General features: G+C 35.1%; 4 protein-coding genes across 5 annotated transcripts; 3 read left to right on the plus strand and 1 right to left on the minus strand.

Annotated features, from left to right (window-relative positions):
* The first annotated feature begins 6,781 nt into the window (after positions 1-6,781).
* On the plus strand, positions 6,782-26,208 carry LOC133292495 (sister chromatid cohesion protein PDS5 homolog C-like). 2 transcript variants are annotated; one of them, XM_061490910.1, is made up of 14 exons: positions 6,782-7,137; positions 8,886-9,089; positions 9,191-9,372; positions 10,047-10,173; positions 10,289-10,486; positions 10,579-10,626; positions 10,727-11,632; positions 11,755-11,859; positions 12,299-12,372; positions 13,966-14,017; positions 14,295-14,381; positions 14,452-14,495; positions 24,750-24,824; positions 24,896-26,208. In XM_061490910.1, exons 1-14 carry the CDS (start codon positions 7,036-7,038, stop codon positions 25,833-25,835), a joined length of 3,144 nt encoding a protein of 1,047 aa, XP_061346894.1. In that variant the 5' UTR covers positions 6,782-7,035; the 3' UTR covers positions 25,836-26,208. The 2 variants fall into 2 exon arrangements, with proteins under 2 accessions (XP_061346894.1, XP_061346896.1); XM_061490912.1 differs by having other exon boundaries at positions 10,289-10,462.
* A 12,144-nt stretch (positions 26,209-38,352) lies between these two features.
* LOC133292496 (ubiquitin C-terminal hydrolase 22) lies at positions 38,353-42,489 on the plus strand. Its single transcript, XM_061490913.1, has 3 exons — positions 38,353-39,760; positions 40,319-40,437; positions 40,780-42,489. The coding sequence occupies exons 1-3, from the start codon at positions 39,012-39,014 to the stop codon at positions 41,553-41,555; spliced, it is 1,644 nt and encodes a 547-aa protein (XP_061346897.1). The 5' UTR covers positions 38,353-39,011; the 3' UTR covers positions 41,556-42,489.
* Positions 42,490-54,076: 11,587 nt separating this feature from the next.
* On the plus strand, positions 54,077-61,433 carry LOC133292497 (probable folate-biopterin transporter 2). The gene is made up of 5 exons (XM_061490914.1): positions 54,077-54,422; positions 59,978-60,237; positions 60,339-60,434; positions 60,508-60,678; positions 60,846-61,433. The coding sequence occupies exons 1-5, from the start codon at positions 54,077-54,079 to the stop codon at positions 61,431-61,433; spliced, it is 1,461 nt and encodes a 486-aa protein (XP_061346898.1).
* A 7,883-nt stretch (positions 61,434-69,316) lies between these two features.
* LOC133292498 (L-type lectin-domain containing receptor kinase IX.1-like) lies at positions 69,317-71,302 on the minus strand. The gene has a single exon (XM_061490915.1). The coding sequence runs from the start codon at positions 71,300-71,302 to the stop codon at positions 69,317-69,319; it is 1,986 nt and encodes a 661-aa protein (XP_061346899.1).
* Between the last annotated feature and the right edge of the window lie 787 nt (positions 71,303-72,089).

The following is a 72,089-nucleotide window of genomic DNA, read 5'->3' on the forward strand; positions in this document are numbered from 1 at the left end:
GGCAACCAATATAAATTTTACATTTTATTTCACAAAATTAAAATAACGTGTGTTGTATAAAATGGTAGCTTATTGAAAAGATTACCTTGTGTGGGATGAGAATGAAGACATTCTCTAGCAATTGAGGAAGAAATATTGGATATCGAATGGTTTGTGTTTGTGTAAATACTGATTAGTTGGAAACAAATATTATACAACATATGAAGCAGTTAAAAAAACTTCTCAATATGAAATTTAAACAATCAAACATCAGATGTCAATTACCTGCTAACGCATGAGGGAGTCAATGGAGATAGATTTTCTACACAATACCAAAAATGTAAATGAGGTGCCAACATTATAATGCCAACTTTCCTAAGGATAGTGATCTAAATAAAGTTATCAGTTGAATAAGAGAAGGAAATCTAATCGCAAGCTAGTGCTGATATAATAATAAAACTCATATGTTGCTGTACAACCATTAGAATATGAGAATGTATTTACAAAAGAAAATAGTGTACAAAAAAAAATAAATAGACATTGAAGTTAATTTCTTTTCACCTACTGTTAGTTATATTATCAAGAGAGCACCTGTTGCAGCTAAACTCATTCCGTTTACTGGTCATTTGAGAAATGCTGTATGTTTAAAAAAGATTAATAAATCAAGGATTGTTAGTCATTGTTGAATGAGATAACCCAAGCAATAATCTTACATGGCACTGGTGGAGGCAGAAAATGGAGTAAGATTTTCTACAGAAAAATTGAAAAAGTCAATTAGATAAGAACACAAATAATCGAAGTTCATTGAGGAAAGCCTTCGCACGCACCATTCAAAGGAAACGATTCCACAATGTTTGGTTGGTAGGAATTAGATATTATTTTATTATAATCACAACCACGTGGCATACTATGCGCAGTACCAACTGGGAACAATACAAAACCGAAAAAATAATAAATCAAACTTCCAATGGTATAACGTTGCTAAAGCTGTCAAATTGGTATAAAAGAGTAACAAATCGTTTGTAATATTATGCAGTCGTTGTATGTTGGAGCTTATATCATTCTGAATATTGCTCACCTTTGAAAGTCTACATGTTTTAAATATGGGGCAATAACAAAATCCACTAAAGAAGTTCCGCAGTTAAATTTAAAAAATCAACAAACCATGAATGACATAAATGACGAAAAGATTTGAATTAAACTCAATAAAGGTTAAAAAAAATGATTAGATTACATGATAACCATCAATTATTTAAAAAACAAAGATGACGACAAAAGAGTGATTCAGTAGTTATAAATGAGATCTTCATGGAATAAAACAGAAGTTTTCTCTAATAACAAAACACTCATACCTGATTCCACTGAATCAAGAGGTTAATAAAAGATTCAAATTTAAAAATCTGAAAATAAGGAACAAAGGTCGGGATATGTATAAATTTTTTTTTTACTAATTAATTTTTTTTCGAATAAATAGAATTGTATTCTTTAAAAAATGTGAAGTTTTTGAATTAAACTGAATAAAGATTTAAAAAACAAAGATAATGACAAAGAGTGATTTAGTAGTTATAAATCAATGAATATCCCGTTTTTTTAACAGTCATTTCATGAAATAAAACAGTCATTTGTTTTAATAACAATGAATATCCTGTTTATTTTTCAAAAAACATAAAGATTTGAATTAAACTGAATAAGGTTAAAAAAAACGATTAGATTACATGATCAACATCAATTATTTAAAAAACAAAGATGACGACAAAAGAGTGATTCAGTAGTTATAAATGAGATTTTCATGGAATAAAACAGTCATTTGTTTTAATAACAATGATCAACATCAATTATTTAAAAAACAAAGATGACGACAAAGAGTGATTTAGTAGTTATAAATCAATGAATAAACAATCTTGACCATTGATTTAAAGTAACAAATCCTGTCAATTGAAAATATAATTTTTTTTTGTATTTATTATATTCACCGATTTACCATTAAAGGAAACTTTTTTAAATGTTGTAGTGTAAACACAATGGTGAAATTGAACCACAGTGCGACACATCAGCAAGGTTTCCACAGAATGGATAAGAGACTTAATGAACGCTGAGATTATGTCTTCGCTGATACAAATTTTGGAAACTTGATATTTGGGCTCACTATTTGTGTTCAAATCCTTTTGCTTAACATTTATCTTGAACAACTTTGACTTTTCATTCAGAACATTTAACTCGTTTGGAAATTGATCCAAATCGGCACCCTAAAAAAAATGAAAAGGGAAAAAAATTATTCTAAAAAAAAAAGAACAGAACATAGACAACGCAAACAGAGAGCACAAAACGACAAAAAATACATTTTAACCATAACACAGCAATTAAAAAACAAGCCCTCTTGAAATGCAGCTCGCGCAATTCAGCAGCACTCATTCCCAACAAAGACACACAGTCGCGATCAAACAGAATAAAGGATGCGGAATCTGTGTTATCCACAACTCTGACCTGAACACTAAATCTGGAATTTTGCGAAATTGTATATCCGCAATGTACATGAATGATACGGATTAAAGACAGGTTATAAACTAAGAAGAATATTTTACCTCAGATAATAATCTTCCCAATGTTTTTGGCAGTTCTTACAATATCACTTCTCAAAATCCTCATAAACGGAAAATGGACACTTTTTGCATGACTTGTACCACCAGTTGTATTTGCTCTCAATTGCCTTTATAGTCCCGTATGTGATGCAGGTAGTTACCTTAATTAAAGCAATCGCAGTTTAACATAAAATATCATCAATACAAAATTGACAGAATTAAAGGAAAGTAAAAATTAAAGAAAAGTAAAAATTAAATTTGAACATTTACCTCAACACAAAGTTTCACATCACTGATAGACTTTTTTTCAGTTTCCTTAAGAAAATCATTTTCGAAAGAATAGGATGACTGAGTGGACAATTGAGTCATCCTTGTACTACTTTCCACACCATCAATCGAGAGACTATAACGCAAAAATTAATAATTAAAAAATCAAAAAAATATGAAAATCCATTAATCAATAACCGAATAAATGAGCTGAAGAAAGAAGGTACACACTATTTTTTGAACTCAACAATCTCATTCAATTTTGAATCCATTACAATCCTTGTTGTATATTTTGTATTTGTTATCTCGACCTTACCTATTGAGTTAAAAGGTTCAGATAAACATTGAATATAGAAGCAAAATTAATTAAAATAACGTGCATAAAAACTGATTATAAAAGCAAAAATTAAAACAACGTTGTTTGGAAAAAACATACCTCTAAAACACTTAATCCTTCCCAGTTGGACTATCAGGACGTTATGAGGATCGTCGTTGTCTGCCAAAAAAGATTGGACCTCATCCACATAATGCTCCCACAAAGTGCACTCCAACTTATGACCCCTACACGTGAGTTGCAGCAAGCACAACGTTAATACACGTAAAATATAAGCTAACAGAGCTGGACAAAAATAATTCATTTAACTAAACATTTGTAAGTACCTCCGGTCGTCAAGCTCCAACACCACCATTTTTGTCTTCCTACCAGAAACCACACGATCACAAACTTTCCCAATTCCTGAGGTTAAACCAATGACGTCTACAAAAAAAAATGCAGCAAAGAGTTTGTGAAAAAAATTATGCAATAATAAAAAACGAATACAGAAACATAAAAAACACAGTTAATGAAAAAAATAATGATACAGAATAAGATTACTCGTGCCAAAACATTAAAAACACAAAACTATAACCGCAAAGAGTTTAAAAATAAGGAAATAGTCATGATACAGAATAAGCAAAGAGTATGGGAAAAAAATAAAACCCGCAATAATTAAAAAAGGATAACAGTGAGGAAGAATCTATTACCGACTAAATAAGGGGAGTCAGACGTTTCTTTCTCAATGATGTTATAATCAACAAAATCAAAATCACTCGCACAAATATCAGAAACAACAATCGATTTAACATCAGTCCTTAAGTTGAAAGACAAACGATACTGATGCTTGGTTGGCCTAAACACATCGCTATTGAATCCAACTCCAATTTTTTTATAAAATAGCACTCTCTTTCGTTGATTTTATTCCGCACCTGCAAGGTACCTTTGACAGTGGCGTGGATCCTACCACCCTACAAAAGAATGGAGCCAACTTATGTCAACAACGTTAACTAAAATGATCAAAACAAAGATGGAAGATTTTTAAAACACAGAACACAACCTGTTCATCCAATAAAACCATTTCAAGATTGTCCTCCAAATTTTTACGCTGAAAGTTAGGAACTTTCCAAGTCCGAACCACCTTCACCTTAATCCTCCAGTCCTCCTTGGCAGGATTAACATCCTTCAGAAAATCATATTTTGAACTCATATTTTGTGTAAGAAGAAAAAACAGAGAAGCAATCACCGACGTTGAAGAATAATGCGTATCAGGAATTGTATAAATGAGAGTGATTTATAGTTTTTGAATTGTCTTCTTTAAAAAATGTGAAGTTTTTGAATTAAACTGAATAAAGATTTAAAAAACAAAGATAACGACAAAAGAGTGATTCAGTAGTTATAAATGAGATTTTCATGGAATAAAACAGTCATTTGTTTTAATAACAATGAATATCCCATTTTTTTTCTTCAAAAAACGTAAAGATTTGAATTAAACTCAATAAAGGTTAAAAAAAACGATTAGATTACATGATAACCATCAATTATTTAAAAAACAAAGATGACGACAAAAGAGTGATTCAGTAGTTATAAATGAAATTTTCATGGAATAAAACATAAGTTTTTTCTAATAACAAAACACTCATACCTGATTCCACTGAATCAAGAGGTTAATAAAAGATTCAAATTTAAAAATCTGAAAATAAGGAACAAAGGTCGGGATATGTATACTTTTTTTTTTACTAATTAATTTTTTTTTCGAGTAAATAGAATTGTATTCTTTAAAAAATGTGAAGTTTTTGAATTAAACTGAATAAAGATTTAAAAAACAAAGATAACGACAAAGAGTGATTTAGTAGTTATAAATCAATGAATATCCCATTTTTTTAACAGTCATTTCATGGAATAAAACAGTCATATGTTTTAATAACAATGAATATCCTGTTTTTTTTTCAAAAAACGTAAAGATTTGAATTACACTGAATAAAGGTTAAAAAAAACGATTAGATTACATGATCAACATCAATTATTTAAAAAATAAAGATGACGACAAAAAAGTGATTCAGTAGTTATAAATGAGATTTTCATGGAATAAAACAGTCATTTGTTTTAATAACAATGATCAACATCAATTATTTAAAAAACAAAGATGACGACAAAGATTGATTTAGTAGTTATAAATCAATGAATAAGCAATCTTGACCATTGATTTAAAGTAACAAATCCTGTCAATTGAAAATATAATTCTTTTTTGTATTTATTATATTCACCGATTTACCATTAAAGGAAACTTTTTTAAATGTTGTAGTGTGAACACAATGGTGAAATTGAACCACAGTGCGACACGTCAGCAAGGTTTCCACAGAATGGAATTCCTTTATAATATAAGATTCCTTTATAATATAAGATTTTCTTAGCAGTTTGGGCTTGGGCCCATGAATAGCTGCTATTAGGGTTTTCTAATCCTATTTATATTTTTTCTTGTAAATCGAGTGACTTGTAACGAGTGGCGGTGAGGAGAATATAGTACAGACAAGCTGGACGTAGCCTTAATTGGGTTCGTGTCAATCTCTCTACTCTTATCTTCTTCTTCTTTTTCTGTTTTCTCGATTTTGTGTGATTGTTGATTTCCAACATATGATTCTTCACATGATTATGTCATGTTTTTTTTTCACACCAGGGATCCATATCCCTTTTTTTTATTCATAAATGTGTCTTCTAACATACATTATCCGTTACTTTTGCAAATAAAAAAAACTAGAAACTCCCGTGAGGAAATTTTGTTAAGACATAAATTAATTTTTTTTCTGAGTCTTTATATATTTTTTTCAATTATATTCTTATTATAAAATTATATTTACTCTCTATCGGCTTTAAATTATGATGCAGGATTAATAGGAGTATAAAATTTTTTATTCTTACCTTTATCTAATTTATGTTTTTTTTTGCTCGTTTTGTTAATGAAGCAATCTTGCAAAGTAAAAATAAATATATACATGGTGATGTCATTGAATTTTAACATGGAAAAGAATAAACGGTGAATGCAAAGTTTTAAGGATAGTAAAATTTAGAAATCCAAATAATAATAAAAAAAAAAAACAAAAAGTACACATCCATAAATGACCAAATCTACATGACATGGGTCCTTGGCTCCTTGCCCTTTTGGGTACAAGGCAAGAATATGAATCTGATTATTTAACCGAAATCCGATTTGGACCAAACTAGATGCATCGTAGCAGAGGATCAAACGCTAGATAATTTTCATCAAAACTGTTGCACCAAATAACCAGTTATTCCCATGCCAAAATGAAAATGATTGAGCTCTCAATTTTTTTGTTTTGAATCCTTCCATAATATAAAAGGTAAAATAACACAACAAAATAAAAAAGGGTAAGAATCAAGATTCACGGTAAGGGGAAAGCCACGTGGACCCCAAGCCCATAAAAATCCAAAAGCCGGATTTCAAAACCCGAGTTTAACTCGAATTCAAGAACTCGTGAGATCCGAGCCGAACCGTAGTGGATTCTCCTTTGAAGCGCCCAAATTAAAATTGAAACAATTAAAAAAATCTAATAAAATCTAATTTCTAATATATATAAATACAAACATACACGAAAAGATTTTTCATTTACGTGTTCAGAATTTTTCCAAAATCTCACTTTACTCTCTTTCTCTCTCGCTCCGTTTTTCTGTATCGGAACGGAAAGGAAAAGAAAGTAAGAGAAGAAAAAAAAAAAAAAGAAGGAAAAAAAAACCCTAACGTTTTGTTTGTTGCTTGAGAAAACCAGCATTTAGGTTTGAACCGTGTTGAATACGCTTCGATTGGAGGGTTTCTAGGGTTTCGATGGAGTGAGAGCGTGCAAGATCTGCAAGGAGAGAGAGACTCGAAACACGTCAACAATGGCTTCGACGGATAAGGAGCTGGAAGAGCAGCTTCTAGAAGCTGGAAACAAGCTCGTAGATCCTCCTTCCTCCGTCGACGAACTACTTCCTCTTCTAGATGTAAGCACGCCCTGTTCTCTTCTTTTCTTCTGTCAAGTGTTTGTTTTTTCTCTTCGTTATTGTTATTATATGATGCATCGTTTGTTTATTTGATGCATGGAGCTTGTTCTCCAGGGTTTCATGAATTGATTTTGAGTCGCGGTGGTGTGTTTCATTTTTCGTGTTTTGTACGGGCGCCGTTGCCTGGCGTTGTTTTTGCCCTAATTGCATCTCTTCTATTAGAGAGTGAAGAATATCTAAGAATTTGGAATGGTTTATAGAACTTTTTGCTCCTTATTCATAGTTTGTAAACGTCCTGAACTGTTTCGAACTCTTTCGTTATAAAATTGACAATAATTTGTTTGTAAATCCTCGATTGTGAGCTACAAAAGGATTTGTTAGTGAAATTAATTTGATTCCAAACTAGTTTTGTATAAGAATTCATTTTTGAATTAATTGAAGTCTTTTAGTTTTGAGATTTGCATAATAGTATTATACGCACTCAGACATATGTATGTATGTATACATAGATAGAGATATACGCTGTGTTCTCGGATGCCACATTTCTTGAATGTACTGAGGTTTAATTGGTAATAGTATTAAATCTACAATATGATTGAATGAGATGTCTTCAACATTAATCTTCATGACTGTCTGCTTAAGGAAATGTAAATGATTTAGGATGCCAGCATTTACTGACCGGGTTTTAAACAAGTGGTACAAGTGCAAAAAGTTGAATTGAATGCTGGTTTTGAATTCATTCAGTTTTTATTGATTGTCAGAATTGGTGGTATCTTAGATATGACTGCATTTGTTGTAAATGAATAAAGCTGTACAAGATCTGTTGCTAGGAGAAAATAGACGGATACAGAAGTGTATGATAACAAGTTAGCCTAAGCCAAATTGAAACAAGAATATAAAATTAATGAGCTCCAAAGAGCCTCCCAGTCCCAGAGTAAGTTGGTTATGTTTGTTATGAATTGTTAGCAATATAAATTTACTCATCCTGCCAGATATTTCAAGTCGCATGGAAAAAATGGTACAATTGAATTCATTAATCACTAGGTTAAATACATTTTCTTGCTGTGGACAATTTAATATCTTGCTCATATCTTTAAATTTGCAAGCTCAAATTTCGACTTTCGTTGGATTATATTTTATGAATTAATTCCTCGATTTAAAAGGAAAGGAAAAAATATATTGCAAAATATGGACCATCTGTGGCTACTGCCTGTGGTACATCCGGGTGTTCATATCTATCAAAGAGCCTCATTATACTAGTTTTTGATTAAATTATGCTTGAGCAATATATTGTTGGTACAAATTATTAAATTTTTAATTGTTAAGTAACTGCCCTTTTTCCTCTAACTGAATTTGTTTGTAAATTCTGTTTCTTCCAAATACCTAGTATTGTAGCCATTATATCTTAGATGTTGGGTTCTTTACATACTTTGATCTAAGACATGAAAAGGTCATGTCAAATTTTGACATGAGAAGATCCGATCCATATACTTTGATTTCCCTGAGTGGTTAATGCTGTAACTCGTGGGGGCTAATTTTAACAAATATTGCAAATGAGCAAAAGGCATTTTTTAATTCCTTGTTAACTAGTCACTTTTTAAGTACACATAGGTTTGAAGTGTTGTTAAGCTCAAGAATTCCTCTCTAGGAAAAGATATGAGAACCTCAAGACATGCTCTTAAGTTAATGGATGGCCAAAATATTAGTCACATTTTCTTGATCTTACATTTTATTTCTTGGAACTGCAGCAAGTTGAGAGTTGCCTTTCAAAGGTTGAACAGTCACCTACTGAATCCATGCAAAATGCACTCTCTCCGTCATTGAAAGCATTAATTGCTGATAAACTTTTGAGGCATTCGGATGTTGATGTCAAAATTGCAGTTGCCTCTTGCATCAGTGAGATAACAAGAATCACTGCACCTGATGCTCCTTATGACGATGACCAAATGAAGGTGTGCACAATTATTCTCTACTACAAATTAAACGGATCATATTTTCATGTTCTTTGCAGATTGATTATGTGACAAGTTTTACTGATGTAATTTTCTTTCAGGAGGTCTTTGGATTAATTGTATCTTCATTTGAAAATCTTTATGATAAGTCAAGCCGATCATATGCAAAGAGGACTATGATTCTTGAGACAGTTGCTAAAGTCAGGTCATGTGTGGTAATGCTTGATCTTGAATGTGATGCCCTGATTTTGGAGATGTTTCAGCATTTCTTGAAGACGATAAGGTAAGAGTCAGGTCTTGTGTGATAATGTTTCTGATTTATTGCATTTTTTTGGGGGGTACTTCGTACATTATATAATCTTCAACAATATAGTCTGGATGAGCTGTATTAAGTGGGCAGTTACTTTAGATGTAAAATATGTTAAAATGGATGCATTAACAAATTTACTTTTGATCAAATGTGAGGGTTGATTATCAACATGGTTCTGAATTCTGATGACTGATATCATTTTATTTCTAAATAATGATCTTGATGTTTCACGTGGTTTGGTTTTCCTTCTTTTGATTTACCTGGATATGGGTTTTTATTGAACTCGGCCATTATATTCTTTGCATGGTGAAACATACAAGATAAAAGTGGCAACTAACTTATTGCAACATTAATTGAACATTTGATTCTAAACATACTTTTATACTAGTAGGCCGGATTAGATGGAATGTTTTTGTTTATGGTTTGAAGTTAATATGAAAATATAAGTGGTAGTTGTAGTGACAGTAGTGTGTTCCCACTTGAGATTTGATTATATCTATTTTTTACCTGCTTAATGCCTTGTATACATTTGTTGATTTAAGTGATTAATTTCTTTCATATTTTTGTAACATATATAGAAAAGATTTAGCTAGTTGGAAGCTGAATGTGTGGACATGGTTTTAACCACCTGTGTTTAAATTTTTCAGGGAGCATCATCCAGAGAATGTTTTTTCATCCATGGAAACTGTAATGACCCTTGTTCTAGAGGAAAGTGAAGATATATCACTGGACTTGCTCTCTCCAATCTTAGCCAGTTTAAAGAAAGACAATGAGGTTGGGGTTTGACGATTTGATACCATTCTTTTTAGTAGATTGTGATTTTGAATTTGAACCATATTTTTATTGTCAATTTTGTGTAATTGTCATGGTCACCATCATAATGATTCAGGAAGTTCCACCAATTGCTCGAAATTTGGGGGAGAGAGTTCTTGAAAGTTGTGCAACCAGGCTTAAACCCTATATAGTGCAAGCAGTGAAAACCTTAGGCATTTCTTTGGATGATTATAGTGATGTGCTTGCTTCGATATGTCAAGATACATCTGGTAGCGTGGAGCAAAATGATGTATGTGCTACTAATGAGCACGTGGTAATTTTTCTTGTTTTCATGTTTATGTTTGATTAGCTTTGAAAATATTCATGATAACTTATGATATAGTTTGTTACTTTGTTTTGGTCCAGGAAGACGAGAGCAAATCAGAAAAAGAGCCACTGGAGGAGTCAGCTCAGGTTTGTTTTTTCTTCCCTTATGTTTTTATTTTGCAGTTATCTGTTATGTTTTTAATCTTCCGGCGTTGGATACTGGAACATGTCAATTCTGCTTGATCAGGTGGTTAGAGAGAATGCAAAAGAAACCACACAACCTCAAGAAGATAATCCTGTTGGTGACAGATCTCCTAAGTCAGTCATGAGCAATGGCGTTGCACAGGCTGGAGAAGATGATGCTTTGGTAGATTCGAATTCCCAAAAGAAGCAAGACGATACTGATCATTCCATTCTGTCCAAAGGTATTAATTTATCAGTTAATGAGGAGCCCAATGATTTGGACACTGAAAAAGTTGGCAATAGTGAACCAAAGCCTGAACAAGCCACCAAAAGGAAAGGAAGAAAACCTAGCTCTTTAAAATTGGCAAAATTTTCGGAGTCATATCTTGCTAAAGAGAAGGATGCTGAGAAAATGATTGACTCCAAAAGCCATAGCAAGGATGTTCCCAGTTCTCCTCACGAGGACAATTGTGCTGAGGCTGCAGGTCCTTCAGAGAATGACAATGAGGTTGATACTAAGATTTCATCACCAAAAGCAGGTGATGGTGAATCTGATGTTGTTGCTTCTCCTTCACCAAATGAGGGTATCCATAATGAAAAACGTTCAAAGAAACGTGGACGAACAAAAAAGAAAGATAGCTCTGCGAAAGAAGTGGCTGCTGAGGATGTTTTGAAAAAGTTGTCTGAAGGAACTAGTGATTCAGAAGCAAAACCTATTAGTTCGTCCATGAAAAAGGGACTTGGTCGTAGTTCTGATGTGAAAAAGACTGTGGTAGATGTAGTTAAAATGGGAAGCAGCTCTACAAGTGATCCAGATGCAGAGAAGCACACAGCTAAGAAAACAGAAGAAAGAAACAAGGGTGGTGGTGGATCCTTTTCGAGGCAGTCGGAGGACAAGAAAAGGAAAGGGAGGGGGAAAGCTAACTCTGAAAAGGGTGTAGCAAAATCTTCTGCTAAAGATGATGATAAGGTACTTTTGTGCTTGGAGTAGAACTTTTATCAATTTTTATTCATATTATTGCAACATGATATTTCTTCTGCCTTTTTATTTTGTTCGATAATAGATTATTGAAATTACTATAAATTGTTTAGGAAATGATGTCTTCGCCGAAGTCAGCTATGAAATCAACTAAAGATGAACCTTCTGAGGAGACTCCTAAGACAAATTTGAAGAGAAAACGCACAGGAAAAGAAAATGTAAGTACACTGTTCCATAATTGTTAAATAATGAAATTAAAACCTCATGATATATTCATTAGGGCTTTTGTCCTTTTGCAAAATCCTATCTACACCTTTATGGTTTTATGCTGGACTTTTGCAGTATGTCAAATCTATTGGAGTTCTTTATAAGTGCACCACAGATTTGGTGAAATATCACCAATCAATGTTCTGTTCTTCTATTTCCTTCTGCACCATAGTGTCTTTTGTCTAGGTTTTCCCCTCCTTTATTATATCGCATGAAATAATTATGTGCAATTTTTTATATTGCCTCACTTCTTTCTTATGTTATATGTTGATAATTTGTATTTTTATTACATAGTTCCAAAACGCATGCAATTCTGGCTATTTTTTTGCTTATTACAGAGTTTTTATTTTCTTCTCACTTTGATTGCTAATCTTCTGGCTGCTGTCTCAGGAGTCTAATACCAAAAAATATGGTCAAAATCTTGTTGGTTCACGGGTTGAAGTTTGGTGGCCAGATGATCAAATGTAAGTAAATGGCAGTTCTTCATTTCTGACATGCTGCTGTGACTGGAAAATTTGGTTAAGCAGGGATCAAGGACAGGAGAGTTAAATGCTGTTAGGAATTTACTTTAATTATTACTGTTTGCGTACCTGGTTGTGTAAGCTGTTTGTTTCCTTGGTGGTATATATGGTTGCATGATCTTTACACCTCTTATCTGGATTACTGTGGCCTTGTGTGCCAATTATATTATGATTTTATTTGATCATATTTGCAGTGTGTGAATTACAACTTTTTTATATATATATGTTACCGATAGTGGTGATATCTCTCTGGAGTGGCACAAAGCAGCTGCTATTCTTCACATAGATTGAAAAATATACTCCGCTCACACTTAATTGCATCTTTAAAGGAATTTTTCTCTTGGTTCCCATACCCACTGCATGCAGTGTTTCTTTCTAGGGTAGCAGCCTTTTCTTTCTTGTGCATACCCATCACTCACACTGAGACTTTGCACAAACCCATCTTACTCAGAGTCAAGAGTTTGCACTATCCCATGTCAGTCTTCTTTCCTTTTAAACAGAGAGTTGCATGGCCCACCCAGTTTGAGCATATTCTCAGTAGTCCACCTGTTTTAGCATAAGTCAGCAGCTAACACTTGTTTCACACTATCTGCTTTCTGTTTTGGGAAGCTCAAAGCAGCCCATATTTCTTTGGGGGCAGTTTCTTGCTCTGTTGCTACCTCTTCACTCCCTGTTTCTAGTCTCTATTCTAGCCTTTGCGGGCCAAACCCACCTCTTTTATGCCTTAGTTGTCTTTAAGTTAAGCTACGACTTTTTGGGTATTAATGATAAATATGTCTTAAGTTTTGAGCATCTTTTTTTCTCTGTATTAGTAGTTATTTGAATTGTAGCATTTGTCTTTGGTTTAGCATTTGCTTCATGATCTTCTAGACTGCTATAGCGTGTTTGAGTTCAGCCACTCTGGGCCACTCTATCTGCGATTAAATTATATTCATTTTGTAAAACCTTATTGGTCAAGTTATCATTATGTAATGGTTTGAGCTCAAGATTTCCCTTTCTGGCTTATTTTGTATGTTTCTTGTTTTAACTTCTTGTATAAGCTGTCAGGCTATGCCTTAATGTAGTTACACCAATATTCCATATAATAAACTTTGACTATGTTGCTTTCAGTAAAACTTGGTAGAGATATGTGTGTCAATTGAAGTTTTGAACCAGGGGATATATATATATGTATATATATATATATATATATATATATATATATATATATATATATATATAGAGGTAAGATCCTTTGACACCAGTGTCAAATTTCAAATTTGACACCTCATCTGAGAGCCGTTATATCAAAAAAGATCAACGACTCTTATTTGCAAACATGTGACACCATTGATCTTTTTTGATCTAATGGCTTTCAAATGAGGTGTCAAATTTGAAATTTGACACTGGTGTCAAAGGATCCTACCTCATATATATATATATATATATTTTGGTCAGCTTTTAAGTCTATCATGTGCATGTTCAACTTCTTCGTAGTCTGCCTTTTCACTTTAGTTAAATAAAAATATAATTTTTTTTTGACACAATCTTTTGCAGGTTTTATGAAGGCACTGTTGATTCTTTTGATCCTGCCATGAAGAAGCACAAGGTGATTTGGAAAGCTATACATTCATCTCTCTTCCCTACCATTCCCCTGCCCCTGCCTGTCCCCCTCCAATATGTCACAGTAGAACTTCTCTTTTGTTTTGTTTTATAGCTTTTCCAATTTGAATAGTAGATCTTGCATCTTTTGCTATTATTGCAAACTCAAGATGGCCAAATTGTTGTATAGCTTTTTTTCTTCCTAAAAATATTAGTTTTAAATGGCCAAATAATAACTACTAGTATGTTTATTTTCTTTTGACCGTTTTTTCTCTCTATTTTAGGTCTTGTACGATGACGGTGACGAGGAAATATTAAATCTTAAAAAGGAAAAATGGAAAATCATTGAAGCTGGTGCTGATTCAGATGGGGTGGGTCTCTGCCTTGAATTTTGTACATTATTTTCTGCATCTATATTAATGGCAATATTTCTGTTAACAGGAAGAAGGAAGTGATCGCAGAAGTCCTGATGCTTCCTCTGATAAGTATGTGCTGCTTATTGTTAATGTGATTTATTACAGAAGACGTCTTTATTATTTTTTTTTTTGTTGATAGAAAGATTTTCTTAAAATTATTTCGCATCAATTTTTGTATGCTAAATGTGTGGTGTTGACCTGTTATAGACAGTGTGTCAACACTTGTCCATGGTCTGGTTGGTTTGTGGATTTTATTTTTTGTGCCATTTACAAAACTGATTTTATGGATACCTTGTTTCGTGGAATGCTACCTTGGTGGATGCCCCTAAAAGCCCAGCCTACTATATCTACAGATAGTTGTTTGTTTTGTTTTGTTTTTCCCCCCGAAATGCTGATTTGCGCATGCCTTGTGCTGAATTGAAAAATAAGTATTCTGTTGTAAATAATAATTATTTAGTTATTATTTAGTCATTTATTTGTTGTATTGGGCCAAGCCCATTAGGTCAAAATTAGGTCAAGTATTCTCTATAAATAGAGAACCCTTTGTACAAATTATTTATTATAATATATTAGAATACCCTTTTTCAAGTTGGTATCAGAGCTCTCGATCTGAGGGCTTTGCTTCCGCACATATTATCTTCTTTTTTTTAACAAAACCCTAATTTCTTTGCCTCTTGCCGCCATCAGCCGCCACTGGAAATTTTTCCGGGGACCTTTTGGACCAAGGGGACCATTGTTGACCTTATTTTTCCTCTATTCTATCATTCTACGCATTGGTCCTCCGCCACAAACGACCGAAACACCTCCGACCGCCTCCAATCAGATCTGTCTTCACCGTCTGGACCACTTTCCGACGACTTTTCAACCGCGACCACCCGCAGACAGGTGCGCGCTCACCGGACGACCACACCAGAAAAATCTCAGCCGGAGAAGCCCCTCCACGCGCTCTCACGCGCCTCCCCTTTCTCGGCGAGTGAATCCCACGCGCAGCTCCTTTCTCCGGCGCGTGCGGCCGTTGTTTTGGACCGGACCACCACCATTCTTCTCGTCTTCTTGTCTTCTGTCTGGATCTGTGATTATTTTTCTGATCAGAGGTCATTTGATATTCTGTTTGGTTGATTTTATCGCTGGTTGTTAACTTTTTTGTTAAAGAATGGCCGAGCATGATAGTTCTTCGATCTTATCTGGTAAGAGCACACGTTCTATATCTCTTCTTGCTTCTTGCACTGATTTTAAAACCTTATGGATTTTGGATTCTGGTGCAACTGATCATATGGCTTGTCGTACTGAGTTTTGTTCTTATCATCCTACTGTTGGTAGTCATACTATATCCGTAGCTGATGGATCCCATAAATTAGTTATTGGTTCTGTAACATTCAAATTCAACCTTGTTTCTTAAAAATGTTCTTTATGTTCCTCAGCTTTCTACTAATCTTATCTCCACTCAAAAACTTACAACTGATTTGAATTGTTCTATCACATTTTTTCCTTCTCATTGTCTTATTCAGGATCTTACCACGAAGAAGACAATTGGAGTTGCTAATGAACAGGATGGGTTGTATCATCTCCTTCCAGACCATGCTAGCAAAAATCAGTTATTAATGACACGTCATCCTTCTACTGCAGAGTCTATGATTTGGCTCCATCACAAGCATCTGGGGCATCCACCATTTAGTCTTTTGAAGTCTATGTTCCCCTCTCTGTTTCTCAATAAGTCGGTTGAGACCTTTCATTGTGATGTTTGTGAATTTGCAAAACACCATCGAGTGCCATTTCCTTCTAGCACTATTAAAAGCAGGGAACCTTTTTCTCTTATCCATTCTGATGTTTGGGGCCCTTCTAAAGTGCACAGTGTTTCCGGTGCAAGGCAGTTTGATTCTTTTATTGACGATTGTACTCGGATAACATGGATATACTTGATGAAAGACAAGTCTGAAGTACCAGAGATATTTATTCGGTTTCATCACATGGTTGAGACTCAGTTTGGTAAGGGTATTAAAAGACTCAGATCTGGTAATGGTACTGAGTACGTCAATCAACGCCTGTCACAATTCATTTCAGACAGAGGTATGATTCATGAGCTCACCTGTGTTGATACCCCTCAACAAAACGGGGTTGCTGAAAGGAAAAATCGTCACCTTCTTGAAGTTGCTAGAGCACTACTTTTCCAGACATCTGTTCCTAGTTCTTATTGGGGAGAAGCAGTATTAGCTCCAACTTTTTTGATCAACCGTTTACCTTCACGGGTCCTTAACAATATCAGTCCTATTCATTCCATGACTTCCTTCTTTCCTTCTGTTCCCATATTGCAGAGCCTTCCACCAAGAGTGTTTGGATGTGTTGCCTTTGTCCATGTTCATAAACAACATCGGAGTAAGTTGGATCCTAGGGCTCTTAAGTGTGTCTTCCTTGGTTATAACCCTTATAAAAAAGGGTACAAGTGTTATCATCCACCAAGTCGGAAATTTTTTGTTTCTATGGATGTCACCTTTCAAGAATCTGAATCTTATTTCCTGGGTCCTCATCGTCAGGGGGAGAACAGTTCTTCAGAAGACTCGTCCCCTTCCTTCTTTGAGTCTGGATCAATCTTCTCTCTTCCTAGTGTGTCTGCTCCTGGTGTGTCAGAACCTTCAAATACACCTGAGATACAACCCATACTGTCTCACCAGCAACCTCAATCGTCTAAACCACTGGTAAGTCCTGTATCTCCTATTTCTTCTGAGTCTCCTGAATCTCCTGTTTCTGATTCTAATATTATTTCCTCTCATGATTTGTCTATTTCTTCTGATATCTCTAATGACTTACCCATTGCTTCTACTTCTGATGACTTACCTATTGCTCTTAGAAAAGGAAAAAGATCTTGTCACAAGAAAACTTGTTCCTCCTGTCCCTCTTGTACTCAATACCCTATCTCCCACTTTGTTTTCTCTGCTAATCTTTCTGTGCAGCACAAAAGCTTTGTTTCAGCACTAGATTCTATTGCAATCCCAAAATCAGTACATGAAGCCTTGAAAGATAGGAATTGGGCTCAAGCCATGCAAGAGGAGATGAATGCTTTGGAGAAAAATAAAACATGGGAGGTTATTGATAGACCCAGTTAAATGTAAAAGAATACGTTGTGTATTGATCTGTGTCAGGGAGTTACAATATATAGAGACCCTAATGGGCTTAAGTGTAAGGCCCAAACCTAATCCTAATACAGTGTAAGGCCCAAACCTAATCCTAATACAGTCAGAATACAGTCAGAATATTTACGGATAAGACAGAATCCAATCATATCTAATTATATCATATCTAATATTCTAACACTCCCCCTCAAGCTGGTGCGTATATATTATGAGCACCAAGCTTGTTACAAATGTATTCAACCCGAGGACCTCTAAGAGCTTTAGTGAAAACATCTGCTAGTTGATTAGACGAGTTGACAAAAGCTGTCTTGATTCTCCTGACTGAATCTTTTCCCGAATGAAGTGACAATCAATCTCTATATGTTTGGTCCTCTCATGAAAAACAGGATTAGAGGATATATGTAGCGCAGCTTGATTCTCACAGATGAGTGTCATGGGTTGTTTCTGTTCACAAAGATGAAGCTCCTGAATCAACTGCTTTAACCAGATCAACTCACAGGTAGTATTTGCCATTGCACGATACTCAGCTTCTGCACTAGATCGGGAAACAACAGGTTGTTTCTTGCTTTTCCATGAGATTAAGTTTCCTCCGAAGAAGACACAATAACCAGAAGTAGAGCGTCTGTCCGAGGGTGTTCCTGCCCAATCGGCATCTGAGTAACCACAAATTTCTGTATTTCCCTGATCTGAATACAACAAACCTTTTCCTGGTGCTCCTTTGATGTATCAGAGGATCCTCACAGCAGCATCCCAATGAGAATCACAAGGGGAATCAAGGAACTGACTAGCCGTATTGACAGCGAAAGAAATATCTGGCCTAGTCACAATAAGATAATTGAGCTTCCCAATCAGCCTTCGATAACGTCCAGGATCAGATAACGGCTCCCCTTGTCTGGGCAATAACTTAACATTAGGATCCATGGGTGTATCAATTGGTTTACACCCCAACATACCAGTCTCTTCTAGGATATCCAAGGCATACTTCCTTTGACAGATAGAAATGCCCTGTCTAGATTGCGCCACCTCAATTCCCAAGAAGTAACGCAGCTTCCCAAGGTCCTTTGTTTGAAATGCACTGAATAAATGTTGTTTTAACTGACGGATTCCGTCTTGAGCACTTCCGGTGATGATGATGTCATCAACATAGACTAACAAATAGATGCACTTGTTAGGAGATGTAATCCTATAGAATACAGAATGGTCAACTTTACTGCGAATTAGGCCAAACGCCTGTACAGCAGAACTAAAGCGACTGAACCATGCTCGAGGAGACTGCTTGAGACCATATAAGGATTTTCGAAGACGACCTACCTTCCCAGACTCCCCCTGAGCAACAAAACCAGGTGGTTGTTCCATGTAAACTTCTTCTTGTAAATCACCATGAAGAAAGGCATTTTTGATGTCAAGTTGAAGGAGTGGCCAGTGACGAACAGCAGCAAGGGCAAGAAATAGGCGGACGGACTCCATCTTAGCGACTGGAGAGAATGTATCGCTATAATCAAGACCAAATATTTGAGTAAAACCCTTGGCAACTAGGCGTGCCTTGAGACGATCAACATGGCCATCAGGTCCAACTTTCACAGTAAACACCCAGCGACAACCAACTATAGACTTCTCTGGAGGAGCAGAAACAAGGTCCCAAGTGCCATTGGTATGAAGTGCGGTCATCTCATCAAGCATCGCTTGGCGCCATCCTGGATGGCAAAGTGCTTCACCTGTGGTCTTAGGAATAGAAACAGAAGAAAGACTAGAAACAAAGGTGAAATGAGGAGGAGAAAGACGATCATAGCTCAAGAAGGTATAAAGAGGATAAGGGTTACGAGTAGTACGTGTACCTTTTCTTTGAGCAATGGGAAGAGCCTCTGGTGAAGGATCCGGAGGGGAAGAATCAACTGCAGGGGGCAATGAGTCAGCAGGGGTCGAGTCGACTGGAGGTACTGTGTTACGACGCTGATAAGTGAGAAGTGGACGGTTCTCAGGTACTGGAGCAATAGGTGATTGCTTATCTGGAGTAGAAGCACCTGCATCTAGCAAAGACAAGTCAAGAAAAGGAACAGGAAGAACATGATCAACCTGTGATAATGGAGATGGGATAGAATTAAAGGGTTGTTGATCAAGAAAGGTGACATCAGCGGAAACTAAGTAACGCTTGAGATCAGGAGAGTAACAGCGATAACCCTTTTGAAGACGAGAATAACCCAGAAAAATGCATTTAAAGGCTTTGGATGTTAACTTATCCTTACCAGGAGTGAGATCATGAACAAAACAGGTACAACCAAAAACATGTGGGGATAGAGGAAAGAGAGGAACATTCGGAAACAATAAGTTATGAGGAATATCATTATTAAGCACAGATGAAGGCATGCAGTTGATGAGAAAGCAAGAAGCAAGGACTGCATCAGCCCAGAAGTGAAGAGGAACATGCATGTGAATAAGAAGAGTCCTGGCAATCTCAATGAGATGTCTATTCTTACGTTCAGCTACTCCATTTTGTTGTGGAGTGTGAGGACAAGTGGTTTGGTGTAAAGTACCCTGTGTGGCTAAGAAATGAGAAAAGTCAACAGAAACATATTCCTTAGCATTATCACTACGTAAAATACGAATAGAAGCACCAAATTGAGTATGAATTTCAGCAGAAAACCTTTGATAAATAGAAAACAACTCAGAACGGTTTTTCATTAAATAAATCCAAGTACAACGGGAGAAATCATCAATAAAGGTAACAAAATACCGAAACCCTAAAACAGACACACTTCGACTAGGACCCCAAACATCTGAATGAATAATTGAAAAAGGAGCATCAGCTCGCTTATTGACACGATTAGCAAAGGAGGAGCGGATGTGCTTTCCTTGCTGACATGACTGACAATCTAAAGTTTGAAGACCGGATAAAAGAGGAACCATCTTCTGCAATTTCGCAAGACTAGGATGCCCAAGACTAGGATGCCCAAGACGGCTGTGGATGAGTTGTGGAGATTCTGTGATAGAACAAGCAATTGAAGGACTCGGCACATCAAGGTAGAACAGGCCCCGTGACTCACGGCCCACTCCAATCATTTTCCCCGTACCCGGGTCCTGCACAGAAACAGATTGGTTTGAGAATGTGACAATACAATTAAGAGAATTGATCAATTTACTAACAGATATTAAGTTATAAGGGATGTGAGGAATGTAATAGACAGATGTCAAGGTCAATGAGGAGGTTGGACAGATTTGTCCAATCCCATGAACGGGGGCCTTAGTTCCATCAGCAAGAGTAAAAGAGGGTAAATTTTCAGAATATGTAAGGGAAGAAAAGAGTTCCTTATTACCACAGAGGTGATCAGTAGCACCTGAGTCAAATATCCAAGGACCAAGTGATGCAGAATGAGAAACACAAGCAACAGGATTACCAGTTTCTGAAGCAGAGGCCTGAGATTGAGGAGAGGACTTCTTGAGAAGGGCCTGGAATGCTACATATTCTTCAGAGGAGAGAGAGACTGTACCATTTGAAGCAGTATCCGATTGAGCTATATTAGCAGCAAAAGAAGGTCGCATGAGAGGATACTTTGTGTAGCAGCGTTTCTAATAATGACCAAGTTGCTGACAGTAATGACAACGAGGTCGCTGACCACGTCCGACTGGACCTCATGGGCCACGTCCTCCTGGGCCTCTACAACGACCACGTCCACCTCCAATATTCCCGCGAAAATCAGTACGGGAAACTAGAGCAGTAGAATCAACAGCAGAAGACGATGCAGGAGCAGATTTCTTATTCAAATTTAGAAGACGCTGATACGTCATGGATAGATCAGGCTCCCCACTAGTCAAGATAGTATCACGGACTTTATCATATTCTTCGGGAAGGCCAGAAAGTGTGGCAACCATAAAGAGACGTTCCACCTGTTTCCGATATGCAGTAGCATCAGTAGGGTAAGGCAGCATATCCAAATATGCCTGCATCAAAGAGCGACTCTTGCCAATATATGTCTCCATCTGAATGTCGGATGATTTGCTCAATTCCATAAACTGGGAGATGATGAAATAAAGTTGCTGAACATCATTAGTGTAGAGGTTTTTTGCTTCCTCCCATACTTCAGTGCAATTTTGAAAGGAATAGAAGATATCCAAGACGATCGGATCATTGGATTGCCAGAGGATACTCAGAAGCTGGTTGTCAATCTTTTCCCAATCAGACTTGTCCTCCTTAGGGACATCAGTAGACTTAGTCGTGAGATGGTTCCCATATCCTTGTCCAAAGAACCAAACTTGAACAGAGGTGGCCCAGTTCTTGTAATTAACAGATCCCTTCAATTTTGAAGAGGTAATGGACCCAATATTGGTAGAGATGATATTGGGAGAATTTCTCACAGGAGGAGATGGAGACTTGACCTCCGAATGAATTGGAGGGTTTGCTGCCATAGTATTAAATCACAAAGATATAAACCGAATATTGGGAGAATTTCTCACAGGAGGAGATGGAGACTTGACCTCCGAATGAATTGGAGGGTTTGCTGCCATAGTATTAAATCACAAAGATATAAACCGAATAAAGAGAAACGAAGCTGATCACCAATCAAGAAGAGGTGCGCACAAAAAGTCAGACCCACAAAGAACCAACCACAGATCCAGAAAGAGGAGGAGAAGACGAGCTTCTCTGTCCAAGACCGGCCGGAAAAAGCCGCCGGAATAGTGCTCACGCGCCGGAAGCCCACGCGCAGAGAAGAATGGAGGCGCGTGAGAGCGCGTGACAACTCCGATGGTGGCCGGACTTCCACAGAGCAGGTCGCCGGGAGGAGAGGGTGTTGTTCGCGTTCGTTCCAGACTGAAAACTCGCCGGAAAAGTACTCCGGCAGCCTGAACGGTGGCTGATGGTGGCTCCGGTGACTGTTTGTGGATGTGGACACGTGCAGAAGATGCCTGGAGAGGACTTATAGTCCTTGATGTCTTGCCGGATGGACGCACGACAAAGAAAAGATGACTCCTAAGCAGTGGGCTTAGGTTTTAAAGCGAAGAACAAGATTTCTAAGCGGAAGCGAGGGTTCCCAGAACGAAATAGCTCTGGTACCAAGTTAAATGTAAAAGAATACGTTGTGTATTGATCTGTGTCAGAATGGGCTTAAGTGTAAGGCCCAAACCTAATCCTAATACAGTGTAAGGCCCAAACCTAATCCTAATACAGTCAGAATACAATCAGAATATTTACGGATAAGACAGAATCCAATCATATCTAATCATATCATATCTAATATTCTAACAAACCCAACGAAAAGAAAGCAGTAGGGTGCAGATAGGTTTATGCCCTGAAATATAATTCTGATGACACTCTTGAGGGATATAAGGCTCGATTAGTGGCCAAAGGTTACACTCAAACCTATGGCATTGATTATGAAGAAACCTTTGCTCCAGTTGCAAAGATGAATACAGTGAGAATCTTGTTATCCCTTGCTGCCCATTACAATTGGGATATAAATCAATTTGATGTGAAAAATGCTTTTCTCAATGGTGGGTTAGAAGAAGAAGTCTACATGGAAATCCCGCCTGGTTTTGATTCTGTGAAGGGGGAAAATAAAGTTTGTAGATTAAAAAAGGCCTTGTATGGATTGAAGCAGTCACCTCGTGCTTGGTTTGGAAAATTTACTAAGGTTATGATGACCCTAGGATACAGACAGAGTCAAGGAGATCACACTCTTTTCTTCAAGCACTCCCAAAATGGGAAGCTTACTGTGCTCCTTGTATATGTTGATGATATTATTATCACAGGTGATGATTTTGTGGAGAGACAGATTCTGCAAACACGACTTGCCTCTGAGTTTGAAATCAAAGACCTTGGGAAACTGAGATATTTCCTAGGGATAGAAGTAGCTCATTCAAGCAAAGGAATTTTTATCAGCCAGAGGAAATATGTTCTTGATCTTCTCAAAGAAGCAGGAAAGCTCGGGTGTAAACCCTCTAATACTCCTATTGAGCAGAATCACAAGATGAGCTATGAAGAAGAGAGTCCTCCAATTGATAAAGGACAATATCAACGGCTAGTTGAGAAATTGATATATCTGGCCCATACTAGACCAGACCTAGCTTATGCTGTTAGTGTTGTCAGTCAGTTTATGCACGATCCAAAAGAAAAACACATGCAGGCAGTAGAGAGATTTCTTCAGTATCTTAAAGGTACTCCTGGTAAAGGATTGTTATTCCGACGTGATGGCAATCTATCTTTAGAAGTCTACACAGATGCTGATTATGCTGGATTCGTGACTGACCGTCGTTCTACCAATGGTTATTGCATGTTTCTTTGCGGTAACTTGGTGACATGGAGAAGTAAGAAGCAAGATGTGGTTGCCAGATCAAGTGCAGAAGCTGAATTTCGAGCTATGGCTCAAGGCATTTGTGAGTTACTGTGGCTGAAAATTGTACTTGATTATCTCAAAATAAAATGTGAGGGACCTATGAAGCTGCTATGTGATAATAAGTTCGCTATTTGTATAGCTCATAATCCAGTTCAACATGATCGGACTAAACATATTGAGGTTGACCGCCATTTCATCAAAGAGAAACTTGATAGCGAGTTGATTACCAGTCCATATATTCCCACTGGGCGTCAATTAGCTGATCTATTAACAAAGGGGCTTCCTTCAGACAGATTTCAAGAACTTACTAGCATGTTGGGATGATAAATATCTATTCCTCAGCTTGAGGGGGAGTGTTGTAAATAATAATTATTTAGTCATTTATTTGTTGTTTTGGGCCAAGCCCATTAGGTGTTAATTAGGTCAAGTATTCTCTATAAATAGAGAACCCTTTGTACAGATTATTTACAATTCTATAATATATTAGAATATCCTTTTTCAAGTTATTCTTCATATGATTTGTCCTGTGGTCTAATTCTTAACAAAAGTTTTGGAAGTTGGTTTCATTTTGTCAGTTCAGGGTGGTTGTCAAAGTGCCTTTATTATTAAAGCAAATGGAAAACAGCACGTGCTTATAAGTCCTGCTGTTTATTTTCTGGTTGATGCGGTGATAAATTATGTTGAGTGCTATACCAGAAATATTTATATAGTGTATCACTTTATAACTTCTGTTTCCGGTTATAAAAGATTCAATTGGATATGACCTATTTGTTGCTGTATTTGGTGATTGTGCTTTCTAGCTGTGCTTTCGTATTCAGTTTTTGGGTTTGGTCTCATTTTCATTCATATTTTTCCATGATTATATTCAGACCCCTAAAAAAGAAAGGGAAAACAAGCGCTGGTGAATCAAAAAAGGAAGGAAAGAGGGATTCTTCTTCTAAAAGGTTTGTGAATGTCATGAATTGATGTCTTCCATTATTTTTGCGGTGTCTCAGATTTTTACTTTAATTTCTAGTATTGGAGGAGCCACACCTAGTAAATCAAAGGGGGCACCCATGAAGTCTAGTCATAAGTCCAAAGATGGCAGCAAATCTGTTCGCAAATCAAAAGATTCCAAGACTGTTGGCAAATCTGAGGATGAAGTTAGCAGAAAATCTAAGGATCATTCTCTCAAAAGTGGGGGCGGTAAATCTATTGATGCTGCACAAAAAAGTAAATCCAAGAACACTGATAATTCCAAGATAAGCAAATCAAAAGATGATGTTGGCACACCAAAATCCTCTGTTAAGTCTAAGAAAGAAACTTCGAAGACTGAAAAGTCCAAGCAAGAAAAATCTAAAGCTGCTTCTGCCTCCAAGGCAAAATCCACTAAAAGCGGTGGGAAGTCTAATGCGAATGGCACTGGTAAGGTGAAATCTCATTTGTTGAAGAGAAAAGATTCAGAGAATGAGAACTCAGAGGATTCAACAGAAGAGGTAGAAAACACGAAGGGTAAGACATCAAGTTCATTAAAGGCTGGAAGTGAGGTCAAGAGTGGAAAGAAACGTAGTCATTTGTTTAAGACAAACGATTCAGAGGATGAGAACACAGAGGATTCAACAGAAGATGTAGAAGACACGAAGGGTAAGACATCAATTTCACTGAAGACTGGAAGTGAGGCCAAGAGTGGAAAGAAACGTGGTCATTTTTTGAAGACAAGAGATTCAGAGAATGAGAACTCCGAGGATTCAACAGAAGATGTAGAAGACATGAAGGGTAAGACATCAAGTTCATTGAAGGCTGGAAGTGAGGCCAAGAGTGGAAAGAAACGTGGTCATTTTTTGAAGACAAAAGATTCAGAGAATGAGAACTCAGAGGATTCAACAAAAGAGGTAGAAGACACGAAGGGTAAGACATCAAGTTCATGGAAGGCTGGAAGTGATGCCAAGAGTGGAAAGAAACGTCCAAGGAACTAGTAGTTTTCCACTCTTACTGTTTATTCCTTAGCTGCTTGCTCATCTTCTGCTTATCAGCATTTTGGATATTCCTTTCTCCGGTCTGGGCCCTCTATTTTAACGTGTGATAATCCCCTAATTATTGGTAGCATTTATTTGTAGTTAGTCTAGTTTAGCTTTAGTAAGGGTAGTAAGGGTCGTTCTTTCCCCGCCCCAATTTCTAGGTGGATTTTATGTTCAGGTGACTGAAGAAAAACTTTTGGTTAGCAACCTTGATTAAAGAATGTTTTGGCACTCCCTGATAATGCAGGTTAACATAACTTCCTAACCATTCGACTTTATCGAAAGTGCGCGCTGCACAGTATACTACTTGGGGCACTAGCTGCGTGGGTGGAGAATAATCTTCTCACAATTTATTCGGTTCCGTAGTGCATGTACGCGAGTCCAATCTTCATCAGTATACGGAAATCATAGCGGCCTAGCGTTATATCGTTACTCATTAGGGAATTAAAAAAGAAAAAGAAGAATTAAGGTTCTGTTTCATGGCCATTGATTTTTCTCTGGAATTATTTACTTTTTTCTTAACTATGAAATTTTTGCTAATAGAGGAAAGGCACATTTGTCTAACCATGATTTATTTGAAATTTTGCCGCCACCTTTGTCTAATTATAATAGAGCATGTTGTGAAGATGTTTTAGAGGAAAGGCAGAAGGGTCGAACTTTTGGGTTACGTATGATTCAGTGTTATGTTTACGGGTTTTTTTCCCACTATTTTGTCTTCTCGTGTTTCTTTGTCTCATTTTTCTGTCTCTTTTTATTGTGGCTTTTTATTACAAATATGGAGATGATGATGTATATGGAATAAATTCTTGGTGCTACTGTTGCATTAAAGATTCAGTACATCTCATCAATGAAAACATTACATGTCAGTCAAAATTCTCTTTTTTCTGTCAAATTATTTCTCTCTCATCTGATGTGTAATATTCCCATTGGTGGGATGCACTGAATTTAGGTGCACCTAAGATTTATACATGTATATGAAGATGATGATGACCATTTCAAGATAAGCATTTAATACAACTTATACTAGTATCAAGCAACTTTAGTGTTTTATTTTCATCTTTCAATTATTTTACATCCTTATTTAATGATGTAATTTATTTTTCTAAAGAAGCAATAGTTTTTCTTGATGTTCTAAAAGATTTAACGTGTTCTAATGATTCATCATGCATTTCGTTAAATATTTTAGCCAATTCATCATATGAAGGGGAAATGGTCGAGCAAGTAGAATTTATCTCAGGTTTAGATTCATTTCAATCCTCCTCTGTCATGAAGCTCTTATATTAAATTTCCCTTCTTAGTTCATTTTTTGTTTTGGAATCTTGCACGAGGCATACATTAGCTTCTTCAATGCGTGATTCTGATACGTTCCCACCTTTCAAGCAAGAGAAATAAGTGGGCTGGAGAATCATGCTGAGTCAGCAAATTTGTTAACAAAGAATATTCTAGAGAAAGCTAAACATAAAACAGTTAGGGACTTGGACATTGGCTGTAAATTCACAGTATAAATAGGAGTATGAAGGGAAAGTATTGGTATCTGGAATATTTGGGAAATATTGGGATCCTTTTGGATATTGGGAGAGATCAACACCTCTCGAATGTGTTGAGCTTAATTTTCCTTTTTTATAGTAACTGTAGTCATAGTAGAATTTGCCTTGTAATGGAGTTGATTATCTGTTGTTCTTCTTCTTTCATTTTTGAGTGTAATTTCCTTTCCATATAATACAGAAAATCCAGAAAGTGTTCTCTCTGGGCCAAAATCGTCGTTCTTCTTTTCTGTTATTGTTTTTCTCTTATCTGGTTCTTATCAATTGGTATCAGAGCTTCCGATCCGGGAGATCTGTGAACCATGGCCACACTTGGAAGAAAATTACAAAGAAGAAAAGTTCCCAAGTTCTATGGAGACAGAGAAGATGATGAAGCTTGGGGATGGCTGATCTATTTGCAACAATTTTTCCAGATAGAAAGAATCAATGAAAATGAGAAGTTGAAGGAAGCTGTGAGAGGGCTTGGAGGGAGTGCTTTCGGCTGGTATCAAAGCTGGAAATGGTTCAATCCTAATGCAAGCTGGAGTGACTTTGAGAAGGCATTAATAGAAAAATATCTACCAGAAATTATTTTGGTAGATGATGCAAATTCATAATGTCAAAAATCAGAATCCAAATCGAAGCAAAAATCTGTGTGGAAGGAGACGGAGACCATGCACAAAGGAACGAGCATAGAACAGAATAAGGCTGATGGCATACACACAGTAAAATGGAAGAAGGAGGAGATCATGGAAGAAGTAGAGGAGGAGAGGGAGATAATCAAAAACTCGAAGGAGAAACAAACTGTGGTTGTAAATTTGCCCGCAACTGAGAATAAATCGCAGCAAAATCCCAAGGAAGGAGAGAAGAAAATCAACATAATATTTGAGGGAGAAGGATCACCAACACCACTTCTAGAAGAGCCACTTGCAGCGATGGATCCATTGACACATGAGTCTAATAAAATTTCAAAACAGCATTAACCATGTGAAGGAATATTGCAAGAGAAGGTGCTGTCACCTCCACCTGCGTTGATGGTCGACCCACCCCCATTGCCAGAGCTACAAGATTCTGTAGAAAATTAGAATTCAAACATGTTTCCGTTTTTATTTCCTATTAATTAGGATTGATTATGATTGATTAGGATTGATTATGATTGATTAGGATTAATTGTGATTGATTAGAATTGATTGTGATTAGGATTGTGATAGGATTGATTAGTCATCGCTTAGTCATTCTTAGCGATTCTTTCTTGTATAAATACTCACTCATGTAATTTATTCAATATCAATATACAAAAACTTCTTTTCAATATGGTATCAGAGCGGGTTCGTTCCTACCCTAATTCAAATCTGAAATAACCATCCAAACACTTCCATCACCGTCAAACACCTCCTAAACACCGCCTTGAATCTGTCCAACACAGAAACCTAGTTTACTGACCTCCGATCAAAAAAGTGAGGTGACCATTCGACTCAGAAGGATCCGACGAGTCGACCGCCGCTGGACCCATCGCCGTCAGCCGCTGCACGCGCCACCACGCGCCGCCTTCCAGACGTTTTTTTTTCCGTCGCGACTTGCACAGACCTTCTCGCCGGCTTCTCCCCTTCCTGTTCCAGAGGTCAGATCAAAAGTTTACAAAACTTGATTTTTCATCAACGGTCAACCCTTCTCTTTTTATTCATGGCTTCCTCAAAACACTCTTTTTATTACCACGAGCAACCTCCTAAGGCCACTAGTCATGTGGTCCAGCAAGGTACAACTTTCCATGTTGATAGTCAAAATCATTGGATCCTTGATTCTGGAGCCTCTGATCATATGACAGGTAATCTTGGCTTGTTTTGTTCATACACTCCATATTCTGAACCTTCTCGGGTCAAGATCGCCGATGGTAGTTTTTCCCAGATTGCGGGACACGGAACCATTAAACTTTCTGAGCTGATTACTTTGACATCAGTTCTTTATGTTCCTTCTCTGACTTGTAATCTCATTTCCATTAGCAAGCTCACCTCTGAGTTGCATTGCTTTGCTAAATTCTTTCCACATGGTTGTGTTTTTCAGGAACAGGACTCGGAGAGGATGATTGGCAGTGCTAGAGAGGATGGTGGACTTTACTACTTTGAGGAGGATGTGACTCATGAAGCTGTTTTCGTAGAAAAAAACTCTATGTTTCCTTTTGATTCATGTAATGATGTTATGCTGTGGCATCGTAGGCTAGGCCATCCAAATTTTATTTATCTTCAGAAGTTGTTGCCAAACTTATTTATTAATAAAAGTCCAAGTTTGTTTTCTTGTGATATTTGTCAACTTGCCAAGCATACTCGTGCTCATTATCCTTCTAAAGTTCACCATGACTCTTCCCCATTTTCCTTAATTCATAGCGACATATGGGGTCCAGCCCGTGTTAAAAATATTTCAGGTACTCGATGGTTCATTACCTTCATTGATGACCATTCTCGAGTTTGTTGGGTGTATCTTCTAAAGGATAAGTCCGATGTTGCATCCGTGTTTAAAAAATTTCATGCCATGGTTCAAACCCAATTCCAAGTTGCTATACAAATTCTTCGTACAGATAATGGCAAAGAGTATTTTAACTCTATTCTTGGAGAATATCTTTCCCAACATGGCATCCTTCACCAAAGCTCGTGTCCTGACACACCCCAACAAAACGGAGTTGCGGAAAGAAAAAACCGACATCTCCTTGAAGTTGCTCGGGCTCTTATGTTTACCACGAGTGGTCCTAAATATCTTTGGGGAGAGGCAGTTCTCACTGCCTCGTATCTGATAAATCGAATGCCATCTCGCATTCTGAAATTTCAGTCTCCTCTTTCTAGTCTTGTTCGTATCTTCCCTTCCTTCCGAGGTGTCTCCTCCTTACCTCTCAAGTTATTTGGTTGTGTTGTATTTGTCCATATTCCCTCCCATCAACGGTCTAAGCTTGATCCTAAGTCTCTCCAGTGTGTCTTTATTGGTTATTCTCCTACTCAACGTGGCTATAAGTGTTATTCACCCTCTCTTCGTAAGGTCTTTGTCTCTATGGATGTCACTTTTTCTGAGAATGACCCTTTCTTCCCCTCGACTTCTCTTCAGGGGGAGTCTATAGGAGTAGATGAAGATCAGTCATGGGAACCTATTAATGCCACAGTATTACCTCTACTTTTGGAAACAGGGGGAGCTACAGAATCCTCACCATCAGGAGCCTCCTCAAAATGGGGACAAGTTTATAGCTGGCGAAAGCCTCCTCAAAGTGTGAATAACCCAGAGCCTCTACACTGCCAGGATTCTGAACCATGTTCTAGTTACAGCACCCCAATACTTGAGTGTCATGGTGAAAATGATCTACACTTGCCCATTGCTCTCAGAAAAGGTACTCGATCTTGTACTACTCATCCTATTTCTAATCATATTTCATATGGAAAGTTGTCCCCAGGGTTTCGTGCTTTCAATACTATGTTGGATAGTACAAAGATACCGAGAAATATACATGAGGCTCTCAATGATAAAAAATGGAGGGATGCTGTCTTTGAAGAAATGAATGCTTTAGAAAGAAATGGAACTTGGGAGATAGTGACCCTACCCAAAGGAAAAAAGGCAGTAGGATGCAAATGGGTGTTTACAATAAAATTCAATGCAGATAATAGCATCAACAGATACAAGGCAAGATTGGTTGCAAAGGGTTTCACTCAGACTCATGGGATAGATTATCATGAGACTTTTGCTCCGGTTGCTAAAGTCAATACCATCCGAGTTCTCTTATCTCTTGCTGCCAATCTAGATTGGCCTCTGCAACAGTTAGATGTGAAAAATGCATTCCTAAATGGTGACTTACATGAAGAAGTCTATATGGATTCTCCACCTGGTTTTGAAAGGGGAAATGAATCAGTGTGTAAACTAAAAAAGTCTCTATATGGATTGAAACAGTCTCCCAGAGAATGGTTCGACAAATTCACACAAGCAGTCAAAAGAAGAGGCTTCATTCAAGCACAGACTGATCATACTCTCTTCCACAAACACTCTAAGGATGGTAAAATTGCTATTCTTATTGTATATGTAGATGATATAATTCTTACAGGTGATGATATTGAGGAATTGAACACCTTGAAGAAATTTCTAGCAGCTCAATTTGAACTCAAAGACCTTGGCACTCTCAAATATTTCCTTGGTATGGAAGTTGCTAGGAGCAAAACAGGCATCACTCTAATACAAAAGAAATATGTTCTAGATCTTTTGTTGGAAACAGGAATGTTAGGGTGTAAACCTGCTGAGACACCTGTGGAACCTAATACCAAGTTAGGTATTGAAGATGGGAATGAGGTGGATAAAGAACAATATCAGCGATTGGTTGGTAAACTAATCTACTTATCTCATACGCGTCCTGACATTGCCTTTGCGGTGAGTATGATTAGTCAATTCATGCACTCACCCAAGGAGAAGCATCTTAGTGCAGTCTATAGGGTGCTTAGATACCTCAAGAATACTCCAGGAAGAGGATTATTCTTTAAAAAGGGGTATAAAAGGACAATTGAAATCTACACTGATGCAGATTGGGCAGGCTCATCAGTAGACAGAAGATCTACCTCAGGCTATTGCACCTATGTGTGGGGAAATCTTGTTACTTGGAGAAGCAAAAAGCAAACAGTGGTTGCAAGAAGTAGTGCTGAAGCAGAATTTCGAGCTTTAGCTCATGGAGTTTGTGAAGGAATCTGGTTGAGCAGGCTCATCAGTAGACAAAAGATCTACCTCAGGCTATTGCACCTATGTGTGGGGAAATCTTGTTACTTGGAGAAGCAAAAAGCAAACAGTGGTTGCAAGAAGTAGTGCTGAAGCAGAATTTCGAGCTTTAGCTCATGGAGTTTGTGAAGGAATCTGGTTGAGAAGACTTCTTCAAGAGTTGAAGATTTCATATTCCCTACCAATAAAACTATATTGTGACAACAAGGCAGCTGTTAGCATTGCTCAAAATCCTGTGCATCATGATCGAACAAAGCACGTGGAAGTTGATCGTCACTTCATCAAAGAAAAATTAGATGATGGAAGTGTGCATTTGATATATGTTCCAACCAAAGAGCAAACGACAGATGTCCTTACCAAGGGCCTACACCGTCCAGCATTCGAAGACTTGATTGGCAAGTTGAGAATGATCAATATTTACCTCCCAACTTGAGGGGGAGTGTAGAAAATTAGAATTCAAACATGTTTCCGTTTTTATTTCCTATTAATTAGGATTGATTATGATTGATTAGGATTGATTATGATTGATTAGGATTAATTGTGATTGATTAGAATTGATTGTGATTAGGATTGTGATAGGATTGATTAGTCATCGCTTAGTCATTCTTAGCGATTCTTTCTTGTATAAATACTCACTCATGTAATTTAATCAATATCAATATACAAAAACTTCTTTTCAATAGATTCGAATCTGGGAAGAGGTGTGTGGCGAAGAGAAACGAAGCTGGAAGAAGGCGAAGCTAACGGGTGGAACGTGACTGAGCAGAAAAATGAAGCTAGGTCAAAGTTGGACTTGGATCAACTTTTAGATCCGGCCCAAATAATGGTGCTGAAATTTACAGATCAGCCCAATGATATTGTACCAGTTTTTGTTTTGTTGAAGGACTGGGCTTGTGAGCCCATAAATCAGTTTGAATTAAGTGAACCCATTAGGTTAATATGGGATCCACTGACCCATTATTTCACCCAACCACACACCCTAATCACCGTGTTTAGCGCTGTGGACTGCCATAAAAAATAGAATGGAGCACGACAGAACGTCCAAGTCGGAGGCGGTGTTGCTTCCACCTCCATTCAAACGCATGAATCAAGGTTTGAGCATGGGTCGACTTTACCCAATTTTGACCGCACCAGCCACCGTCCAAGAGTTTCAAGGGCTGTTGCAGACGTTCCTCACCAGATCGTTCTTGAAAAAGTCAGAGCAGCGGAAGCTTGTGATGGAGAGGAAGTGAAGATTAGAATTCATTTTCTAGAGATGGATGCTCTTGGATACATTTCCTTTAACAACATTTGTTACGACCTTGCTCATGTTGTGAACGAAGTGGTCATAAAACAACCATCAATGTTACGAGCGGGTACATTGAGGGACTATCTGCCCATGGGTTTGCAATGGATGTTTTCCTTGATTAACAACAAGTTAAATGGAATATTGGTAGATGAGGTGGATCTTGGCAAAACGGTACAGGTTAAGTCACTACTTGCATACTTGAAGGAATTTGAAGGAAACTATGGTTCTTTGCGTTGTAGTGCTGCATAAGGTCAGCAAGTGAAGAAGACTAGGTTAGAGAATGGGCTAGTGGAGTTGGGCCTCTTTGCTGATTTAAAAGGTAAGGCCTATTTTGCACTTGAATTATTCCAACCCTCCCATCTTATACACAATGGGTTTGTTATAACATTGGGCTTAATTTAGTTTGGCTATTATCCAACGAAAGTGACCAAATGTTTAAGGGTGCAATGGGCTTCCGATTTTGAATGGGCTTTGCATCCTTGTGTACCCATTAAAATTCACTTTGGCATGAAAAGTGCTACAACAGTTATAAATTCCAAACAGCAGAAGTGGGTATACTGCCATACAAGTATTCTCAACTTTCTTCCTATTCAGCGAGGATTTACACAAAACATTGAAGTGTCAGAAGTTTGTGGTTCAAATGCATTGACTCAACATTTGGAAGATTTAGAGATACAATGGGACCCGGGTGGAAGTTATTGTGCATCATCATGTGAAAGTTCTTATACATCATCATACGTAAGGAGGTCCTTACAATTCAAGCAATAGGACCCTGGAAAATGATTTTTGCAGTATGACCTTCACCTTGAGGACAAGGTGAATGTTTTGGGAGAAAGTATTGTTACGTTCCCACCTTTCAAGCAAGAGAAATAAGTGGGCTGGAGAATCATGCTGAGTCAGCAAGTTTGTTAACAAAAAATATTCTAGAGAAAGCTAAACATAAAATAGTTAGGGACTTGGACATTGGCTGTAAATTCACAGTATAAATATGAGTATGAAGGACTCCTACGGGAGGCAGCAGTATAAAGTATTGGTATCTGGAATATTTGGGAAATATTGGGATCCTTTTAGATATTGGGAGAGATCAACACCTCTCGAATATGTTGAGCTTAATTTTCCTCTTTTATAGTAACTGTAGTCATAGTAGAATTTGCCTTGTAATGGAGTTCATTATCTGTTGTTCTTCTTCTTTCATTTTTTATTGTAATTTCCTTTACATATAATACATAAAATCCAGAAAGTGTTCTTTCTGGGCCAACATCGTCGTTCTTCTTTTTTGTTATTGTTTTTCTCTTATCTGGTTCTTATCAGATTCATTGGAAGAGCTTGAATCTTCATGTGTCATTTCAAGCACATCCCACATTTGTTTTGCTATTTTACAATAAGTTACAAGAAAATATTCATCTATTTCTAAAGCATTAGTAATCAAATTCCTATCTTTAGCATTCCAATTAGCTTTTCAATTATACCCTTATTCTAAATTTTTATTTATAAATTTTATCATTTACCCTGATAATAAATCATTTCATCTCCTTTCTTTCAAAACCCTAAGAATAACTTTATATAATTATCAAGCAGATTTTGGCTTTATTTGTTTTTAACTTTAGCTTAAAAGTTGTTTTTAGCTTAAAAAAAAGATATGTCTAACAAACTCTAAATCCAATTTGGAAAAAATAGTCCCCCCTATAAAGTTCATATAATAATTCATTAGCAATAGGAATATGGAACTTATCTTGAACTATCATGACGTTAAGCACCCGATAGTACACACAAAGACATAAAGTGTTATCCTTTTTATGAACTAAAAACACACAAAAGTTGAAAGCAGAATGACTTGGGCAAATCATCCCTGAAACAAGTATATAAAAAAACAATTTTTCAATTTTCTATTTTTAAAAGTGTGGGTATCAGTAAGGACGCACTTAACAAGGAGTGTATTCAGTAGTAATGACATGTGGTGATTATAAAATCAATCAGGGGATGGGCTAGAAGGTGTGGAGAAGATTGAGGCAAAGGTACACAAGAGTTTGTGTGTCCACTGTATTGAGTGTAATAATGGAATGGATGCTGGATCATTGGGGGTTGTTGGAGTGAATGTAAATCACATAAGACAATTCGATATCAAGCCAGTAAACACAAGCTTGTTAAGCTAGAAAGGTGAGATATGATTAGGATGTAATGATGTGTCACCCCATAATATAACCGCAGAGTACACGCTTGCAAAAAGCATGGTAAGATTGACATAATTAGTCATGGTAGGACTCAATATTGATAACCAATGGATGCCAAGGACAATATTAGTCCCTTGAAGGTCCAAGACATGAAAACAAATAATCTTGTAAGAAGAGTTGAATTGGTTGACATATTTCTCCACAAGGAAAGGCCTCATGATTACCCACTTGGACTTGATAAAGGGGAATGATTGTCATCGTAAGTTTCAAGTGTGTGGCTATTCTTGGGGGTTATAAAATTATGGGTGCTACCAATATTTATTTAAACTAGTATAATCTTTCCTCCAATTAGACTAGAAATCCTGAATAATTTTGATGAGTGGTGGCCAAACAAAGCATGATAGCTACTTTATAAGGGAATTGGTGAAAATTGGGGTCAAGGATTTTGATGTGGTAACGAGATCTAGGTCCTCATCCAAGCCTTCCAAAAACAATAAGATGGATTTCTTGTTACATTTATGGCCTTAGTAAAACTTTCACCATAGTTATAACACATGCTTTTTCTGCATTGGTTGTATTATGTCGAGGTTAGTCTTTTAACTGATAAACTCATAATTATAAAGGGAAGGGTTTGTAGGTAGCTGGCAGTGCTGACATGTTGGTTATAGGGGAAATGACATAAATTGATTTTGGGTTATAAGGACGTGATTAATGAGAGTAAGCAAATGCTTTGTATAAATTTGTCGAGTTGTGTGTAAGGACCAAATGCTGAATATGGGATTTGAGCCTTGCAATAAACATAATGCATTATAAAGGTGTTGGAATACATGTGACTCTGCTAGCATGATCCTCAAAAGAGATTTTGTAGTCAAGAAATTCCATTGCCCAAATAAACACTAAAAGGAGATTGTAAAGGATACCCAATCCTGGGGTAAATTGGCTTTATGAAGATACTTTAACAAGCGGTCAAAAGTACCTCTCCATTACAAAGAGCTAATCCCTAGGATCTCTTTAGGAGAAGAACATAAATTTCAGGCGAAGGTCGTAGCCACGAAGAGCTTCAGAGTCTAAAATAAATGGCTGAGATGATGAGCCAAATGAAGGACCCCAATCTAGTACTCTTGCTTGGTGGTTGGAGCCTTGGGATAGGTCCGCTCCCTAGAGATAACATTCATGCGAGTTACCTTCTGTTTGAGATTCGTGAGCAGAAGATCTGTAATTTGTTGAATGTTTTTCTAAACTAGGTTTGGGATTTGATTTTAGAGATCCTGGAATTGGAGTAGCAAGTTGCAAAATTGGGTGTTCTCAACCATGAATACAATGACCAGGGAGGAAGGGTAAGCAATGAAAGCACCAAACGTACTGCTTAGGAGAAGAATTTAGAAAAGATATAAAAGAATCCAATAGAGAGTGAAAATGAGGAAATTAGACAGAGAAGTGAAACCTTAAATTTTCCATGCCTTTTCATTACTCAACAATAACTATATGAATGGTATTTTTTTTTTTTTTTTTTTGAGATATTTCAATCGGTTCATCGCTTGATGACTAGTCTAATTCGGCGCAGGTCCTGGGATCAAGTCTTTAAACCCTTCCCAAAGACGGTACCGGGGAGGATCGAACACATGCTCTCACTCCCACCTGCTCAGTTCCCTAGCGCCAACTGAGCAACCATCATTTTGTTATATGAATTGTTTTCTTAACCATAGTTTGAGTTAACAATTACATGTAATCCAAAATGCAATCAAAAGCATCAGAGATCCATTGCAACAGTAGAGAATAGAGATTCGCCTTGCTAGATTTAAGCTAATAACCCATTTAGTGTAGTATTCAACTAATTGTTTTGCATTGATCCTATTTCTTCCAGGTTTTTCTTCCTTTAGACCAGTGTCTTGAATGTAGGCTGTAAAATCAATATATTTTTTTCAACCTATAATATTATATTGAGGAAATTCCTCAACTTTTCTCCTAATTGTGAAATGATTAGCAATTAAAAGCATGTTTGATTTGCTAAAAATAAGAAAGATCACAACCCATTAAAAAATTATACTTTATTTGTTTGTTCAAATAATATAAGTATCATATAAAAGTAATTAAACGAACAATACAAATCTCAAATTTTTTTTTGGTATCCAATCTGGTTTAAACTAGTTCGAGTATTGTCGGACCTATATTGAGAGCGACTCTCCCAACTCTATTTTCTCAATTCCTAAGACTCGAATTCAAGACTTTGGTTAAGGAGAACGAGTTCCTTACCACTTGAACTAATTACTATTGGCCATTGATCAAATATCTAAATTTTTATTACCCACTAAATTATATTATAAAATCTAGTCTATAATACAAACATAATAAAGAAAAAAGGAAAAAACTAATAACCCATACCTTTCTTACTCCATTTTATTTTGCACAAAACATAAATATTATGAACATCCTAAAAAATATCAAACAACTAAGATTTTTTTTTTTCGGGTACCTCAACCAATATCTCTAAATATTTACCAAACATAACCTAAAATTACGATTAAATCTTCCTTTTGTAGCTATCTTTGTACCTATCCCATAATCCATCACCAGAGCTTCCCTGTGCGGTCGTACACTTAGGCCCTTAAGATTGACCCAAGTACTATCAAAAGCCCACAACAGGAAACAAAATGGCCCACGAATCAAATGACCAGCAAATTTTTACCCTAAAAATCAAGAAGACTAGTAAGCAAAGAGCCAAAAACACGCAATTATCTATAAGCTTCGCCGACGACCGCGCAGATTCCTCTAGAATTTCATTTTCCTATTCCAATATTATTATTTCATTCACATAACTTAACATAACTTAATGCTATGCTTACCAGTTACCACTAGTAGTACTCTCATCCTGACTTCAATCAAGCATGCTTATATTTATTCCTTTCTTTATATTATTATTTTTATCATTATTATTATCTTATTTTATCACCGATGATTCAATGAGTTACTGAGTCGGTTCCTTTCTTTTTATTTATTTCTTTTCTTTTCCCCATTTTTGATTAATTTTTTTCTTTTCCTTTTTCATAAAAAAGCAAAAGCACACTAGCTAGCAACTTCTTTTGGGTCTTCTCTTCAGACTCGAGTTGTTATTTTTCAGATACAGCAATCATCTATTGGTTGAAGCATGTTTAGTTTTTTTTCTTTTTTTTTAGTTATATCATGAATCATGATCATTTTCCCTTGTCAAACTAACAACTAATCGAAAGTGAAAGTCTACTTCTTTTCACATTTCAATTGTTGTTGTCTTGTTTTTTCATCTTCATTCATTCTTTCCGATCACATCATTCAAAGAGAGACCATAACAATTAACAAACACTTAAGTTTCTGCAACAATCATATTTTTTTGTTTTGTTTAATATCCCTTTAGCATTCAATTGACCTTCTTTGAAATCTCACCATTATGTTCCAAAGAAACCCTTCATACGCAAACCCAGAACCCTGCCAGCATCTTGCTGAGTACAAGCTCAAACATGGTTTCAATGGCTACAAAGCCATTCAAAAGCTCCTCGTGACCTCTCCAATTGGGAAGACCAGTGTCAAAAAACCCAATACAAGGATACCCAGATGCAGTTACTGTAATAGGTCTGAGGGCAGGCTCTATTTATGTCTGATTTGTTCTTCATTCTCTTGTTTGGATCATACCCTTTTGCATCCACAATCCGAGACTGGTCATGCTGTGTTTGTGGACATTGAAAGGGCTGAACTTTATTGCGGGCTATGCCGTGATCAATTGTATGACCCTGATTTTGATCAAGCTGTGATGTCTAAGCACTCAATGGGTGCCACTGGAAATGAGAGCATTGGCCAGAGATTGATCAAAAGGAGGAGATTGGTTTCTGGGGTTGGATTGGATTTGCAGAAATCTAAGTTCAGAGTTCCCACCAACGATCTGAGGGCTAAATCGTGTTATCCTATAGGATTGAGGGGGTTGAACAATCTGGGTAGTACTTGCTTCATGAATTCTGTGCTGCAAGCATTGCTACATGCACCTCCATTCAGGGACTATTTCTTGAGTGGTGGACACAGTTTGGAAGCTTGTCAGAAAAGAACCATGGATCAGCTGTGTTTGCTTTGTGATATCAATGCTGTTTTTTCAGCTGTGTTTTCAGGTGATCGTAATCCATATAGCCCTGCTCAGTTTCTCTACAGGTCTGCCATCGTTCTTTATGTCACACTCTTTCTTTTTTAGCTTTTGTCTGTTGAAAATAGTGGCTGACATTTATCAGGGGGTTCTAATCTGCCTCAGCTTTATATGCCTTTATGGTGCTTTTAATTGCTCCTGATTGAAAAATTTGCTTCATTTGTGAATTACTTAATTTTGAGTGTTCTGATATTCAACCAGCTGGAGATGAATTTGTTTGAATAAGTATAGAATAGAGGAAATTCATTGGTTCCATGATCTAGTCAATTATCATGAAAATACTCCATTTGGTCTGACTGAAGTGACAAAAGTAGCATGTTCTCCATGGAAGCTTTCTGTGACAAAAACATGTTTTTGAGTACATATGCTGTCAGCTCTAACTTGATGCTTTTCGTAATAAGTTTGAAGTTGACGATCTGTTTGTATGAATCTAGTTGCAAGTTAGCTGGGGCAACTTCAATTGAATCCCAAATCTTTTATGACTTTGGATTTGGACTCATTATGTTGGCTTGGTGCTCAAATTCTTGTTTCTTTTAAATGGTGAAACTTTTTGTTTCTGTTTCAAGCTGGTGGCAGCATTCAGCAAATTTAGCGAGTTATGAGCAGCAGGATGCTCACGAGTTTTTCATTTCGTTGTTAGATGCAATCCATGAGAAAGAGGGCAAAACAAAGAATGGAAGCAGAGGTAATTAGATACTGACATTTGGTGTTTTCTTGCAATTTTGTTATCGCATATGCACAATGTGACTTTCTGTGTTATAACTGTAGTTATTTTACATAATGATGTACTTTTTATCCAAAATAATAATAATTAAAAAAAACCTAATGATGTAATTGGCTGGAAGGTTTAGTCTGTGAACACATTAACAACTTTAACATCAAATATTGATTCTAAAATTTTTGCTGTCTGGGAAACGTTGGAAATATATCTCTAGGTTTGTTTATGAAAAATAAAGAAATAACAAGAGAATGTAGTCTTGTCACACTACTCAGGTGTTACATGTTGCATGATTATTGTTTAATACAGGTTATGGAGACTGCCAATGCATTGCTCATAGGGTGTTCTATGGGTTATTGAGATCAGATGTTACCTGTATGGCCTGTGGATTCACCTCAACAACCTATGACCCTTGTGTGGACATTTCACTTAACTTAGACACCAATGTCCCTATAGCAGAAAAGGGTAAAAAGCTTACCAAACGGAATGAGGATGGAAGTATGTCTACACTTTTGGGCTGTTTGGATTTGTTCACTAAGCCAGAGAAGTTGGGCTCAGACCAGAAACTTTACTGCCAAAATTGTCAGGAAATGCAGGACTCATTGAAGCAAATGTCTATCAGAAAGCTTCCGTTGGTACTTAGTTTGCATGTAAAACGATTTGAGCACTCTTTTGTTAAAAAGTTGTCAAGAAAAATAGATCGCTACCTACACTTTCCGTTTTCCTTGGACATGACTCCATATTTGTCCTCCTCAATCCTCAGAGCCAGATATGGAAATAGAATTTTTGCTTTTGGGGGTGATGAATCAGATATGTTTACTGAGTTTGAGATTTTTGCAGTGGTGACACATTCGGGGACGATTGAGTCTGGCCATTATGTTTGTTTTGTGCGTTTAAGGAAGCAATGGTACAGATGTGATGATGCTTGGATAACTGAGGTTGATGAAGCGACAGTCAGAGCTTCACAGTGTTACATGATTTTCTATGTGCAAAAAACCCTTTTCAATAAAGCAAATGAAGATCTGAGTCACCTGCCAAATTCCTCTGGAAGAGGGCTGTTTGTTCCTATTGCTGGGTGTTGCTAAAGAGGATATTAAAGGGAATATTTGACATCAAATGGTGGATTATAATGTGTGTTTTCTATACCATTGAAGGCCATCTCAATGCTCAGTGAGAGAACTTTTTTCTTTCTGATTTCCCCTTGAGTTTGGAGAATCACAGTTTACAGTTGACAAGATGGATTTGCAATATGCATCTTCAAATTCAGACTGCTAGAAGGTGTACAAGCGAATGGGAAGCCAGGTTGCTTGCTTGACTTCAATTGAATATTTGCATGTGGATATGTCATGGGCAGTTTTGAAACAAAGATCAAGGAGACAGAAACAGCACAACTTTTCACTGTATGCTTACTCAAATTCTTTAATTGCAGAGTATAACTCATTTCAACTGATGATAATGAAAGTTGTTCAACAACCATTGTTACACTTCTCTCTCCACTAAAAGTGGATAAAAAGAAAACAAATTAAGGGAAAAGAAGAGGTTATGTGGATGATTGTTTCTAATTTGTGCTTAACAAGGACAGTGTTGAAGACATGTTTCTAATTTCTGGAAGAGGTTATGCAGATTACTGAAAGAGGTTGCGTCTTTGGTGCACAATAGACAAGGGTATTGTTGAAGACATGTTTGTTCATTTAAAGGTGATGTGAAGAATATTATCGCTCTAACTTAAAGATAATATGGTTGTTGGTTGTGTGAAAAATGAAGTTGCAGTTGCTACAACTATATGATTAATAACTTACATAGAAGTTAAGAAAGTAGATCATTGATAATAGGATGACAAACATAATAACACTATATCAGATATATGGTTCACATATTTAGACTTAGACATTCAAAGGTGCATGATATACGGGGAATCAAATGGGTGAAAATTGATTTTACGAAAGATATCTGACTCTAGCATTTCCCCTTCCACCTTTAGCTAATAATATGTAACCATTGTTTATAATTATGGATTTGATGGTGCTTTATTATGTGATGGGGTTTCTACAGCTAATATTTTCCATTTCCCATAGGGCCTCCCTAAGACTTGAAAAAAGAAAAAGGTTCAGAGCACGCTTATGGTTGAAGAAATGGAGAGATATCCAATAATAATAATAAAAAAAGGTATTGGTAGACAGATATGAGCTATGGATTGATAGTTGAGAGTATAGGGTTCAGGAATGATAAAGTTTAAGCTTTTGTTCTGTGTATGATGCGATTTAGTGGCCCTCCACCTTTGGGACTTTTATTCTGTTTCCGTGACCATTATTACGTCCACTTTTTAATTTGGCGAGACATTAATAAGCACATATTTCTGAAATATTTCTCCAAACATTTGATATTAAAAATAAATCCAAAATGACGTCGTTTTGAGGCGGAAATCAGAGTATTTTTGTAATTATAATTTATTTTAGGATTATAATAATTTTTTTCATTATAATTTTTTAACTCAAAAAAACGTTGTTTTGGAAGCGAATGTAGATAACTTATTTATATTTACTATATAAACATTAAAGCCTAAAAATAATTATGCAACTGCACAAAATTAAGGGTACCGAATAAATTGAAAATATTTGTTCCTTGCTAAATTATGGACAATTTTTTTCTCTGAAAAACATACAAAATCAACATTACTCTCTTCACCCAACACCTTTTTTCTTTTTTTTGGGTGAGCACCTAACACCTTTTTTAATTGCTGTGTCATCCCATTTTAATCAGATATATATAATTAGACTATTGTGATAAAATCATTTTTAATGGAAATACTTAATGAAGAAATACATAAATTTATGTTATCAGTATAAAAATGTTTAATTTAATTATGACTTGTAATATTATTGAAATAATTCAAATATAAAAATAGTTGTTTAGAAATTGCATTTGTTAAATAATATAACAAATAAAAACACCTGACTGAAAAAATGTTATATTTTTAAATTTTAGTTATCTCACAGAATAGATAAATTATCAACCTCTATCATAATATATTATATCACCTTTCAAAATATATTTTTTATTTATAATCATATGATAAATTTATAAATTAATTAACAAATATTATCATTATTAATAAATTATAAATAAAATTCAAGTGTGAAAAATAATATTAAAATATGTAAAACAAACAATTTACAACATATAGGATATATATTATAGTAAAATTTATATTAATTTGTCAAGTACTTATGTGTATCAAATAATATGCAATAAAAAAAATTGCTTGCACTGTCCTTCATCTAACAAACACTAGACAATATAAAAAGTTATATTGTGCCTCTGTTATTTTGATCTCTTGTGTTTTTATCATTGCGCATCAAACGCAAGCTAAAATCTTTAGATGGGTTTAGCACATCAACAAATCAGGGGGGCGCACACACACACACATTATATTTTTTATCCGTAATTTTTTTTTTTTAATAAAAAATGTTCACTTGAATTTGGTATAAAATGTTGATAGATCGAGAAGCTGAGATCTTAAAGTTGATACTTGAGTTTTGGTTCTGCTAAAGTCTGTATATAATTAAATATAATTAATCTTATTTAAATTGATTTTAGTAAAGAAATAAAAACATTCTTAGGTACTGTTTTTTTTTATAAAGAATATTAAAAAAATGAATAATACAAAAAAGTAATTCATTTTAAGAAAGATATGTGTACTAAATGAAATTTATATATATACGAAAGGTGTTATCTAAAGAATAGAATAAAACACAATCAATGTACAAAAAAGAACTCTCATGATCGATATCCTATTTCTACTTACTAATGCTTGTCCAATGGTAGGAGCCACGTTTTAACCGGCAACAGTCATAGCATGGCCCAAAAATAAGTCTGATTAATTAAATCTTGAAAAGGCAATAAAAAAAGAGATGATTCTGGAAAAAACATTGATTAAAAAAAGACTGTGCAAGTTAGTTGAACCACTTTGACCTAATTGGGATACATCCAAATTGTGGACTTGGGAAAATAGAAGAACTCCTCCTAACTTCTTATGCTTCATTTATTTTTAATAATGCTATCCACCATATTATGCATTACTTTTATTTGCATAGTTTTGTTATTTAATTATGTTTAACCCAATTTTATTTTTATTTTTATTTTCATATTTATATTCTAATTCTGTTGCATCAACAGATGTGAGAAATGTACCATGACTTGTGTTATGTAAAAAGTATTATTCTTTATTTTTTGATTAAAAAAATTCTTTCCTTTTTGTGTATTTTTAAATTCTAATACAAAATTAAAGTTTTGTCTTTTTTTCTTCAATTTTAATATTAGTTCATTTTTAGAAAACATGGGTTTAATGTCTATGACTTTTTTCTTACAATTTCTTTTGCAATATCTTCTTAAGAAGGACAAAATTTTTTTTTGCTTAATTTGGAGATCAATTTATAAAATATTTTCTTAAGAGAACCGCATGAAGAGAGAAGCGTTTAATGATCCCCTCGAAGATAACAAGGAGCAGCCCTTGTATAAAGAGACAAGTAATTAGTACAAAAAAAAAAGAGACAAGTAATTGCCTTAACAAGGAAGTCATTCTAATTTGTAGAAGCTTGGTATTGATGAATAATAATTAGTGCATAATGCACAATTATTTTTATTATTTATTTATTTATTTTTATATAAACCAGGAACCGATTCTATTCATGACGCGAACATTCACATTATAGTAGGGCTAGTTCTTCCAAAATGAATTTTTTGTATGTACAAGAACTTAAACCCAAAACCTTATTTAAACGAAATCAGCATCTATTTTTTATAATTTATTTTGGACCTTGAGGTAAATTTACAAACCAAAAAATAATGGTTGGATCTTCTTGAGAAAAATATTTCTCAAGTCACTTGAGATATATTTATATCTGGCCAACCCAAAACTACGTCGTTTTGTTTATTTATTTCTTTATATTAATTGATTCACATTTAAATGGTTATGATTCTTTTCTTTTTCTCTTCCTTTATCACTATTGATCCATCTTTGTACGGTTATGATTTAGTAGCCGGAGATAAAATTATCTCAAACAACTTGAGAAATGATAAGCATTATATATATATGGCTTTAATGTTTCTAAAGTGAATGTAGATAAGTTATCTACATTCGCTCCCAAAACGACGTCGTTTTGGGTTGAAAAATTAAAAAATTATAATGAAAAAGACTATTATAACCCTGAAATAAATTATAATTACAAAATTACCTTGATTTCTGCCTCAAAACGACGTCGTTTTTGTAATCATAATTTATTTCATGGTTATAATAGTCTTTTTCATTATAATTTTTTAATTTTTCGACCCAAAACGACGTCGTTTTGGGAGCGAATGTAGATAACTTATCTACATTCACTTTAGAAACGTTAAAGCCATATATATATATGAGATATGTTATTCTGCCTACTCTTATTTTTCCTTCCTTTGCCTACATTCTTAACACCGTTAGATTACAATCTCATCTAATGGTGGAGATTTGCGGAATAAAATAAACCATTTTCCTCTTTTTTTCTCCTTACTACCTCTCACACTCTTTCTCTCTCCTCCCCTTTCTCTCTATCGATTTGCATTATTTACAATTTGAATTTATATTTGAGTCTAAATCCAATCAATGATTAATCAAAATTTCTTGAATCTGATATAATTGAACATGGCAGAAATCACAAAAATACAAAAAAATGAAAACCACGAAGAATCCCTTCTCTTGAATTAATCCACGATTACCGTAATGTTTATATTTTGATGTTGAAATTTGAAATCGAATCAACTTATCTCCATTTTTTTCTTATCTTGTTTTTCACCTTGAAGTGGGGAAATGATATATGTTCTCTCTATGTTACGTCCAACAACATGCGTACTTGATCCCATAACATAAGGCATCTGAGTTTGTTTCTTCTTGACACCCCTTTTCAATTTTTTATGTAAATTCATAACAATGGCTGGATTGGAAGAATTGAGAAAAAAACTTGCATCTTTTTTTGATGCTGAAGCCCCATTAAAGAAAGAGAAAGGAGAGGAGAGAGAAAGAATGAGAGGCAGTGAGATAGAGAAATGAGTAAAAAAGTTTTTTATATAATAAATCTCCACTATTGGATAAGATTGTAATCTAACGGTATTGAATAAGGTAGGCAAAATAAGAATAGGCAGAATAACCTATATATATATATATATATATATATATATATATATAGTGGCGGACCCAAATTTTTTTATTTATGTCTGCATAATTAATGGTTGGGGTTCGGGGGCAGCGCCCTCGAAAAAAAAGTTAAAGAAATTTTTAAATGCATTAAAAAATAAAAATTATAAACAAGAAGAGAAAAGAAAACTATTAACATATATAAAGCTTTGCTATTTCACGCATATTTAATTTTTTGTAAATGCTATTTTAAGCTAGAGTAAAGTACTTTTGGGTCCTAACAAATATTACAGGACCTAATTTAATCTCTTAGAAAAAAAGAGTTGACTCGTGGTCCCTTTAAAATTTAAAATAGACCTATGTTAGTCCTTTTGAGTGACTAACATGGGTCTTCTTTGAATTTTAGGGGAACCATGATTTCGGCTAGTTGTGTCTATTTTGAATTTCAGAGGAACCAAAAGTCAATTTTTTTTTCTTAAGGGATTAAAATAAACCCTGTGATTTTTGTTAAGGACCCAAAAGGTACTTCACTCTTCAAGTTATTTCAAATGAATTTTTGTGTGTGTGTATGCACTTGCATACATAGGCAACCATATAGGTCCGCCATATATATATATATATATATATATATATATATATATATATATATATATATTTTGTTATATAGAAGACAGTGGGTGATATTAATAATCACTAAGAGGTTTGAACCCGTGTATAGAATAGATGAAATAAATAATCACAAAACACAGTGCAATAAGAAACAGATGAAATAAATAATCACAAAACACAGTGCAATAAGGAAATTAGAACAGACTTACAGTATGTCAGATAATGGAGGAACGAATGATCAATTTATGCAAGATAGTGTGAGAAATCCAAACCCACAGAAAGTGTCTCCTTAAGACAATTTGCCCCCTCACTGATGCCAAAGGTTGATGAACACTTGTCTCCAATGATAGAACAGATTGCATCTGAAGAATGGTGGCACTACCAGTCAACAGCCCGAACGAAACACAACAGGTTGCCAGAGGAATTATGTAACAGCCCCAAACCCTGTAACATGATATTGTCCGCTCTGCCCCGCGCACAAGCACCGTCGAGCTCACGGTTTTACGTTTCGGGTTACCCCCAAAAGGCCTCCTACAAGGAAAGGTATCCACACTCTTATTTAAGGCATGCTTCGTTCCCCTCTCCAACCGATGTGGGACATTACATCCTCCCCCACTGGGAATACAGCGTCCCCGCTGTACACATCGGTCCAGGGCCAGGCTCTGATACCATATGTAACAGCCCTAAACCCTGTAGCAGGATATTGTCCGCTCTGCCCCGCGCACAAGCACCGTCGAGCTCACGATTTTACGTTTCGGGTTACCCCCAAAAGGCCTCCTACAAGGAAAAGTATCCACACTCTTATTTAAAGCATGCTTCATTCCTCTCTCCAACCGATGTGGGACATTACAAATTACACCGAAACTATGAAAGGAGAATTCAAACGTTTGGGTTGAAGGATCTGGAGATTTAATAAAAAATTATTTTTATTTCACACGTACGAACCGAACCGAGCCAGCCGGACGGCGGTGCACGCGTGCGGTGGACCAAAGGCCACCTAGCTCCTCTGCCCTCCACAAAAGTGTAATGCCCCAAGGGAAAATTTAGGAGTGTGAGGTGATCAGAGCTTATAAACTTTCTCACTTTTTACTAGTTGTCCAATGTGAGACTTCTTAAAACCCACACATCCCTTCAATTCCCTCTTTTCTTTTTTCTTCCTTAACCCACTTCTTATTCATAGTGAATAGATTGTCTATACAAATTCCAACATATATATATATAGGCAAAATAATTTCTGCAGCTGCTGTACCTACAGCTAGCCAGGATCCGCATGCGGATCCTAGGATACGACACCGAATCCTTGTTTGTTTTTTTTTTAAAACGCCGTGGGGCCCACTTTCCTGTGTCAGCTGTAGAGAGTGTTATCTACGGCGACCGCAGAAATGATAAGCCCATATATATATATATATATTAGTTGTTATTCGATGAGCATGCTAGAGTTTTTCCTTAGGTAGGGCTATAGTAGGCTCTGACTCTGACCCCCTCTACCCTACACTTATTTTAAATAATATTTTGCGAAACCAAATTTATCTAACTGCTAACATAACTAAAAATGTGGAACAGTGACCAATTTGCCACTGTTCATCATAAAATTTACCAGAATGCCACACGCACAGTAAAAATTCCCAAACTGCCACGCAGGCTAATTTGCTACACAGTGTAGCGAATTAGGCCTGATGATGTGTCACGTCCTCACTGGTCCACGTATTTCGCTACACAGTGTAGCGAAATACGTGGTCAAAAGTACAGCCCGGTCAGCAACCTTTTGGACACGTGTCACACCCCTGATGGATACATAATTCGCTACCCTGTGTAGCGAATTATGCAGCAGAAGGGTCAGTTCATGTCAACTCAAAGTCAGGCCACGTGTCACTTCCCCACATAATTCGCTGTACTAGGTAGCGAATTATGTGGTTATTTTTGGCATGACTGGTAGTGAAATATGTAATATCTGCCAAGTGTCATCTCCCCACTAATTCGCTAGGGGGTACAGCGAAATTATGATACTTAATTTGCTACCCCTCCTAGCGAATTATGAGCTATAAATTACTCTATTTCGGGTATGAACTACCACTACCAAATTTTTCCTTTTATGTTAAGGTTTACTACTTTTGTGTTGTTGTTGAATCTTAGTTTTTTTTTTCTATTTTTGTAAGATGAGTGAGGGTAGGAATGATTTAATAGCAACTGTTTATTATGATGGAAGAAAATACTTTGGTCCAAACGGGCAAGTGTTTGAAGGTGATGCAAAAATGTTTCGCATGAGCCCAAGATGCAATCTTCACGAGCTGAAGAAGTTAATATACAAGAAGTTAAGATTACAACGTGGTCAAACTCTTGCTCGGTTGACCGCTAGATGTGCCTCGGGTAACCCGGTGCAATGGGTTGGTGTGGAAATTGTCGACGATGAAGATGTAACGTTAGTAGTAGATGCAAGCACTTCTGAACACGGCAAGTCAAGATTTATTGAATTGTATGCAGAAGTCAACTACGATGGACAATCCAACAGTCAACCGAGCAATCCATGCACTGACATCATCGACATAAACATGGTGCCCGAGGTTAATGTGGAAGTTGAGGTCGCGTCCCCAACGCTTGCACCACCAACCCAAGAAATTTTTTATGAAGCGGTTCCAGCCAATGACATCTACGATCCATCTTGGCGTATGTATAGTTCTGAGGAAGAGCGTGATGAAGGTCTTGTTCCAGATAGCGAGTCATCGGATACGGATGTCAATGGTGACTTTGATTGTTGTCCGTCTACTGCAGTTGAACAACCAATTCCATCGCCAGGCATTGTCGGAATGCAAGATCCTCCTGTTGCAGGTTCGTAAGGATTAATGCTTTACAATAAAATATCTAATATCAAATATAACGACATTAATATTATATATTGGGTTTTTGGATATCTTATTATGCAGGAAATGATAATGTACCATTTTGGTCTGGAGTTAGCCATTTCACGAATGTTAATTGGGAATATCCAGATCAAGAATTGGATGATATGAATGGAGCACAAATACCTAACTGGCAGATCGGCGACGAGCTATATAAGGACCAAATGTTTGACACTAAGCAAGATGTACAGATGGCAATTAAACAATATTGTATGGCAAATCATCGCACAACAGTCGTTCTGAAAAGTGATACGAAAAGGTTGATTATGGTTTGTCAAAATCATAACGCGGTTTGTCCAATGAGGATGAGAGCATACCAAAAAAAAGGCGGCAGCGAATGGGCGATAGGCATATGGAACAACGAACACACATGTGTTAGTCAATCTCTTACCCAAGATCACAAGCAGTTGGACTCAAATCTCATTTGTACATTGATCTTAGGTGCGTACAGTTATTCATATTAAATTTATAAAAACTTTGTCTCTTGTTGACTAATACAATGTTGTTTGACCACATAAACAGAAATGATAAGAGAGGAGCCCAGTGTCAAAATTGGCCTTATCCAAGAAAGGATCGCTACTAGCCTTGGATTCCATATATCGTATAGGAAGGCATGGAAGGCAAAGCAAAAGGCTATTGTGAAAGTTTTTGGTGACTGGACGAGTCGTGTGCGTTCTTACCTAGGTGGCTGGATTACATGTTGCGTTTTTTCCCCTGCCTCAGCCATGGCTCAATCTCTTCAGGAATGGCACGGTGATCATGTGTCGCAGCATGTCGCACATTAATCACACGATCCGGGATATTCGGATCCTCACAGGTGTTCCACACATGTGTGGATATATGTTTCTCCTGTAAAGTTAGGAGAGTCTTGTCTGAAGGCCTAGGGTCAATCACGCTGCGTGGAGACCCAGGACGAGGTGCCTCATCATGCTCCATATCTAAATAAATTAATACAAAACAATTAAATTAATATTCATCAACCAAAAATTCATGAATATTTAGCTAAATAAATAAAATTAATAAAAGCACAATTCAAAGGTTTTTCTCCATTTAAGTTACTGCTTGAACTAAATTAAAATAAATTGATAACCTATCGTGTCTAAGATCAACAGTAACTAACAATGAAATAAGTATTAAAACATAAATAATAAATTAAATTAATTAAACCTACGATTTTATAACTTAATAGATTCACATAATTTCCAACCTAAGGTTTCAAAATTAAAAGAATTAAACAATATTTCTAAATTATTAACGTTTATAAATTAATAAAAAAAATTTAATTACGTAGACCTAACCATTCATTTATGCGTAAAATAAATTAACACATTTTACTAGCCTAAGGTTTTAAAACCCTAAACCCAAAATCTAAATTTATAAATTATTAACGTTTATATATTTTGTGAAATTTTTTTAATTATGTAGACCTAATTATTCATTGATGCGTAAAATAAATTCACACATTTATTAACCTAACGTTTCAAATACCAACATTAAATAATATTCACAAAATATTACAGCATAAATAAAATTTTTTATTTATATTAGCATAAGCATTATAGCATGGAATTCATTAACACATTTTACTAGCCTAAGGTATCAAAAACCAAAATTAAATAACATTACACATGTATTAAAGCTTAAATAATAAATTAAATAAATTATACCTAATCATTTATGCATGATTTAAAATTATCACATTTACTAGTCTAAGGTTGGAAATATCAACATTAAATAATATACCACATTCACTAACCTAAAGTTTCAAGTATCAACACTAAATACTATAACATATTTACTAACCTAAAGTTTCAAGCCTAAACACTAAATAATATAACATATTTACTAACCTAAAGTTTCAAGCCTAAACACTAAATAATATAACATATTTATAAAAAATACATAATTAATGAAACAAACATATTATAAAAGCAATAAAATAAATTACTAACCTTGTAGAGAGAATGCACTTGGAGAGAGAGAATGCACTTAGAGAGAGAGAGGGAGTGAGGGAGAGGATGAGAGGAAATGGTGGGGGGAGGGGGTGGGGACCGAACGGTTTATATAGGAAAAAATTTGCACCTAATTCGCTACCCAAGGCAGCGAATTAGTGCCATACTGCCACGTGTCTGACATGCGCAGGGCAGCAGGTGATCGTTGCCACGTATTTCGCTACACAGTGTAGCGAAATACGGGTGGTTTGACACGTGTCCAAAAGGTGACTGACCGGGCTGACCTTTTGACCACGTATTTCGCTACACTGTGTAGCGAAATACATGGATCAGTGAGGACGTGACACATCATCAGGCCTAATTCGCTACACTGTGTAGCGAATTAGCCTGCATGGCAGTTTGAGAATTTTTACTGTGCGCGTGACATTCTGGTAAATTTTATGATGAACAGTGGTAAATTGGTCACTGTTCCTAAAAATGTTAATGAAATTTGTTAATATGATAAACTATATAGGTGGACATAAGTTCACAATTGACACGACCAACTAGGATTATTTTCTTTTGAAACAGAGGTATGGGCAAAATAGGTGATTTTCAAAAAATATTTAGGTTAAAAATAAAATAATATAATTATATGATGAAAATGAAATATAAAATAAAAGGATTAAAAATAATTTCACCGAAGAAAAGGTTCAATTTTTTTTTTTAATTTTTTTGATGGTTGAAAAGTATAATTTCACCTATATTGAATTTTATGCATCAACTTTTTTTAATCTCTTTATTTGTGTATAAAATGAAAATATGCTTTTGATGTATGGATTAATTACGGAAAATTGCATTAAATTGATCAATAACAAACAATTAGAGTGTATTTACAACATAAGAGTATCTTCATTCCAACTTTTGTGTAAACCTTGATTAAGTTACTTTTAGGCTATTTATTGTAAGGATATACTGCCATAATGCCATTTGGGAAAATTAACAAAGAAATCTTATGTAGTCTTGATTAGGCTATCTTTTTTTAAAAGTACGTGATTTTCAAAATCAATCTATCTGAAAATCTTAACCTTTTAATGAACAAATAAAGAAGTAAAAATAATAGATCAAATTATCACTGTGAAAATTTCTTTTCAATGTATTGACTTTCCATTTCAGTTTTAAAGTTTTATAAAAATATATTAATATTAATAAAATCATTTTTTGTAAAAATCATAAAATTTGTCCCAACTACTAATAAAAAAAAAAATCCTAGCTGAATGTGGCAATAGTATATATCAGATGCTATGCTAGCAAAGATAGAACTACCAGGGCGAGTTTTTAAAAAGATTTGGGATGAAAATTGAATATAATATATGTAATAAATGAATATCTGTTAATATATCCCTTCGTTAAAATTATAATTTTTACCATAAAGAGCAACCTTACGAAAATAGACTATAAGGTCTAAGCAAAATTTCTTGGTTTTGCTGTTTGATGTGATGCTCAAAACCTCAATGAAAGAAAAAATAAAATAAAAAAGAGAAATATTAACGGAATGAAAATAAAATAAAAAAAGTAAAAAAGAAATGACTTATTTTGTCGGTTTGATTGGTCAGACCTAGGAAACATCAAATTTACCCATTTGTTATATTAAAAGGTTACTAATCCTGAAATTGATTTACCCCTTCCAGTAGGTCCGGCACCATGTGGCACCCACTTCCATTCTTACAAATCAAACTCATTGGTTTCGTTTTCCTTCATTTTGTTCCTTTCTTCGTTTCTTTTTCCAATTTACCTCTTGGTCCAGCTCATCATTTACTTTACAAAATCCTTTTTTTATAGTTAAAAAAATAATCTAATGTAATAAAACTCTGGCTATGTTAAGGGTCTAGAAAAGTATTAGGCTAATTGTTGGGTCTATGGTAAAAATTTTTACTTGCATTTATAAGAGATTAATAACATAAATGGATTGTTGAATTTAATCCTGAATCTTTATTGGGGTGACAATGGAGGAGGAGAAAAATAAGGAAGATCCAATTGGGGAATCTATGGAGGAAAATGAAGCCAAAAATGGGGTGTGGGACTGGTTTAACATGCTTTCAAGGGAAATGCATTGGAGTTTTGTATTTGGGGTGGTGGTAGTAAATGGAATAAGCCAGGGACTAGGTGGAGCTCTTGATGATGTTGGCACTAAATATTACATGAAAGATGTTCAGAAGGTGCAGCCATCTGAAGCACAGGTTTATGCAGGAATTACATCAATTCCTTGGATTGTGAAGCCTCTTTGGGGTCTTCTCACTGATGTACTCCCAATTTTTGGATATCGCAGGAGACCTTATTTCATTTTTTCTGGTATGTAACACATTGTGCATATATTCTCTTATCTTCTTAGGTTCAAAATTCAAATACATTACATATATTCAACTCAAATTCACGTTTTATGTGGGAATTTTAATTTAGTTATTACTCGTTAAATGTTTTGGAACTTTATTTTTCTTGTATCCTTTTCTTCTGGATGTTTTCCTTGATCTTTATCAGCTTGAATGAACTTCAATGGATCATAAACTTGTCAATACTGTGACTTGTGAGCACAGTATATATACATATACCAAGTTGAAGCTCCACAATAATAGATGTGGCACATATATAATAAATTGCATTTTAGATGCCATGGAATTAAGATATAGTAAACCATTGCTTTTTATACTTTTCGTTTTTAATATACGGTTTTGGGGGAATCAGGAATGTCTTAATGCTGAAACTCATGTCTGAAATAGGTTTCATTCAGACATCAAAGCGATTAATTCTGTAATATAGCATTAGCATAAGTGGGTATGCTACTCATTACACGAAGCCAGCACATTAGTATTCTAAGGGCATGTTATTCTCTTTGAGAACAGGGCAGAAAAATCAGGTGCTTTGTGTGAGAAGCTTAGTAGCTTATGTAACATCACCTAATTATTTATATCATTTTATTTTTTATTTTCTGTTAAAAAACTATGTATATATTATAAAGAAATAATAAATTAGAAGTGTAAGAGTTTTGGAGAAGCCGTAAGGTTACTTTTTGTGATCGAGTATGAGAAAGAGTCTTCTTGTAAAAAATATAAAGGTATTACGTATAATTGACCATCACTCTTATCCTCATAAGTTGTGTATTAGAATTTACCTTTTATTATAAATCTTTCATATAATAACTCATGCATGTCAAATTATAAGTCTTTTATTATAAAGGTATTATATATTTTTTTATCTTATTCACTCATTATAATTATGTATTTCAGGAAGTACATAATTATAATATTAAAACTGTTTTTTCTCTCTCCTCATAAGTTGTCGGGCTAACGTAAAGAGAGAACAATAATTTTCTTATTATAACTATGTAATTACATAATTATAACAGGTAACATAAGAAGATTTTTTTTGCAGCAACATGAGAAAAAAAGACACATCTATTAAATATAAAAATCATAACAAAAGTAAAATAATATTTCAAATTAAAAACTTAGTAACTAAGCTCAAAAAATCCTACCAACTCGAATGACTTTTCCATCTTAAAATAAAACCAGCAAAAGCTTTCACATATAATTTGAACGAGTTTAATCTTTGTATAGTAAATACCAATAAGTTATCTCTATTCATTTCTAACACGATTTCATTCTGGGGTTGAAAGATTAAAAAATTATAATAATAAAAATTATTATAATTTTAGAATAAATTAAAGTTATAAAAATATCTTGATTTTTATCTCAAAACAATGTTGTTTTGAGCTCAATGAAGATAACTTATCTGCATTCATCGCATAAAAAAATGAACTCAGTTTGAATATATGAAAACACATATTTATTCAAGGGTAATTGGTTTAGTAGTGACCCACCTAAATTTTAGGATTTGATTTACCCAAAAGATAATAAGTTCGATTCCCAACTTCTAGTGAAATTGGAAAAGCTCAAATCCAAAACTGGATTAATCGAACCCGTTAGTGCTTAAACATCGATCGATATTTAAAAAAAAAAAAATACACCCTTAAGGAGAAATTGATGCAAAGAATAAAGATAACAGTACGGAAAAATTCTTTCCATGATTTGAATTAAACAGAATAAATAAATAATGCTAAAATCATAATACCTTAAAAAATCTAAAAATAAATTAAAATTGTCATTAACTTATTTATGCATAAAATATTTTCTATCATCGTATAAATCATAATTCTTCCTTAAGACTTATTTTTGTCATAATGGATTAACATTTTTCTAATGAAAACTTTCTTTCCTTAACTATGAATTTTCCTTTGTATCAAAGCTTAATACCTTGCAAGGATATAAGAAGTTTAGAGAATTTAGATAAGGCTATACTAATTAGTAAAATAAAGTAAATTAAATTATATATATAAATAGATTCATTTTAGAGAGTTTATCTTCATGAGAGGGGGAATTATAAGAAGTTTTTTCCCCCTCATTATTTTAAGTTTTATTCCTTATCTAGCAAAAAGGTCATATTCAAGTCTGGAGGGCCTTATAATCATAATTGTTCATCCTCGCAAAATATTTTATGGAAAAAGTGTGTATCATTTTAAAGGATGTAAAGTTGTGTCATTTTAAGTGAGAGAAAGAGATAGATAAAGGAGGAGAGAGAGTGGACAAAAAAATATAAAGGTGTGGGTCCCACCTCTTTATGAGAGTGAAAGGATATAAGTTGTGTCATTTAAAAGGATAAACACTTTTTTCATATTTTATATGTAGCTACACTCCGTTTTACAAGTTTTGCAAAAGTCTAAGGTCCTTTTATGCATAAGTATAGCTCAAAATGTCATAGCACAGGTATAACTCAAAGTTATAATTTATGTACCAAATGATGATAGTTTAGTTGATGCTAAAGAATTGAGCAGTTAGGAGTGAGAGTATGTGTTCGATCCTCCCCAGTACTGTCCTTGGAAGAGATTTAAAGCTTTAATCCTGAGACCGCCTAGAATCGGACTAGTCATGAAACGATAAAATGATTGGAATATCTAAAAAAAAGAAAAGAAAAAGTCATAATGTATGTATGTTGAAAGTGATAAAATTCTCATTTTCAAAGTTATAGTCATTCACGGAATGAAAAGAAATAATTGCGGTTTTAAAAGAAAATATGAAACAAAATAAGAAAAATAATATTATCATAGATTCGTAGGGTTTATGTTTGAAAAGAAAAGTTATCTTCACATCTGTTTCCCTTAATTTTTTTTTTTTGGAATTTATTCTCTTTCTTCTCATCTGCCGGCAAAGCATACTTAATTTCACTCTCTTCTTTCTTCCCTTCTCTGTGGAGAGTTTACTCTAAAGTTTCTCAATTTTCCTCTCTCTTCTTTCTCTCATTTATTTCTCAATTCTTAAATTAATAAATGGGAGAAATTCAAAAATCCACTAGTGCTATTATTTTGAATCACTTACACTTTTATAATTTTTTTTAATCACTTAACTTCTTGTGGTTTTTTCCATCCACCCCCTCCTTAACACTATTAAAAACTTGACTAAATACCTATTTTACCCTTCTTAAAAGAAGATAATAAAGTGATAAAAAAAGAATAATAAGACCAAACGTTATATATGAAAACTTACTAAAAGAAAAAAAGATCAAAGGTGTTTAAATAAAAAAATAGAATAAGGACAAAAAAAGTTATTTTTTTTTATCCTTGACCTATTTTATTCTTTTTATTTAGATATATATGTTTGGTCTTTTTTATATCTCTATTTTATTCTCTCTCTTTTATTTTATTTTTTTTACGAAAATCTTTTGTTGATGGGGTGGCACAAAGGCTAAAAAAGAGAGAGAAGAAAAAGTGAAAAATAAAAAAGAAGAAAGACCAAAAATATCCAAATAAAAAAGAATAAAATAGATCAAGGACAAAAACGAAAAAAAAAATTTAAAAATAAATAAATCAAATATATTGAAAACTTTTAATTCTGATTTTTTTTCTTCATTTTTTTCTTTTTTATCTTAATTTTTTCTTCTAGTTTTTGTCTTCAATTTTTTTTTTCATTTGGACTAATTTTTTTTTTTTTAGTTCTAGTCTTTTCTATCATTGTTGATTTGTTGTGATTTTTTACATATTTGATCTTATTTTCTATTTTTTTTATTTAGAGACATTTAATTTAATTTATTTTTATTTTAGTCTTTTATTAAGTATTCTAAGTTTTAATAACATTTGGTCTTATTTTTTCTTTTCTTTTTTATCACTTTTTTTCTTCTTCTAAGAAAGATAAAATAAGTATACTTAGTTAAATTCCTAACAGTCTTAAGCAGGAGTGTGGATGGAAAAAATCACAGACGTTAAGTGATTAAAAAAAACATAGGGATGTAAGTAGGGGTGTTAACGAGCCGATCTTTGGTCTTAACGGGCCGAGCCTGTGTTCAAATGTGTCAGACTGGCCTTAGCCTGTTACATATTACGAATATAATATCAGCCTGTGGCCTTGCTCATTTACAAAAAACAAAAGCCTGGTTTAGCCTGTTAGCCTTTTTAAAAAAAATAAGACAACAAAAATTTATCCAAACAAAATATACAATCAACAGCACTAGTAATTTCATAAATATTCATAAATTTAATGTATATCCAAATAGCATAATATAAAATAAAATCATTCAAAAAGTATGTTTAATTAATAAAATGGGATGAAATGAATTGAGAAGAGAGATGACTATCACAAGTAGTATAAAAAATAAAATAAAAATAAAAAAATAAAATATTAGGCAAGCCTGAGAGGCTCTAAGGACGAGCTTTTGAATTGGAGCCTGAGGCCTTTTTATTAAACGAGCTTTTATACAAGTCCAAGCTTGGATCCAACAATCAATTTTAGACATGTACGCTCAGACCTTCACGAGCCGAGGCAAAGGCCCCTGGCTCGTTTAGCAGCCCTAGATGTAAGTTATTCAAAGTAATACTGTAAGGGTTTTTTTTTAAAAAAATTCCCTTAATAAATAATTAGTCTCAGATCTTCTATTTATAGAAAAAGATAATACAATACTATAACAATACTATTATAATTATAAATACAATAATATATATTCTAATAATACTATTTTAATAATAAACATAATGATAAAATCTTGTAAATATAATTTACTGTTAAAATAATAAATTAATAAAAAAAATATCTTATAGAATGTGAATGATTTTTTTTATAGTACAATATCGGTTTATATTGATTTTTTGTTTGTATGAAATATCAGTAGAAAATCTATTGATACTCCAAAAGTTTATAAACTGATCTTAAATAGTCTCGCATATTTTTCTCTACATGAAACCAATTAAATTACGCTTAAAGTATAAATTTTGGGTACTTACTTTTTTTTTATAACACAGAAATTAAAATTTAATTCTCGGTACACTCATTATTTTTAGAATTTGTATATATAAAGTATATATTTCAATAGCTCATTGATTTATTATTTACACTTAATGTGAAGGGGTTACTGTGTACACACCTGTGCATATGCACAGGGATTCATATCCTACCTTAGTCTGGATAAAGAAATTAGTATCCGCATTATGATAATATGATCATCTGAAGTATTTACTTACCTCTTTCTTTTGCCTTTTTTCAATTAGATTATGTGGTTAGACATATCATATCCTTAACAAGGGAAGGAAGTGATGTAGTCTCTCTATGAAGATGAATTTTTACTTTTACTATTATATAATGTGTATTAAGAATCAGTAAAGTTAGTTTTTCTTCAGATACACTTTTCTTCAGATATACTTAGAAGGACTACAACCAGGAACATTTGCATTTTATGAGTTTCTTATTGAGGATTTAACATTGTCCTTTATCACAGATTAATGCTTCCTGCAAGGATTGATGAAGAGATTCAGAAATTGCTTCACTAACACAGTAGTCTGACTTTCAGCTCCTCTTTGATGGTTACAGGTTTCTTGGTAGTGATTGCAATGCTTTTGTTATCTTTGCATGAAAACCTGCATCTTGTGTTGGCCCTTTTGTTATTAACAGCTGGGAGTGCTGGGGTGGCAATAGCAGATGTAACAATTGATGCTTGTGTGGCACAGAACAGTATCTCTCATCCTTCTCTTGCCCCTGACATGCAAAGTTTATGTGCCTTCAGTTCTTCTGTGGGATCACTATTAGGTTTCTTCATTAGTGGTATCTTTGTTCGCCTTATAGGCCCTATGGTTAGCGTTTGGAAACTTTTTTCCCTATAATCTGCTAAATTTTTTTCCTTGTCTTTAATGTACTTCATGACTTGTATTTTATGAGAGCTTTTTCCTTGTAGGGTGTGTTTGGTTTGATGACTATCCCAGCTGGACTTGTAATTTTGGTTGGTTTTCTACTTGATGAACCTCGTATGCACAACTTTTCTTACAGACAGGTAAAACTAGTTTGTGTCATTTCCTTAGTCCTAATACACGCATATATAATCTGATTTTCCATGTTGTGTCTAGGTGAACCAAAATTTTCTTCATGCTGGCAAGGTTATGTGGACTACATTAAAGAGTGAAGAAGTATGGAGACCTTGTTTATACATGTATTTATCCCTTGCATTGAGTTTGAATATCCTTGAAGGAATGTTTTATTGGTATACAGACTCAAAGGATGGACCATCTTTCTCTCAGGTATTTGGTTAGGCTTATTCATTGATGTTAGGATGTGGTTTTTTAATTTGGCTAAAGTTGAATGAAAAATTTGTTGATTAGTATTTTTCTTGTTATATAATTTTGTTAAATAGAAGATGATAGAGTATAGAACTTCAGTAACCTTTGTCATCCATTTTCTTACACAGGAGAATATCGGTTTAATATTTTCTGTTAGTTCAGTGGGGTCCCTTTTAGGTGCAATACTATACCAGTATGCTCTAAAGGATTACGCATTCAGAGACTTGCTCTTCTGGACTCAGTTGCTTTATGGTTTGTCAGGGATGCTTGATCAAATTCTGGTCTTGAGATGGAACCTGAAGTTTGGTGTACCAGATTATTTCTTTGTTGTGATAGCTGAAAGCATAGCTCAAATGACTAATAGGCTAAAGTGGATGCCTATGCTTGTTCTCAGTTCAAAGCTTTGCCCCGCAGGTATTGAAGGCACCTTCTTTGCTCTGCTAATGTCAATTGATAATGTTGGACTTCTCTCAGCATCATGGGGAGGAGGATTTGTACTCCACATACTAAAGATTACAAGAACACGGTTTGATAATCTTTGGTTGGCTATTTTGATCCGAAACATTATACGAATCACCCCACTTTGCCTGCTGTTTTTGGTGCCTAGAGCTGATCCCAACTCTTCCATTCTTCCAAGCGAAAGAATGAATTCAAAGGTGGCTATTGACACTTCAGAAACCAAAAATGTTGAGTTGATGTCCCTTGTAAGTACATAGTGATGATGGTTAAAGAACATTCTTTTGGATTAGAAATTTCTAATACAGGAAATTACCAAGCCAATTATGTTACTTTAAATTGTGCAGAGATGTCAGAAGATATTGAGTCAAGAATAAAGTGGCTCTGATGTAGGACTATTTCATTTATGTCACTTTTATATCCAATATGCAATTTGTCTCCATAACAAAGGTCAAATTCAGGCACAAGGTTCTCCGATTAACGAGGGTAGGAATGGGAGGTCAACTGTATGAAATTTTACCCTTACATTTTTCAAAGAGGCTATTTCTGATCATACTCAAATATGTGATTTTTCAATCACAAAAAGCAACCTTATTACTGCTACAAGGCCCGCCCTCAATTTGTTTCCATAACGTGGGGAAAAATTACGAGACGACAAGTCTAAGCAGCTTTGTGGTAAAAGTGAGAGGAACATTCAAGGTGAAAGATCTCCTTATGAATATTAATCGGTGGTAGGTACATGTATGTGAAGCAAAACCCTAGTATATTCTTATATGTTAATGTGGATTTTTTTGTGTTAAATATCAAAACCCAAGAGGAATTGATTGTAATCCTTGTGTCAATTACATATAGGAGGTTCCATTATATAACAAACGAAATCAGAGATACACAAATATGTACATGATATGGGACTAAACTACCTACCATTTACAACACTCCCCCCTCAAGTTGTAGCATATAAATCATGTGCACCAAGCTTGTTACATATGTGATTTATCCTAGGTCCTCTCAAAGACTTAGTGAATACATAAGCAAGTCTATCACTTGAGTTGACAAAATTAGTAACTATATCTCTTGAGAGGATTTTTTTCTCTAACGAAATGACAATCTATCTCAATGTGCTTAGTCCTTTATGAAACATTGGATTGGAAGCAATATGCAAAACAACTTGATAATCACAAATGAGAGATGCTAGGCCAGTGTCTCCAAACTTGAGTTCCTTCAGTAGTTGTTTTAACTAGATGAGTTCACAGGTAGCTGCGGCCGTACAATATGATATTCTGCTTCAGCACTTGATCTGGCCACATCATTTTTCTTCTTGCTTCTTCATGAAACCAAGTTATCTCCAACGAATATACAATACCAAATGTGGATCTTCAATCAATGGGGAACCTGCCTAATCAGCATATGAGTATCCCACAACTCTGGTATGACCTTTGTTTTTATAGAGGAAACCTTTACCTGGAGCAGTCTTAATGTACTTGAGGATACAAATCACTGCTTTTCAGTGATATTTACAGGGAGAATACAAGAACTGACTCACTACACTGACTACAAAGGAGACGTTTGGTCGAGTGACTGTGAGATAGTTCAGTTTCCCAACAATCTTCTATACCTTTCTGGATCTGAAAATAGCTCCCTCTGATTTGGCAGAAGCTTGACATTTGGATCCATAGGAGTATCGACTATCTTAGCATTCAACAGAGTTGTCTCCTCAAGAATGTCCATAGCACATTTCCTTCGTGATAGTATAATATCGTCTTTGGATTGGGCCACTTCTATCCCTAAGGAATACCAGAGTCTTCCAAGGTCCTTTGTCTGAAAATTGTAACATCCCCGTCTCGAGCCAGTTCAATTAACATACATATGATACAAACAGAAACAGCGGAAGACTTAACTTACAAAAATACGAGCTAACTTTTTCTTTTCTTTAATCCCTTTTCACATGATATCACACATTGCATACTTCTCCTAATTTAATTCTTATTTGACGAAGATGAAAATCAAGCAGAGTAACCTCTGTAAATTGAACAACTGGGGATTTACAAATCCCACTCTCAAGGGTTCCTGATAGACAGTTTACATCATATTTGCTTTCAGAAGTATCAGACATCCATATAGGACCATATACCCATTCATGGGCGCATGCATAATTTGGCTCCGTGCCACTATGTCTAACAACATGCATATCCAACAGGTAATCATATAACTAAATACTACATCGTAATATGAACATGCCTGAATACACAATTATACATGCATCAAAGAGAAAACATGTACAAATCATATACAGGCCATATACAAAATAAAGGATCAGACATCATGATCCACAAAATAATGGAATACGAAGCAACATAAATATACTCCAAAATGGCAGTAGCCTACAGCTACTCAAAAATCTGGTTCGCGATACACTCTAACCACGGGTCGTATCCCTGCCCCGTGAAGGCTCAGCGGCAACCTGTGCACCTGAAATGATGTCCCCAAGAAGGGGTGAGATAACAAATCTCAGTAAGCTCCAGGTTTATAGAGAATTCTCCATACCCCTGGGCCCACTCCTGCATGAAAGTCAGATACAAAGTATACATCACATCATATAACATATATCATAACAGAACAAAGTATATCTACATATCTTATCAGAAGCGTACGCAATCATTTCCAATGGAAGACTCCAAGCGAAAATCAACGCACGTATTCCCAAGGGAGGACCCCAAGCGAAACCAGAACATAACAGAGGTGTACACAATCAGTCCCGAGGGAGGACCCCAAGCGGACTTCAGTGCACCAAACAATTCAATGGCCAAAGATCAATACAGAAATCATATCAGAACAAATCATATCATGCTATCAAATAGCTCTATATGAATGCATCTATACAAAGCATCAAATACAATCATACAATCCAACCATAGTTCACTAACCATGCATGGTGGAACACTCAAGCAGGAAAATACTCCTTAAACATAGAGCTTACCTCTGGAAGCTTTACCAATCTACTCACTTGTAACATAAGTTACCTATTTATCTCCAAAGGAAATTCAAACCCTCTCAGTCCCTAGGCACGCCTAAAGAAAGAATTCAAAACAAAATCAATAAAATGCTACAATGCCATGAAATTTACACAAGGCACACATCTTATTGCTTACTTTCATTTCTTCACACTTATGCCAATTCTATGCCAATACACAAGTCAAGACCGTAATTTTCCTAATTTCTTTATTAGACCATTCTAAGGATGGTTTCATGAACCACAAGCACCCTCATGGTTTCTTACTCACTAGGGTCCTAAAATAACCCAACCAATCTTCTAAAATACCATTTATAATTTTTAACAATTCCCAAGTCATTTCACTTCCTAATCTTATCATTTACATGCATTGGAAATTCAACACATTACCAAAACAAAATGTAACCTAATCCATCCTTAATTTACCCTATAGGTCGAATTTATAAGGAAAAGTCAAGGGTTTCATTTCTTTTACAATCCATTTTCTCCACTTAATTTTCAACTTGCACATACATATATATATCTATACAATTTGTCCAATTAAATTTTGAACATCAAATTCTATGATGCATCATGGCCGAAACATAGGGATATAATACCATATAATTTTTTCCACTTTGGTATTCTCACTATTACACTTAATCTCAACATACACCAATATCCAAACCTTCATAATTTATGCAATTAAATTTTTGCACATCAAACCCTAAATACCTATTATGGCGAATTCTAGGGTGAGTTCAAGGGGGATTTTTTCTTAAATTTTAAACACATGTTCATGGTTATTCCACATTACAACTTACTACACAACACTAATTCATCACAAATTTCAAATTTCAAACTCAAGTTTCCCACCAAAATATACTTAAGAATTTCAAAACTTAAATCACAAAAATCAAACCATGGAAATAGAGATTTCTCACCTCTAATCCCTTATACCAAGCCTAGACAACAACTTCCAAGCAAAGGTCCATGAAAAACCACATTTTCTTTCTTTGATGAATAATGATTCGAATTGGGAGAAGAGTATAGCTCTTTCTACAAGCACTTTCAGCCCAAAATAGATGGTGGAATGGATTCCTTGGGTGATTTGCTATGAATTTTGTGTAATACACTTACGCATTTGGTTGAAAATGGAAGGAGAAATCAAAGGAAAACAAAAATGAAAACCTAAGGGTATGTTTGAATGTGTTTTTGTTTTTTTTATTTTTAAAAATTGTTTTGAAGATAAATTTTGAAAACTGATTTTGAGAGTAAAAAAACAATAAAACTTGTTTGAATATAGTTAATTTTAAAATTATAAAGAAGTTGTAGTTATTTACAAAAATGCCACTAATGAATCCTCATATTTACAAGATTGCCACCGTAAAATAATTTAAAATTAAAATTAAAATCCATTTAATTACGAAAATGCCATTAATGAAACCTCATAATTACAAAAATGCCAATGCACAAATCAAAAAACAGGAAAAGAACTTTAGAAAACATCCAGGTATTGTTTTGCTTTTTGAGTTTTTAAAACAAAAAAACAATCATTGTTTTTAGAACAGATCCGACGAAAAACTCTTTCCAAATTTTTTTTTTTGTTTTATTGTTTTTAAAAATTTAAAAATTGTTCTGCGAACAGAAATCAAGCAGAGCCTAAGCTTCTCCAATGGTGGAACTCGGCCAAGGAGAGAGAGAAAGGAGAAATCTGATGTGAATAGTGACCTTTTGGAAGGAACTTAAGTTATAAGCACATGTGGCTTTTTTACCGGTTGTTTTTTTCGCGTATTTTCACTTAAACTGACCCGGAACTAACTTAAAGCTACAAACATATTTTCACTAAGGAACAATATTCATAATTCATAGTATGGTTTATGCACTATTTTTGACGAAATGCACTGTGAATCACTAACTGTGCACCATTTGCTACGAAACTTGAAAATTATAAACTTATCATTCTTGGGTCTATTATGACTTGTTTGGCATATATTGGACTTTCTTATTCTTATTTCATCAATTATTTAGTTCTGCACTCTACCGGTTGCTTAAACAGCAGTACAAATACCCGTCATAAAAACACTATTCATGTGATTTTCACGGAAAGTGTCAGACTGTACAATTTTTCATTCTAAACTCTTATTTAGCATCAGAATTTCCAAATTATGTCTCTAAATTCATTTTTCTCATTTTAAGCTCTACCGGTTGTTTTACAACAATGCAAATTATCCGGTAGAAAACACTCTTTATGACCTAGTCATGATTACTGTCTATGTTGCATCGACACTGACACGAGACACGAGATACGACACTCTGACACGTTAATTCTAAAAAATGTTAAATTTCGACACGTCAGGACACAATTTGATATTATATAATATTTTTAATTTATGTAGTGTGTATTATATTTAATATTCAATAATTTCACAAAAAAATAAAGCTAAACTTGTAATACTCATCAATTTTGCAAAGAAACATAAGATATCCCAAATATTTATATTAAACTCAATAACATAGTAATCGTAATCCAAGGAATCTAATAATTGGAATTTAAAATGCAATGCAACGTAACCTTTGAATCTTTTTTTAGTCTTTGCAATGAGTATTGGAGTGTCAAGAAGTGTCAGAGTGTCAGTGGGTATCGAAAAGTGTCAGACATGACACTTCAGGAATTTAGAACTGTCGGTGCTTCATAGATTACATGCAAAATACTCGAAATCACGCTCTGAATCTAATTATGGCATTTTAATCCTTAAATTAAATCTCTAATCAAGATTTACCAAATAGGGTCATTATAAAAATGATGGTAGATATGATGTTTTACCTAAGTTATACCATGATGATCATTACCTGTAATGACAATATCATCAATATATACCACCAAATAAATGGAACCTGAATCACAGTGTCTATAAATATTGAGTGATCAGCCTCACTCTGAGTCATGTCAAACTGTTGTACAACTGTACTAAATCTTCCAAAGTAGGCCCCAGGAGACTGCTTGAGACCATACAGGGACTCACACAGACGACAGACTAGGTTAGACTCCCCCCGAGCATCAAACCCAGGAGGTTGCACTATATAAACCTCTTCTTGGAGATCACATGGAGGAAAGCATTATGTATTTCCAACTGATACATAGGCCAATGATGAATGGCTACCATAGTAAGAAAAAGGCGAATAAATGTCATTTTCACCACTAGAGAGAATGTGTCTCATAATCAAGGCCAAAAACCTGAGTATAACCCTTAGCCACCAACTGGGTCTTGAGATGATCCACTTGACCATCAGAGCTAACCTTGATCGTGTATATCTAGTGGCAACCAATAATAGACTTTCTAGAGGGAAAGGGAACTAAATCCTAAGTACCAGGTACCACTACTCTAAAGTGCACACATCTCATCAACCATGGCTTGTAGCAATCTGGAATGAGATAACGTTGCACCTGTAGTCTTAGGAATAGATACAGAAGAAAATGAAGAGAGACAAGCAACATGTTATGGAGAAAGACGATGATAACTCAGATTTACCAAATACCTGGGGGAGGGATGAGAATCACAATTACCTTTCCAGAGAGCAATGATAGGTCAATGTCAGAAGGTGGGACCAGAGCTGCCGGAGGGAATGGGGCCAGAAGTGAATCCGCAGGAACCTCAGTAACAATAGTCTTAGATAATTATGTTGTACTTTTTTTGAAAGAATATTTTTATTGTGTATTCATGTGTATATTTTGTCTTAGATAATTGTTTAAACTTCTATCATCTATATTAAAAAATTTATTTTTAATAATCCAAGCGTCAATCGCTAGCTTTGATTGTATGGCTAGCCATCCTTAAGTACTGTTCGTTTGTAAGAGTCTTCGTATAGCTTAGATATCTTGGACTCCGTGCAATGTCGACCTAATTTTAAAACAAAATTCCTTATCAATTTCTTTATACTCTGATACGTTTTAATAAACTTGTTTTAACTTCCGTTAATCCACGCAAAGATCGATAACATTGATTGTATAGCCCGCCATCTTCAAGCGTTGTCTCTATCGTAAGAGTCTTCGTATAGCTGCGCTATCTTAGACTCTGTGCAATGTGGATTTAATTTCGAAATAGAATTTGTTTTATCAATTTCTCCATAGTTAAACATGTTTTAACAAATCTATTTTAAATTTCTTATAATCCACGCAACGATCGACAATGTTTATTGTATAGCTTGCCATCCCCAAGCGTTGTTCGTATCGTAAGAGTCTTCGTATAGCTACGCTGTCTTAAACTCCGTGCAAAGCAGATTTAATTTCAAAACAAAATTCTTATCATTTTCTTTATAACCAAAAAGTACGTTTTAATAATCTATTTTAGACTTCGTTAATTCACGCAACGATGTACGACGTTGATTGTGTGGTTGGCCACCCTCAAGTGTCGTATGCTTCGTAAGAATTTGCGAATATAGTTATGCTATCTTATACCATGTGCAATTGTGACTTAACTTTCAAAAGTTTTAAATTTAATGAAACTAACAAATATTTTTAAGAACGACGTAGCTTTGAATTCCTCATTATACTAGAGAATATGTTGGAGCGGAATTTTTCTCTCAACCGCAAAATAAAACTTTTATGATTTTGTTTTCTTTTCTTGTAAATAATTTTATTATTTGTTTTATTTTATTTGAGTTAAACAAATATTTTAAATTATTAAAAATTTGCACAACTAATTTATGATAACCATTTTTAAAATGGATATAATAAGGTTGCAGTGAGATTAAGTTTCTACACTTCGCTGTGTAGAATTAGACTCCCAAACCTTGAATCAAAGACCAATTTTTCTGAATAAAAGGTTTTTCAATCTTTGTTAAATTAAATAAAATTGGTGGCGACTCCCATAATTTTATTTATTTTTAAATAATTTTCGGTCGTTACATATGTAATAATAAAATAATGATGATTTTAACGGGAGTTTCCATCAAAATAATTCAGAGATTCTTTTGCAACTTGAGATGGAATCTCATGACAATTGTCTGTCCCAACTATTTTTCAAGCCATCGAATAATTTGTCACAGAAACTCAAAAAGCAATAAAAAAAAAAAATACATAGAATAAAATCAATTCCAGATAAAAAACATAGCTTCCATCCATAAACCCTGCAAATCAACTGTCACAGCAAATTAACGTCCATCACTAATAAAGCTGTTAGTGATGAGTAGTGTTTGTACGGAAGAATTGGATTGCCTAATAATTGGAAGAGAAGGATGATCATGCATATCAAGTGGAAGCACAGGTAATGGAGCTTCAAGCTGAAGAACCCTTATTACCTGTGCTGCCTTGGGCCTTTCCTTCTCATTTGGGTTGGTACACCATAGCCCCACAATGAGCAAGCTTGTCATTTCATTCACATCAAACACCTTATCCAATCCATCATCAGCAGCATCAAGAATATTCCCTTCCACATAGAGTTGCCATGCCCAATTCATCAGAGGCACATGAAACTCTCCATCTTGATAAGTCCTCCTTCCACTTGCAAGCTCGAGAGCCACAACACCAAAACTATACATGTCTGATTCTTTACTAGCCCTCCCTCCATTGATGTATTCTGGTGCCAGATACCCATATGTCCCAACTACCCCTGTCCTCTGAGTCCTCAACCTTGGATCCACCAACTTTGCCATCCCAAAATCTCCAAGCTTGGTGCTGAAATCTGTGTCCAATAACACATTAGCCGACTTAATATCTCTATGAAGAACACACTGCTCCGCATCCTCATGAAGATAATGAAGTGCTGTGGCCACTCGTAATGCTACCTTGTACCTCACATCCCAAACCAAAGTTTTCTTGTTCCCAAAGAGATGTGTGTCGAGGCTTCCATTAGGCATGTACTCAAAAACAAGTAACAACTCACCTTGCTCTTGGCACCACCCTATGAATTGCACCAAGTTTCTATGTATAAGACGGCTTATGATCCTAACCTCATTGGTGAACACTCTCTCTGAATTCTCAAAGTCACCAAAGATCCTTTTCACAGCAACAACTCTTCCTAGATAACTCAGAACCCCTTTGTAAACTTGTCCTGACCCTCCTCTTCCTAGCCTTCTATCATCTGCAAAACTATTGGTGGCGGCAACTAACTCTTTGTAATCAAATCTTCTAGGTATAGTTGCTTTATCCAAATCAAAAATCACCGAGGTGGATCCATACTCATCGTTATATCCATCAGCGTTGGTTCTTCTTCTCTTCTTGAGGATTAACCAATAAGCAAAACTCGCCACCAAGAGCACCAAAATCACTGGACAAATCACAGCAACAACTAGCACAACTGTGTGGGACCTCTTGTTTGTTCTGTTCACACCAGTGGAGTTTAAAGTTGAGCTAAACTCCCAAGACTGTATAAGATTTCGTTCAGTGTCAATGCCAGTTGAAGCTGAAAACCCAAAATTTACCCACTCTGGTAGAATCTTCATGAGGTCAACCTGGTAAGAAAGAGAAGTATTTCTGCTTGTGTTCCCATTGAAGTACCAAGACACAGCAAGAGTGTTGGTGGAAGCAGTGTAAGTAATCAAAGCATGACATGGGTTCGCAATGTTGTTGTCAATATCAAACATGGCAAAAGCCACAGAAGTGAGAGAGTTATCATCAATCCCAACATGTTTCATTGGTGGGTCAAATGAATTTTTGTAAGTATCAAACTCAACGGCTAAAACATGGTTTTGGGGTAAGTCGCTATTGGTGGTGGCATTGAATAGACCAAAAGTGCTACCTGCAGAGTTTGGAGGAATCTGGTACCCAAGAGGTGCCAAGTAAAAGGTAAAGCCATCACCATATGTTTTATTACTCACCTTGTCAATAATGAATGTGAAACTAGTGGTGAAATCTGTGAGAACTTTAGAAGATGAGTCCCACAAGTGTAAGGGTTCTCCATATATGGCTCTACCAACACGGCCAATATTATTCACTTTGTTTAAGTCTATGGATCCGTTGCTTGCCATGCCATCACCTTCATATGACATGCTGCTTCCAGCAACATTGAAGTTTGTTATGTTGAAGAATAGTGGTTCAACTGTTGATGGAAGGGAAGAAAGGGTGATGAGCACAAGAAGAAAAGCTATAAAGCAATCAATGATATGGAGCAAGTGGGAACAAGATGGAGCACCCAACATGGTTGTTGATTGGAATTGAAACTTTGAAGGTTGCAGCTTGCAGTTGCAGCCATCACTTATGTGTACATATAGAGTCGAAAATTTCTAGGATAGAGGATAAGACCAAATGGACAGTATACTTTCGATATAATTAATAAAATAATAAGTTTATATATAAATCTAATAAGGGAAAGTATAGTTATTTAGGTTGGTGTATGGGAGTCTAATAACTTGTATTAACTCTTAAAATATTCCCTACATTAGAAGTAATATTGTTAAATATTCCAAATCTGATATCTCTTTATATAATAGTTGAAGCATCCGTGAACCTTTCTTTCTTTCTTTTTTTTGATAAATTCCGTGAACCTTTCTTTGCCACTACCATAACCTACAACACTACGTATATTATATACTGTCTAGCAATGTCTTTTTTTTTCACTCTTTGAAGATCAGTTTTCTTTAATCATGATTGTGTGCAATGTGCATATATTATAGGTGAAGATTTGGAAATTGATATAGCCGATGAAAATTGAATTATATATGTACAAGTTGCGCAAAAGTAATGTAAGAAACTAAGAATGGTGTTTTCAGTAACCATTTTTCTAAACCAAAATACTTTCTAAAATCTATTTCACTTCATAGCTTTCGAGCAAAGGACGACTCACGCACACTGATTCCAAAAGATGGTATTTGCTTCTTCTTTTTCTCTCATTGTTTGATAGTATACTAATAAATTCATATAAAAAAGGAAAGTGGTAAGAAGTAACACAACAAAAGTGGAGCGCCTATAACAATTTATTAATATATA

The sequence above is a fragment of the Gastrolobium bilobum genome, unplaced genomic scaffold (assembly GCF_033153095.1).
Source record: "Gastrolobium bilobum isolate Gb01-03AN ecotype WA unplaced genomic scaffold, APGP_CSIRO_Gbil_v1 utg7977, whole genome shotgun sequence".
In the NCBI taxonomy this organism is placed as follows: Eukaryota; Viridiplantae; Streptophyta; class Magnoliopsida; order Fabales; family Fabaceae; genus Gastrolobium; species Gastrolobium bilobum.

Bases quoted from the DNA above. Each gene is read 5' to 3' on its own strand.
- LOC133292497 (XM_061490914.1), top strand. From the start codon at position 54,077: ATGGAGGAGGAGAAAAATAAGGAAGATCCAATTGGGGAATCTATGGAG. The intron at 60,238-60,338 runs GTTAGCGTTTGG...TTTTCCTTGTAG, and splicing joins TTCGCCTTATAGGCCCTATG to GGTGTGTTTGGTTTGATGAC. The intron at 60,435-60,507 runs GTAAAACTAGTT...TGTTGTGTCTAG, and splicing joins ACAACTTTTCTTACAGACAG to GTGAACCAAAATTTTCTTCA.
- LOC133292496 (XM_061490913.1), top strand. From the start codon at position 39,012: ATGTTCCAAAGAAACCCTTCATACGCAAACCCAGAACCCTGCCAGCAT. The intron at 39,761-40,318 runs GTCTGCCATCGT...TTCTGTTTCAAG, and splicing joins CCTGCTCAGTTTCTCTACAG to CTGGTGGCAGCATTCAGCAA. The intron at 40,438-40,779 runs GTAATTAGATAC...TGTTTAATACAG, and splicing joins AACAAAGAATGGAAGCAGAG to GTTATGGAGACTGCCAATGC.
- LOC133292495 (XM_061490910.1), top strand. From the start codon at position 7,036: ATGGCTTCGACGGATAAGGAGCTGGAAGAGCAGCTTCTAGAAGCTGGA. The intron at 14,018-14,294 runs GTGATTTGGAAA...TCTCTATTTTAG, and splicing joins CTGCCATGAAGAAGCACAAG to GTCTTGTACGATGACGGTGA. The intron at 14,496-24,749 runs GTATGTGCTGCT...GATTATATTCAG, and splicing joins CCTGATGCTTCCTCTGATAA to ACCCCTAAAAAAGAAAGGGA.
- LOC133292498 (XM_061490915.1), bottom strand. From the start codon at position 71,302: ATGTTGGGTGCTCCATCTTGTTCCCACTTGCTCCATATCATTGATTGC.